Source organism: Podarcis raffonei, chromosome 2, assembly GCF_027172205.1.
Source record: "Podarcis raffonei isolate rPodRaf1 chromosome 2, rPodRaf1.pri, whole genome shotgun sequence".
Taxonomy (NCBI): Eukaryota; Metazoa; Chordata; class Lepidosauria; order Squamata; family Lacertidae; genus Podarcis; species Podarcis raffonei.
Window position 1 is genome coordinate 40535879 of NC_070603.1, and position 72089 is coordinate 40607967.

At 45.1% G+C, this 72089-nt stretch overlaps 1 protein-coding gene across 1 annotated transcript; it reads left to right on the plus strand.

The window, feature by feature from the left end:
* The first annotated feature begins 1528 nt into the window (after positions 1-1528).
* On the plus strand, positions 1529-30962 carry LOC128407595 (heparan sulfate glucosamine 3-O-sulfotransferase 3B1-like). The gene is made up of 2 exons (XM_053376133.1): positions 1529-2288; positions 29202-30962. Exons 1-2 carry the CDS (start codon positions 1708-1710, stop codon positions 29818-29820), a joined length of 1200 nt encoding a protein of 399 aa, XP_053232108.1. The 5' UTR covers positions 1529-1707; the 3' UTR covers positions 29821-30962.
* Positions 30963-72089: the final 41127 nt, after the last annotated feature.

Consider the following 72089-nt stretch of genomic DNA (forward strand, 5'->3'; position numbering starts at 1 on the left):
CTTTGATGAGCTCAACCCGCTTTTTTAGAAAATTTCTAGCTGCTGCTTCTCCTCCTCCTCCTCCGAACAGGTTCGAAACTAAGTTCTTATTTCCATTTTCGAGACGATCGTCACCTCCGTATTAGCAAGAGCACAACCCGCTTTCTTAGCCTCATGGGATGGTTACCCTGAGTGTAAACAAACGGGGCCCAGCTTCGAAGTGATTCGAGGACCGAGACAGAGAGAAGGATGGAGGTGGAGACAGTTGGCAAAGGGGGTCTTTGTTTGCGGGACAGGGCTATACAGGACGGCTGCAGGGGGGCAGAAGGTGTCGCAGTTTGAGGTGGGAGCGAAGCGCTGAACCGGCCGAACGGGCGGAGCAGGAGCGCGGGGCGCCACTGGGACAAGGGCCTAAGTGTGACAGCATCCCCTTACGCCCTGCTGTCAGTGGTACCTCGTGCACTAGAAGGCCGAGCATTTGCGCTCCGACTCCGTGAATCCGGAGCAGGTTGCTTCGATTCCCTTTACTAATCCGAATCTCCACCTCACCCCACCCGCAGTCCCCAAATCTCGCCGTTTCCGGCTCTTTGACCGACGTGAGATGAAGTTAACTAAGCCCCACGATTTCGTGCTGGTTTATTCGACGTGCCCCTGAGTCACTGAGCGGCAACGAGCGGCCTTAAGCGATCTTGACCGCACCTCCCTCCCAAACCCGGTTAGACGGTTACTCAAATTATATGCCACTGGTATGCTTTGCGTTGCAGCAGCCTTTAAGCCACATAATATGCTGGGGTGTGTGTGTGCATGTGTGTATGTGGAGGTCTGGATGGTGCTGGTGCGTGCAGGTAAAGAAACCAGCGTGCTGTTTTGCTAGAGCTCTTACTTCCCGCAAGGAAGATGAGAGGGGAAGCAGCGTTCACTGGGCAGCTGCCTGAAAAGCCATCCCGCCCCCTTCTAAGAGATTTCTCCCCATCCTTTGGTCAATTGCACTTGTTCACGAGGTTCCCTCGAGTTAGCTCAGCCAGTAGATCTCAGGGTCGTGGGTTCGAGCTTCACGTGGGACAAAAGATTCCTGCATTGCAGGAACTAGATGACCTGCGTGGTCCCTTCCAACTCTAAATTCTATGAGTTACTCCTAAAACCTTCTTGACTCCGCAGTCTCCGACGCCTCCAGGCCACGTTGGCTGCTTCTTCACCGTAAGCGCATCTCTGCAGCAGGGACGGGGCGGGCGCGTGGAAACCACGGCCTGCCCGACGGGGCGGTCTGCTCTGCCGCGAAGCCGCCTCGGAAGCAGCTCGCCAGCCTCGGCTGCCCCCTCTCCTCTTCCCTCTGCCGCGGGCTCTTTAACGGCTCATTAGCCAATAAGAATGGCTAATCGCCTCCCGCAGTTCCCCGCTCCCCGCCCACGGGGGCGGTGCGGTTAGCCATTGGCTGCCTTTGCTCCACCAAAGGGGGCTAATTACCATGCGGCGAGCGGCTCTTATAGGCTCCGAAGGGTGCCAGTCAGGCGCGCCTGCTCTCCGCCCTCCCGCGCCCCAGCCTGGCTGGCCAAGGAGCGCTGCTGCGCTCGCCACTCGCTGCAACCGCGAGCGGGACTAGACGGGAAACGAGCGAGCGCTGCTGCTGCCGCCGCCGCCTCGCCTCCCCCCCGCCGCCTCCTCCGCTCGCCTCGCCGTCCGGGCCCCGCGAGCCATGGTGCCGGGGTTGCCTCCCGCGGGCTGCAGCCTATGGGCCAGCTGCGCCTGAGCGGCGGCGCCCGCCTGCCCCCCGATGCCCCCGGCGCCCCTGCCTCGCCGCCGCTGCTTCCCCCGCCGGGGCGGAGGAGGCTGCTCGCGCTGCTGCTCTTCGCCATGCTCGCCTTGTGGCTCTGCGTGCTCTATTCGTGCGCCGCCGGGGCGTGCGCCTCCGCCGCGCCGGGTCTGCTGCTGCTGCGCGGCTCGGCGCCTCCTGCCCGGCGGGCGCACAACCCCGCGGCGCTCTCCAAGCTGCTGCTGCTGCGGGCGCCGGGCTCCAAGGGCCAGCTGAGCCCCGAGCAGGAGAACAACGACGAGGACGACGACGAGGACGACGACGGGGGGAATAACAACAGCAACGGCGGCGCTGCCGCGGATTCTCCTCTCAGTCCCATATCCAGCTTCCTCAACGGCTCCGGCACCAAGCGGCTGCCCCAGGCGGTGATCATCGGCGTGAAGAAGGGCGGCACTAGGGCGCTGCTCGAGTTCCTGCGGGTGCACCCCGACGTGAGGGCCGTGGGCGCCGAGCCCCACTTCTTCGACCGCAACTACGAGCGGGGACTCACCTGGTACAGGTACGCCCAGTCTTGGGGAGAGCGTCCCGGACCTTTAGCGTAGCCTGGCGCCCCCTTCGTCGGGGGCGAGCCGTTAGAAGCCGGTCAGAAGGCGTAGCTCGCCTCCACCTGAGACCCCACGACCCCACCAGGGTGTGAATGGACGGCAACCCGTCCACGTGTCTCCATCGACCCAAAGTGGGAGATTTCCCTCTGCCCCACTCCTAGGGAGAATGCGACTCGCTGAACTCTCTAGCAGTTTACTGGTTACTTCACCCCCAAAACACACAGGGCTTTTACTGGGTGTTGATGGGTAGGAGTTAAGCGGGTAGAGTAAGAGAGAGACCCGGGCCGAATCGTCCTGCTTTTCCGTTGCACCAACAGTACGCGCGGTGAAGGCCACCTTTGAAGCTCTTAGGAGTTTGAGCAGCCTTGACTCCCAAGTAACGGGTTTAGACGCGACTTGTTCGAGGGTTCCCCCTTCTCCCCGCTTTCCGTTCCGGGAAAGAGGGATGCGTTTAAAATGTGTCCGGGACTGTGGATGTGGATGGAAGCGGGAATTAACTGGCGTGGGTCAAGGTGGGAAGTAAGTAAGGGAGGCCACTGGCCCTCCTGGCCGAGCCGCTTTGGAGCCTATAAGTGGGCCTGCCCACACGCCGCCTCGAGGGTCCTCTCCAAGCCGTGTTGTTTCGAGGCTCCGGTGGCCTCTCCAAGGTCTCCCCGCGCGGCCTCCAGTGTATCAGGCATCAAGTGTCCGTGACCCTCATGATGGACGGGGTGAGACTCGGCTGCCCTGCAGTTATTGTTCCCAGGAGCCCCGGCGTGGATTAATTCCGCTAGGCGTTTGTATTGCGGGCTGTTTGTGTGCGCGCGTATTGGAAGGGTGGGAGCCGAGGGCGAAGAAAGGAAACTCCCCCCCCCCCCCGCTTCCAAATCTGTTTCAAGCGCCGTAACCGAACTCGCTCTAGATCTTCCCCACTCCCCCTCTCTCTAAAAAGCCCGCAGCCCCATTCAGACGGCAGTGAGGTCCGTGTGTATCTGAGCAGCGCGCCGGCGAGCGCGTTTGAAGGCAGCGCAAGGAGGCGCCGGCCGTGCGCGGAGAGGTAGTGAGCTCTGTTGGGCGAAAGGGAGCACTGCAGCTCCTGCTCCCCAGCCCGCGCGGGATTCGTATTATTTTGACACGGGAACCCGGCGATCTGCTGTGCCGACTGAATCTCGGCAAACGCTAATGAAAGTTAAGCTTCCATAACTTTCCTAGACCTGCTTTGTGGAGCAAACGCGTCTCCATGGGGTGCTTTTTAAGGATACTGGGATTTAAAACGACAAATAGATCTGGAATGGTTGTGGAGTCCTTTGGGCAGTTTCACGCGTCCTCTGGGGGTGCAAGGATGGTTTTAAGGCCACCCGATCCCGCCGAGTTTAAGTTCTGCAGGACTGGGAGAAAGAGTTGCCCTTCCCGATCTAGACAGCGGCGGCTCCACTCCGTCTCCTGCGCGCCCTCTTCCTTGTCATTTTCAACGGCAGCTTCTTGCGCGCTTCACAGTTCTCGGTCCTTGGCCGATGGACTTCTTTCTTTGAAATGACGCTTTAGAGAGGAAAAAAGGGGGAAAGTTTTAAACAAAAATGTCCCATTGAGGGCATGCAGGAAAAATAATAATCCAGAGTTCAAAACGAGAGCAGAGAATGGAACGAAAAATCTTAGGCAACGGATTTTCTTAAGCGGGTCTAAGATCAGCCTGTGTGGTTTGACTTGCGAGCTTGATCTCTCCGTCCTCCTGCTAAAGGGGAGAATTTTATTTGCGGGGGGGGGGGCAGAAATCCTCCGCTACCTTATGGGGGAAAGTGCTGTAGACCCCAGTTATCAAGCCAGCGGCAGGTGATTCTCTCCTCTCCCTCCTTCAGATGTATGGGAGAGAGGGAGATGGTGCGATTAAAAAAACAACACCCTGCAGCTTTTAAACGGATCTGTCCACTGACCTTCTGCACTTCATGGGGACTGACTGCAGACCTGCGAAGAGAAGCCTCTGAAGCATCTGTAATGGGATGCGGCCGTCGTCTGTGCAACATGTGTCAGGGCATGGAAATGAATCCTTGTACAGTCGAGGTGTCCATTGATTTATAGGGTGGTGATAACTTGGAGGGAGAGCCTTGTCTGTTATAAATAAAAATGGTTTTGATTTTACATTCCAAGCCCTGCACTCAGTCAGGTGACTTCCACTTCCACCCCCTCCAAAAAAACAAACAAACAAAAAACAGCTTGCAGAACTTTGAGTGAATCTGTGCAGGGAGATGGGAAAATTACAAATACAAAATCCAAAACTCTGCTATGCTAAACACATGGCCGAGTTGCTGTTTGTTTGTTTGTTTGTTTTAGAATATTCTGTTTTAAATAGGACACAATTTAAAACATCTCACAGGGAAGAAGGGTTTGATTAAGGAAGAGCCAGAACAGTGGCAACAATTTAACGTGTACCAATCAATAGATGTAGTTGTTGCTTTCAGTAAAGGAAATTTGAGATGTATTTGTTTTTAAAGTAAAACGGAAAGACACAATATAAACGTATTTGGAGACGCCAAGCTTTTTCGCTCATTTAGGGTCACACGAATGCTTCTTGGAGGAATTGTGGGCCAAGTAAGGAAGAGTGCGAAAGCAAACCAAGGGCTTCCTGCCTTCTGCTCTGGCAGGAGGATCAAGTCGCTTGTTTGGTAGGCAGGCTGTGCTTGTCCCTGTCTTCCCGGCTCCTTCCTCCCCGGCTCTCCTTTGTCACTCCCACAGCCCAGCGCCGCAGCCTTTGATTAGGGAGGCTAGTGCTAATTTTGTTAGCCGAGGCTGTGAAGAGCCGGATCTCTGTTATCCAGGGTGACGGCCTTCAAGGTTTTCTAAAAGATCCTCCCCAAACTACTGCTTGTAGCTAATGAGCAGAGCTGTCAGGAAGACGAAAACCATTAAGTGTTACTAAAGGCCAAACTAGGGGGGAATTTTCAACTTGCTTAGAAGTTGCGGGTTGGGTGGATGGAATGGGAGCCTGCATTTAAAACTCTTCCTCAACTTTGCCTAAGTGGTTTAACTATTTTTTTGGGGGAAACTTAATCACTGGAAAGCCACATGCTTAAAGGTGTGCATTTGATGTGCAGTTTTGTTAAACGATGAAACTCAAAAGAATTAACATGTAAGGTGGCTGGGAAGAAGGTCTGTGCTGTTTGTCATTCACAGCCTTATTAATGTAACTAATTTAAAGTAACGATTACCTCCCATTGAACCCCAACTTCACAGGATTTTTATTTGGCATTTGGCATGATTTTGGCTGATGCAACCACCTTTTGATCAAATGTGCATGTCCGCACTTTTGACGGTGCCAGTCTTATTTTCAGGATGGTTTTTTAAAAAGCTGGGCCTTGCTAGATAAGCGCAGACAGTCTGGAGTGCCAGTGACTTGATCGGAAAAGTTTGCAGGTTATGCAAATATGAATTATGCAGATTAGCTGGATGTCCAATTGTTGCAGGCCTTGGAAAGATGCTAGTTGAAAGAATGGGAACCAAACATATGACCACCTTAATTGCCTAGAATAATATTCCAGCATCCTTGAGGAAACTGAAATAGGTTTAGCACTGGGTTTATGAGCTTTCCTCTCTTCCTCCCTCCAGCCACACAAGCCATGGAGCATGAGATTCTACCTGCTTGGCATATTCAGCACAATCCTGCTATTTTACTCCTTTTATTTCCTCTCTCTCTCTCTTTGGTCAACTTTTTCTCTTTGAGACTGGCTCAGTGTATGCACAGTTACTTGGGAGTAAGTCACTTTGGATTTGTTGGGGATTCCTCCAGAGTAGACGGGCATAAAAATAGCACTGTATGTAGCAGCATGTCTTTTTAAGACTGGCAGCCTTGCATATAGTATCCAAGTTTAGTTGAAGCCACTTTTATGTCAGCTGGGACAATGTTGCCTTAAAGGAGATGACATGTCGAAATGGCAATAGTTACAGGTGCTTATCTGGCTGGTGGCTTTTATTTAACAGGGATGTAACAGTTTTCCCAATTAAGGCCCAACTGAGCCCTTCTTCCCCCCCCCTTTGCCAAATAGTCAATCTGCTGCTATTTAAAGGAAGGACTTCTGTGCAAGAGAAAAATCAATGTGTAGTTAGGCAAATGATAGTTTCTTAAGCTAAACCAATATACACAAACTTGTTTTTTTGAATTGAGGTGTACATTTTCCTAGGAACATTTTTTCCCTTTTTTTGGAAAATAAAGAAAGACTCCAGCTTAGAACTACTTTGAGTTGAAGCTGAATTATTAAAGGCAGCTTGATTTCAGCTGCAGCACACAACATGCTGCTTTAATAGTGGGCTTTGTTTTGTTAAATCACTGTCTACGAAAACTCTGAGAAATAGCTTGGTTCTCTCACAAACAATTCAAGCTGCTGTGAAGTTGTCACGTGACACAAACTGCCCGTGCAGCAACGGCAAACCATTTTTCAGCTGAGTTACTTCAATTTGATTATTATTGAAACTAAACCATCTTAGTCTCCTATATGATTTTAACGAGCTCTTGGATTGGGGTGTTAGTCCTGTTTTAATAAGACTAAATTGCCTTATGGTAGTTCAGCTGGGGACTGTGACTTATGAGTGGAAGCCATGATACGTAAACAAGAATAGATTTGGGAGGGATCTATAACGGAGGCAAGAGCCTGAGTGGCAGATTAATGATTTCTGCTTTAAAATACTTTAACAGTTGCAATCAATTAAATGTAGGTTTTAATTTCACTCAGCAGCACCCCCCTCCAAGAAAGGGTGTTTAGAGTATAACTTACTGTTGTAAACAATGCTTTCTTAAACAGAACCATGTCCCTTCCCTTCAGCAACCAAATATTAACAGAAACTAAACTACTATGTGTGCCTTTTCAAAAGTAGGCACCTCCCTTTCAAAAAAGAAAAGAAAAGTAAGCCCCATTTCAATTAACTGGAAATCTTTCCTAAAAGTAAAGTATCTAGGACTTCAACTTCGTAAAAACTCCACTGCCAAGTGCTTGAACTGACGTACGATTTTGAACGCTATCTTTCTCCACGTTGCCAAAGCAACTTCAGAGTTGGCGATATGTAATGTGACAGCATGTTAGTAGAACCATACTGACTTTTCCTAAAGATCTTTGTATACTACTGAATTTTATTTTGGCTTTGAATGGCTTCTATTTTTCCTCTTTACTGGATTGACACCAGACCATTGTAAGTCTATAGGCTACATTTTTATGGGACCCCTCCACCCTATCTCTGCTCTGATAGCTGAATTCGCTCAAGTTTTGGGTTATGGCACAATTACATTATTACTGAGACAATAGCCACAAATCATAATTCAACTTACTTGATTTTATGGGGAAGAGAAAACTGCAGTAATATAGCCATTGAAGTAAATGAAAAGTCTTTTTTTCAAATTCTGCAAAGGCTATGAGTTTTTTGCAACTAACTCATCACGAGGAAGCCATTTATGCACAAGTGTGACCAGGATTAGGGACTAGTTTAGGATATTATTTTTTATCAAAAGGCTTGCCTCTGAAGGGAGATGCATGTGTTCATCGTCAGCAAATTCACCTCTTGTGCGATATGTTTCAGCAGGAGATCTGCCACTTGGACTATTTGAAATCTACAATTTTTGATGAGGATGGTTGGTTACTGCCATGACAGGCTTTTATTTTTTTTTTATTCATTTTATCACATTTTCTGTCATCATTCAAACTAATTTCCAAGTGAAAATTTTGTGATACTTTGGTTGGTCCTACTTAAAGGTATTGCTGTGGATTTTGGAGATTTATTTTTTTAAAAAAACTATTTTTAAAAATTCTTATGGAAGACCCTGCTTCTGGTGAAAATTAACAAGGCATTGTAGGGGTTGTGTGTGTCTGATCAGTTAAGCACCCCCAAATTAGTCAACAGTTGGCTCTTAAAGGGAAGTGGAGGAAATGACTCCTTGGGATTTTCTGTTCATATTGACTGCAAGGCTTTCAATGTTATCTATGATTAACTTCAAGGTTAGCCACCTTGAACTATTGAGAAAAGGTTGTGTGTTTTAAAGCAAGCAAGCTTCCATATGTGCAGTATCAAAACTGACTTGGGGGGGGGGACACACTATAACACACCTAAAACATTTTCAGCCTCAGACAGTGCAGACATACATATCTGCTCAGAAGTAAGCCTTGTTGCATTCAGTGGTATTTATTCCTCAATAAGTGTGTACTGAATTACACCTTAATTTCTGAGTTAAAATGTTAACAGTAATCTCAAATGGAAATGCTCCTGAGATCTAAACAGCAGCATTATCTCTAACTTTGCTTAGGCAAAGGCAGCAAGCAACTCTATATATGGCTCTTGAGTTAGCAACAGCTAAACAGGGTAAAACTGAGAAGAGAAAGTGTTCAATATCTGCAGCATCTCTTTAGCTATTTTTGGAAAAGTTTGATCCTCAATAGCATCCATAGCATTTTAAAAAGAACTGTGTGTGGCTGGCTAAAGAACTGGCTGTCATGGTTTTATTAGCGAAATTATGTTAAAGCATCTTGCGTTCTGTATTAAATTAGCGACCTAAATTAGACTGTAAAATGGTTGATTAATCCTTCCCATGTAAAGAATGGGTACGCAGCTAATTGCAAATGAGATTCCCAGATCCGGTAAGTGGAATAAGTCAATATTTAAGAGAACACTTTGCTTTAGGGATGGGATTGTCTGCACTAGCAGAACCACACTACTTACGCTTAAATGATTCACCAGAATAAAATGCCTCTTGTTTTAATTAATGTATCTATTAGTCTAAGGCCAATTCAGCAGACATGCAAGCAGTTTTCCTCCTGGAAAAAACTACTTCTGTGAAGCTAGTAATTATGCAGTTACAGATATGGGGCTCCAAGCAAAGATCATGGTGATTATAATAATCTTAAGACTATGAGGTATCTATTTTGGATTTGGCTTATTTCAGAACATGGAGCATAGTGGGACCTCTGAAGAACATCCTGTGGTATTCTGACAAATGTTGTCATGAAGTTGTGCAAGCCTAAGCACATTTACGGAGTTAATTAAACTGAAGTTGCAGTCCTAAATGTGCTTACCTGGGATTAAGCCCTACTGATCTTGACCTGTGTGGATTGTGGTGCTACTCTACTAAGTGTGTTTAGGATTGCATGGATGCTCAAAGGTGAGCCGTGCTGTGCTTATTTGTACCTACCCCAGATAAGTGCACATGTGTTTCCAAGCAAGAAATTTCAAACCCAAATGCATTTTTGTATTCTGACTTGTGCACAACTTTAGTCTGAATCAGTTAAATGGTAAAACACACACCCCTACATTTATTTTGCATTTGTAATATGTACACAATTGCTAAACTAGAATAATTTTGTTTTCGATCTTAAAATCTTATGCCACCCCGATCTCTCTCTGCTCAGTTGTTTGTAATGGGAAGAGATTGCTAAACTTCACACTTCAGGCAATGATTCTAGTGCAGGTTTCTTTTTGAAAATATTTCTGCTTCTGTTGCACAACTCCAAAAAACAGCAGCCTGATGTTTGGATCTTTGGAACGTGCTATTTCTGTTTAGTGGCTTCAAACAGAAATGTTTCGGCAGGAAAGGAAAGGAAACTGGATCCAGCTATTAATGCTAAATAGTTACAAGCACTAGAGTTCCTGGGTTTTTTCTCTCTCTTCGGCACTGACTCTGGAATCCTTGTGGACAAAAGCAAAGTGGGAGAAAATGGCCCTTTTTGCAGCCAAGCTTGAAGGATGCAATCACTTTCTTTATACAATCGAAGGCTTCTTAAAACCTTCAGAATAACTTTCCTGGTATTTGAACAATGCTTTCAACCTAACTTCCCCATTGCTATGTTAATATAATATAATATAATATAATATAATATAATATAATATAATATAATATAATAATATATAATAATAATTATTTTTTTGGGGGTGGCAGCAGTTGTGAAAATTGGAGATGTGGGTAACTTTCTGAAATATGCACACACACAGTCTACCAAGCTCTTACCAAACTTGTGAGCGTAAGTTTTTGCACTGTGAAAATGGTTAATGTGCAATGCTGTTTGGCCTTTTAAGAGTATAGCAAACTACACAATCTGTACATCTTGAGAATTTTTGTACCAAATGGTGTAAATTTTGAGGGAAGGTTGTCTGTGTGTGTCCTTATGTGCAACTGCATGATTTCTGGTTTTTGGGCCTCGGGCCTCTCCTTATCTGCTTAGAAATTGGAATTTCTTTCTACTTAGATAGAAATGTCTGGCTGTGGAAGCAGTGGCTAGAATGCTGATGCTTGATTCCTAATGAATAAAAACAACAACACCTAGACATTGACTTCTGAGAACTGCCAAATTTTAGTCAAATGCTAAAACAAGAACATATGATACAGTAAAGTATCCCAGTAGTCTTTGGTCAAATGTTGGATGCCATTTTTTCAGTAACGGGAATTGATCCTGTCTGCCTTCCCATCGTGCTTGTTAGATTTTCCATATGGCTCCCAGGTTGATTAGCAAATATGTGGGAGAGAATGGAAAAGAGCTCATTGTTCTCTGTGTTGGATGCTTTGCTGAAGTTGTGACCCTTATGACTTATAAAACTCCTGGTGTCCTAAGCTAGTCCCACCCTCCAATACTGAGATTCTTTAGTAGGAGGCAAGCATTCTTTTGGGGTGGGGAGAACTGCCCCTCCTCCCCTGCGTCCAAATGAAGGTTGCTTGTGCATCTTAGACAAATAGAAGAAAGGCTCAGAGACTTGGGTTTTATACACACTATACCTTTAAAGCACATTCTTTCCCTCAAAGAATTATGGGTGCTGTAGTTTATCTACCACAGAGATACAATTCACAGCAACCCTTAACAAACTACAATTCCCAGATATATTTTTTTTAAGAGAAATGTGCTGCTAATGTGTTTTCAAGTTATAGTGTCTTCACAACATTAGTTGTAGACCTGTATTTTCTTCTCCACCGCAATTAATTCCATAGGGAACCTTCTGTTGTCACATTTCTGGTGGCAATGGCAACTTTCCACCTCCCCTTGAGAATTCTGAACGTACTACCCTTTCCTACTTTAAACCTTGGTCTAGTAAGCTAAGTCTGTGGACGGATACATGCTTGCAGAGTTGTATTTGTACACACTGTCTGTTCCTCGATTTGGGAAGGCTGGTAGTGGTAGCCATGAAGCACCCCTGTTCTCAGTGTATTGGGCTGGAGATTAAAATGGTGTCAGACTGGTAGGATGCTGACATATCACATCGGGGAAAAAACCTATCAGTTACTCCCTTGAAATCTGGCAACATGAACTCTGGGGCTGCCTCTGGGATTGGTGCTTAGATAACATTGGGACCTATAAGCAATTGATGTACATGTTTGTTAAGCCCTTGGACTGGGAATAAAACCACAGAGGGAACTTGGTATAAGAATGCTTTGTAAAAGAATTGAGGGTTTGTTTGCCACCCTGGGCTCCTTTGGGAGGAAAGGCAGTATAATAATAATAATAATAATAATAATAAAAATAAATAAATAAATAAATAAATGGATTTCTTATAACAGCTCCCCCATCCAAAAAATAAAATAAAAAAATACTTGAACTGAAAAGCTGGCCTTCTTCATTTTTGAAAAATGATTGAGTGGAATTGTAGACACGGCTTTAACATTCCGAACTTTGTCCAACTCTGTTCCCTGAAACAAACCGTAGAGCAAAGTTTTGTATCTGATTTCATGCTGCATCAGCTTCAGGGGCTCTTCACTTCTACTTCAGAATATACTTACAGCCTCTTGAATGAATGAAGCTCTTTGGAGACAAGAGCCTAGCACAATTCAAGAGGGGTCTCTCTACTCTTTTTCATCCACTCTCCAAGGCACATAATGCCTTCCAGTTTGATTCCAGCAGGCCCCAAATCACAATGTCTTAGTCGCAGCATGAAGTTATGAGGAAAATGGCCCCCAAAGGAGGGACGGGCTCTTGTGATCCATCAGCAAGGCCCTTGTGTTTCTCTGGGAGCCTTCCTTCAGATTGCAACAGGAGCGTTGAGTTGTTCAGACAGATGGCAAAGATTATTTCGTGTTGCTGAGATTTCAGTGCACTACTGTTTCAAGCATGTCTCCCAATGCGGCGCAAATGATGCGTTCTTCCCAGCACGGCGCTGACGGGAACTGCTTTGTCTTCCCTGATCATGTTTCACAGCCTCACCTGTTGAGGAGTTGATTCTTCCCACCCCAACCCCCCACCCCCGAAGTTGAGCATGCGCCGGAGCGGACATATTTGGCTGGTGAGTCCACCCATGGCTCTGAGTTGTGGTGAGACTCTGGGGCCGTCAGTGAAATGGAACGTTGCTGAGTAGTGTAAAAAAGTGATGATGAAAACTTTCTGCGTAGGCTTTTCTCTTGGTGGTTCAGGGATAGTAGCTCTTTATTAGAGACCCATGTTTCCCAACTCTTGCTCTTTAGCAGACCTGTTATTAAGAGCGGAAAATGGGCATTCTTATTTGGCCTATTCAGGCATGAGCAGAAGCTAAATAACTTTTTCTTTGGGTCCGTCTCAGCTGCTGCATTTGTCAAATCTGGATGTCTGTATTATGTGCCATTTCTGAATAACATGCTCAAATAATGAAGGTGTGTATTCATGTGTACAACTGCCATCCTAATTCCCTTCACCTTGCAGCTATAGTTCAGATTTTAGAACCAGTTGTGTGGCACTTTCAAGACCTTAACAGGCCAGTTCTGATGGCTTGTGAAGCAAGCCTATGTGTTTGTGTAGTCTATTGTACTCTGGGCCAGTCCACCCATGAGGCCAGGTGAGGTGACCACCTCAGGTGGCAGGATCCACAGGGGCAGCAGAACACAATGTAGAGCCTTATTCCCACCCCCTCTTGCATCTGATGTAGATCTTAACTCATCCCTTCTTCCTTGGTGGGGAGGGAGGCACCATTTTGTTGTTCTCTTCAGGTGCCAAAAGGTCTCAGGCTGTTCCTAGATGCTCTTTATTTGGAGAGATTGTACACTTACAAGAAGTGACTGGGTATGTATGCTGCTAACAAAGCCCTCTCCTCCGTCAAAATGGCTGCATTCATCTACATCTTGGGGATTACTGCGTTCATACACACGTACATTTCTGTGAGCATGAGAGGCCACCTGTGCTGAAAATGCTGGCTGTATCCAAGAATGCCATCAAGGCCTGCACATCATTCAGTCCAGCAACTGTGTGAAATGTCCAGCTTGCCCTTTTAGATGGAAGGCTAAAATGTGAAACTTAAATCTCCTGTACTGGATTTAGCGCCTGGACATTCTGCTTTGCAGCTTCCGATAGTTAGTGCTGAAAGATAACCAACATCCTTGCTCTTTTGTTGTTGTCGAGGACTGGTGATCAGTGAGTCAAAGGGATAATAAATAGGCCAGAGCTCTGCTGGGTAGCAAACCATATGGCCTCAAAGCACAACAAATTCCAGGTCCCATATATTCCTGTAGCCTAATTACAGGGTTGGAAAGCAACCAAGGCTGCTACCTGTTGTCACTGTGTGGTGTCTGAAATGATTGAGGAGCTCTGTTGCTCTGTTGTGTGATGTTTGCACTCTCAGCACCGAGTTCTGCTGCCCTTGAAACAATTTAATGCTGGGCTCAGTTTCCCGGGTTTAATGTGTTGTATCTGGCCTTAAAAAATATTTTAAAATCCTTGTGCCAAGAAACATGAGCTTCTTTGACTAGCGCTCGTTATATATAATGTGTGCTGCATGCTGCCTCATTAAGAAATGGGGAAATCATTTTGTCAACTGAAGTGATGACTGCAATGTATATGTACATGAAATTGCTTGCCAGTTCTCCGGATTGTCAAACAGATTTGAAAGCCAATAACAGGCCAGCAGCCCCATGACTGGAGAGATCAGGCTTGCTTTGGCTGCATCAGTCACTGACATCCACTTGGCCACCCTTGTGTGTAATGCTAAAAGAAAAAAGAAAAGAAAAAAGGTACTTCTGTTTTGGGGCAATGCGTAGGAGGGTGAAACCTCTCCCATTTGCTTGAGGACAAAAAGAGCAGCTGAGAGCAGCTCTTTCAAACAAGATCCAGTGAAATATATAAATTTGCATTAATATCAATCACCAGCAAAAAATTAGTTGCATAAGTGGCTGTCAGAGATGAATGAGATTACTTGCTGCTTTTTGTTTTAAGCAGCAAATCAAACTTAGCATCTTAACTGTTGCCTTGGAGGTGGGGAAGCTGTTCAAAAGGTTTGACTTGATTCCTGACAATCACTGGCTTTACCCCCAAATACGGCTGGGTGATACATTGATATACCATCCAAAACTGGTTTGAAATCCATATCGTGAGATCTGTTTCATAGTTCTTGACCTGGCAATATATTGTGAATCATGGTGTGTGTGTGTGTGTGTGTGCTATGCAAAAATCACAACGTGGGAAAAACCCTTCTCCAAGGTCAGGAAGTCTGCGCCCTTCCAGATATTGCTGGACTACATCTCCCATCATCACTGACTGTTCGCCAACATAGGATTTGAGTCAACAACATCTGGAGGACCTTGCAGTACCCAAATTTGAAATGCATATCTAGTGTGGTGTTTGGAGGTGAAAGTGGTGGGGAGGCATGGAGGATGGAAATGCAGTTCGGAGTGTAAGCAAAAAAACAATAAAAGCCTGGTTGGTAAAATATGGATTTGTTAATAATTTCTCATTCTTGGTGATGACATTCTGTCTTCTGCTGAAATGTGTTTTCTCAAGTCAGGCTTTTTGGCTCCAATTATCTCTTGAGAGAAGAGGAAATCTCTCATTGGATTATTTGTGAAGTGAACACACCAAATTAGAACAGTAGAAAAAGCAAGCCCTGCAGCTGTGGTTCCTTGCAATGTATTGTTTATATTGATTTATGCATATGCAAGCAACGTTGGGCAGCTGACCACAAGTGCTGCGACCAAAGAAGGTTTATTTCTTATTTAAACATCCATAACAAAGCATCATTTTGCAAACTGTCATAAGCCCAAACAAATTCTCTTCCCATCACTTCTCGTTTCCCAGAAAATTTCCCAGAAAACAGTGCTCCAACTTTGCTTTATAGGAACTTCTGTATCTTAGGATGTTGCACCCCTGATTCATGACTTGTGTTGTAATCCTTTTACCATTTTACCTGCAATCCTTCCATTTCTACCATCTAAACATTCTGTAGATCTGACTGGGAATGTCTCAGCATGGTCTGACGAACGAAAACAGGAAATGTGGGTTTGGGGTTTGGGGGGGGGAGAAAGAACAGTTACCTGGAATATTGAAGTCTCCTCATTAGAAGTTGTAGTTTCTGGGTGGAACCCAGTATCATATGGACTTCCACTTGCACAGTGAGATTCACCCTCTTGTTCTGCCCCCTGTGTAGAGGGGACTTTTGGGGCCATTTGGGGGACTCCAGGGGTAGAAGAGGACAGTAAAAGTTCTGTTCTGCATTCACATGGACAGCTTGGGATGCAACCCTATAGTGAAGATGTTAGGAGATGTGAGCTAATGGCTGAACTTGTTAGTGCATCCTTCAGGCAGGAAGACTGAATCTCTGGCATCTGCTTGAAGGAGGAAAGTTGGGTGCTGGCGTTGGGTGGAGCTGGCATGGGGAGAATAGCTGGCATATCACTTGTCTTTTCTCTTAATATACTAATTTGCTTAAGTGTTAGGCACAGATGTGGTGGAGGAAATTCTGATCTCTTTTCATTTATATGTCTTAACCATCATCTAGATGGTGTTTGGCTGATCTTTGTTGGGGAGGGTGGGGTGTGGAGCCAGAGGGCGATGACTGGTCAGAAAGAGGACCAGGCATTGATAAAGTGGGAAAGCAGGCTAGTATTTCACTCCATGCCTTGATGTGGCTACTCCAGAATGCGGCAGCTAGACTGGTGACTGTGAGTGACCTCCGAGACCACATAACACTGGTCCTGAAAGACCTGCATTGGCTCCCAGTACGTTTCCTTGCACAATTCAAAGTGTTGGTGCTGACCTTTAAAGCCCTAAATGGCCTCAGCCCAGTATACCTGAAGGAGTGTCTCCACCCCCATTGTTCAACCCGGACACTGAGGTCCAGCTCGAAGGGCCTTCTGGCAGTTCCCTCACTGTGAGAAGTGAAGTTACAGAGAACTAGGCAGAGGGCCTTCTTGGTAGTGGCACCCACCCTGTGGAATGCCCTCCCATCAGGTGTGAAAGAAATAAACAACTATTGGACTTTTAGAAGACATCTGAAGACAGCCCTGTTTAGGGAAGTTTTTAATATTGGATGAATTATTGTATTTTAATCTTGTGTTGGAAGCCGCCCAGAGTGGCTGGGGAAACCCAGCCAGATGGGCAGGGTATAAATAAATTATTATTTTATTTTATTTTGTTTTATTTTGTTTTGTTTTGTCATGTCATGTCATGTCATGTCATGTCATGTCATGTCATGCCAACTGACAGGGCAGGGAACTCTTTGTGTTCTTCCATGGTTGCTCAGGACTGTCTCCTGTATTCCCTGGGTTTGCAGCAGGGTGTAGCCAGTGTGAAGCCCTCCAGCTGTTGTGGACTACAACTTCCACCCTTCCTCACTATTGGCTGTGGTGTGGTTGGGGATGATGGGAATTTTAGTCCAAACATATGGAGCACACTGTCTTGGCTACTCCTGGTTTGTAGGTGAGGTGCGGACCTTTCCATTGATGCTTTTTGTAGCTGCATGATTTTTGACTATTTGTATTGTGGCTGTTTGCTGGCTTTGTAAATTTCAAGGAATTTGGAAATGGCTTGTTCATATGGTTTATGCCAAGCGTTGGGAACCTGTAGCCATCCAGAGAATGAATGCTGTCTGCAGTGAACATGACAAGTGGCTGGGGATTATGAGGATTATTGTCCAACAACATCTGGCCACAGTTCTCCATCCTTTCCTCAAGTGGTCTTGCATCTTCTCCAGCAGTTTTACCAAGGCTAGCATAGCAGGGTTGTATTTTTATTTTTGGGATGGGGGAGTATATGGAATATTCCCTTAGTGCTGTTCCTTCCTTCAGCAAATATTTCACTCCCCCCCCCCAGACCGTGGAGCACACTGTATGATTGGGAAGGAGACACAAACATCTCTCATCCACCTGCCAGCTTGTCTAATGCTAAGCTGTTAGCCACTGGATTCAGGATACAAAGAGTGCTTGTGTGTACTGGCACATCCCAAGTATTGAAGGCCATTCCTTGTTTAGAGTCTGTTGGCACACACTTAAGAGCGCCTCAGGATGCTTCCACATAGCCTTCTCTCCCTCGCCCCTCTGCATATAGAGCCCATCCTGCACCTTCTACCTGTGAATCTAGCTATTGGCACCATTCACTTAACTGGTTTATTCCAGAGAATCCCAATGACGTTCCTGTCTCAAACTGTTGCACTCACACTTTCCCAACATGTCACTCCATTAAAAAAAATAAAAAGTGGCAGGTTCAGATTGCTTTTGGAGTTTCTTGCACGATTGTAATGCTATTTCCTTACTTGGTTTGAAGGTGTGGCTTGCAATGTGCTTGGCGATGGGGCTGGTGTGTAGCCTTTCTTCCTCTCCCTATTACCTGCTTGCTGCTCCATCATGTGGCCTCTTCAGAACCATTGCCCTGCTGTAGCATCTGGACTGTATCTGAAAGTGAGTTTAAAGGGGGAAAGGATGTAAAATGACCACGGGTACTCTTATGGGAGGGACACGGGTGGCACTGTGGGTTAAACCACAGAGCCTAGGACTTGCCAATCAGAAGGTCAGGGGTTTGAATCCCCGCAACAGGGGTGAGCTCCCGTTGCTCGGTCTCAGCTCCTGCCAACCTAGCAGTTTGAAAGCACATCAAAATGCAAGTAGATAAATAGGTACCACTCCAGTGGGAAGGTAAACGGTGTTTCCGTGTGCTGCTCTGGTTTGCCAGAAGCAGCTTAGTCATGCTGGCCACATGACCCGGAAGCTGTACGCCGGCTCCCTCAGCCAATAAAGCGAGATGAGCGCCGCAACCCCAGAGTCGGCCACGACTGGACCTAATGGTCAGGGGTCCCTTTACCTTTACTCTTATGGGGGAAAGGTGGGCAGGGAATATTTACCCCAGTTGTAGCAACTGGTAGGAATTCTTGTGTCAAGGGAGAGTGAAAAGAGAGGACAGGCTCCTTCCATATGTAATGAATTGTCTGCAAGATGGAATCTCAGTAGATAATAGTGAGTTATGCTGAAGTTTTCCCTTCTATACAACTACTAAATATGCAAAGCCTCTCTTTTTCACCTGGTCTGTATTGTGCAAATAATAGCACATTAGGCTCATGCTTGTACAACTTTGAGGAAGTTGCAAAGCTGTGCATAATTCCCTTGAGCCCTAAAAGAGAGGTGCTGGGTGCTATTTGATCTCAGTCTCGTGGTTGGTGACAAATGTCTAGCTTAAATGTGAGTGGATGTGAAGTGGCCTGAGAGCACCCAAAATATCTGAATGAAGTTCAGGCAGTGGGGGCTTCCCCTGGGCCCAGAGCCCTCCCAAGACTACTGATTTTGGCAGCAGTAGCAAAAAGAAAAGAATAAAAGAATAAAAATAAAACAAGCTGGGATGGGGTTCCACAGCACGGAACCAATATGTTCAGCACCCTAATGGGAATGTTAATAATCACCTGTAATCAGCTGAAGTGTACATGTGAGGGTCACACCCATTGCTACTGTGGAAGGTTGGCCAAGGGTGAACATGATCCTCAGGCAAAAGGAAGATAGGTCAACTCTGGAAGGGATGAACACCACAGACACTCTCTCTGTGTACTTCCAGGGATATGTTGCTACACAGGCATGTGCTTGGATGATTCAGATGAGTGGGCATTGACTGGATTCAAATGCTCCTCCTACATACCTCTTCTGAACGCAATTGCTTCTCTGGAAGTGACAGTTTCCGGTAAGCCAAGAGGAAGCGGTGCCTGCATCCTGATGAACAGCCAGTTTCTTAATAATGGTGGAGGAAAAGGGAGCCTTTCTTAATTACAACCTTGCTCTGTCCCTGTCAAATTACTGAGTTGGAAATGCAGAGTCTTTCATTAAAACTTTATCTATGTAATTAGAAATTATATATACCTACAGCAGAGAGCACCTTCATGCCTCAGTCGCTCTCTTTAAAGATACCTTGATGCTATCTGACTAAAGCCGGGGGTGTGATCAGAATCCCCTTTCTTCAGATATCGGAGCCTTTCTGTCTCCCCAGGAGGGAATGTAGTGTGGTGCTCACATTTTAGTTCCAGCTTTTCAGCCTCTAAGTTTCTGAACTCTTCCCCTCCCAGCCACTCCCAAATGCGTCCAGTGCATCATTGTTTGGGAGGCAGCTGTTCTATTATGCATTCACCTCCTGAGTAAGCCTCGCTTACACAACCAAGAGCATAACAAGAGCCCTACTGGATCAAACCAAAGTCCTATCTAACAAGCACGCTGTTTCCTACAGGGTCCGGCTAGATGCCTCTCGGAAACCCAGAAGCAGGATATGACAGTAATAGCCCTCTCCTGTTGTTTGCCAGAGGCAAACTGTATATGGTACGGGAGGTAATATAAAGCTGAGATATCCTTACCCTCCACAGCACTTTCTTGTCCCTTTTTAACACATCTAAGTTGCTGGCCACAACTGCATATTATGGTCACAATTTCATAGCTGAGCTGCCTTGGGTGTAAAAATATTTGCTTTTGTCTGCTCACAATGTAACTTCATTGATGGTATATGAGATAGGGAGGAAACACTTTGCTTCAAAGAACTCCAGACTTCTAATTTACTCATGTCATTGGTGCCAATATGCTGTCTACCAGCTTATCTAGGCAAAGGTTGACCTCTACAACTTTCACATCAGGCAGGCAAGTGGACGTGCAGTCTACATGCCCATCACAAACCTCTTTCTATTGACTGAATTATTCACTATGAGGAACCCTCTCCCACTGGAGGCACATCCTTGTCACAAAAAGATATTGGTTCACCCCACCACATGGAATAGGTTCCTTCTAAGAGATTCCTCTTTCTTGGGACACCATCCTCTGGCCCTGAGACCGTCCTAACAGTACAGGTGATTACCCTGGATGCTGCTATCTCATCCCCAAAAGGACTCTTCTACCAGTCTCTGTGTCTCTCAGCTGTGTCTCTCACCTTGGCCTCATTTCTCTTGAGCTCATTGCACCAAGCATGGTTTTCGTCCAGCAGACATGTATAGCTATTTTCATAACTGTTTCGATTGGGTGGCGGGAGGGTGAGTTTGAGGGCTTTTGCCTTTTCCACCCTGTCACTGAAATCACACAGGTGCCTAACTTGCTTGTCTGCTATACTGTTTATCTCAACGCTTTAGCGCTGGGGTGGAAATGGTTTGTCTGCTGGGCCTCCCCTTGTGCTCTTAGCGGATTGTTTATCCCCTCGCAGCTCTCCTGTGAATCCTTGTCTACAGGAAGGATTTTGATAAGTCTACTTCCCTCCCTGCCATTGCGTCTTGTTTGGCTATCTTGGGTTATTCACAGGGGACCGTGCTTCTCTAGAGAACCCCAGTTCACCCCACCCACTCAGACCTTGCTGCTGTTATGCTTGTTTATCTTAGGAAAGGGAGGCGAGTTGGAACAGCTGATCTTGCCAGAGGTTTTGGACACTCTGCTGCAGCTCTTGCTTCTGTCGAGGTGGCAGTTCTGAGGGCACCGGCTTTGTTCTACACCCCTGAGCCATGTTGATTTTCTCTCCAGGCATGCCTGGGAGCTGATGTTCTCTGTTCATGACCAGGCTAATTCAATTTCAGATGCAGTGTCTGTCTATCTCTTTGACTAATCACCAATCCAATAATGGGAGATTGGAGAAGGCAATCCCATTTGTATTAAAATGCATTTAAGGCTCAGTGTGCAGAGAGGATCAACAGTGTATTAATTTGCTAGACCTCTTATTCCGGCGTGAGGAAATTATAGTGCAGCACACATTGTCTGGGTCACCTTCTGGCTGCAAAGTAGTTTTAAGGAGTGACCTTTTCAACTTCTGACCATTTTGTACCCCCTTGTGAAGCAGGTGATGTGGTTAACGGTACACGTCTCACATCTTGTCCATGCACTGACACCTCTGATGTGGTTAGGAAATATAAACCCTCTCAGAAGCTCTTGAGAACTTGTAATAACTCCAGCTACGATTGTAAACATTAAAGATTGATCAGCCCAATATCTCCAAACATGTCTCTACTGCCTTATTTGCACAGGGATACAGGAGGCTGCCTTATACTGAATCAGACCATCAATCCATCTAGTCTGGTGTTGCCTGCAGCAACTGGCAGTGGCTGTCCAAGTTGTCATTCCAGATTCTCTCCCAGCTGTACCTGGAGATGCTGGGGATTGAATTTAGCACCTTCTGTACACAAAGCAGATACTCTGCCACTAAGCTATGGCCCTTCCTCATTAGAAGCCACGGGCAAACAATAAGGAAATCGTAGGTACTGTGCAACTAATGCAAACTGCAAAACATGCACTTGAAATGACTGCTGTTAATGAGTGAGCTGTCCTGGCTCTGGTGAGTTCCTGTTTTAAGAACATTCAGGAAGCTGTGTACTCAACCTTCTGAAGGAAGTGAGAAAGGAGAATCTCAGTTCTGCTTCTAGTGATCTGAATGCAATCTTAAAGGAGGTCATAACAACTGTGGTGGTGGTTTTTTTAAAGCTTCACATAGAGAAGTCCCCTTCTTGACCTCTCGCGGCTTCTCCAAGGTGGGAAGCCTGTGCCATGGGGAGAAGTCAGTGAAAAGGCTTTTAAGCAGCTGCTCCTTGAGTGCCTTGGTCCAGTGCACCACGGCACTGTTGGATAAATAGAACAGCTTCTGGCACATTGAAAACTTGCTTTCCTTTTGTGTGCTTTGCCACCAGAGTGGTGTTGGTACCTCCCGTGCAGACAGGGCCCTAAACAAAGAGCTTGATAGCAGGCCCGTCACATGGCTGCTGCCACCATGTAGCCAATCCCGTTCAGGGGTTTCAGCCTTGTGCAAAGTTATAATTGGCCTCTCCACAGCAGTGTGACTTTTTGTGCTCTTCAAAAGCTACCTCTCTTTTTATACAGAGGCTGACTGAGAAGGTGGGAGGGTGGCTTTTGTTGAGGGAGGAGGACACAGAGACCCAATTGTGAAGTTGGATGGGTGATGCTAGGGTGGATATATATATATATATATATATATATATATATATATATATATGGGCTGGCTCTTGTCAACCCATTCTTGAAAACAGCCCACAGGCGTTGAACATGGCTCCCTGGAAGGAAGAATATCCTGCTGAAGGGAAACAAAAAAAGCAAATCTTTCCAACAAGAACTCCTGTGGCCAGCCATTATTGTTTGGGCGTCTCACAGAAGCTTGTGCTTCTGCCTGGCTCTACCCCCCCCCCAGTGAAAACTGGTTTGGGGTAGAATTAAAGGGCCCATTTCTCAAAAGCTGTAGATAAGAATACTGAATACCACAAATCCTGTCCTTGCATTGCAATTGTCAAAGGAAACGACGTGGTAATAATAACAATGGACATCTTTCCTTTTCAGTTTATTTGCTAAAGTAGGCAAATAAACAAAGGTTAACAAAAGTGTTCAGGCCATTTAGGGTTTGGCTTAGGAGTGTTTTCTTCTGGACCATGCCATATCCTTTGATGCTCACCTGCTATTGGAAGGTGGCTGTTGGGCAAAGTGAACCATTGCCTTAACACATTTTTTCTTCATTTTTTTAAAAAAAGTGTCTGTTCCCCTAAACTCAGGTAGTTCTTCAATAAGACCATTTTAGCTTTACTGTGTTTAAAGTTTCGTCTCATAATCACCTTGGGCTATATCAGACAGATGTCTGTTGTAAGGTTAGTGCTGCATTTTTGTTTTTGATTTTTGCAGTGTTCACATGTCATTGGCATAAAAATGCCAGCCTATATTCTCTCTCCCCCCCCCCCCATTTAAACCTGTGGCATGTAAGCCCAATCTTTGCTTGGTTTAATTTAAGATAGTAGAGCTGTGGCTTTTACAATTCTCATTGAAGTTTACTTGGCCGAGTTGAGCCTTGCTTGCAAGATGGAAGGAAGGCTGCTGGCAAAAGAAGCTTGGTGGCAGCAGGAATAGATAGGTGGGTCAAAGCACAACTGCAGACTGCCTGCACAGCATCTTCTCATGCCCAGTTTTTGATATGCGGCTGTTGAAAGTAGCATCCAACATGTCTTATCAATTGTTACCCTGACGGTTAAGTTAGTTGTCCCAGTTAATGTGAATGCTTTGAACCTTATAAAGAAATAAAAATGCAATTATTGTGTGCCTCAGCTATGCCCCTTTGGTCTATTTCCAAAACTGGCTAATTTGGTTAAGTGCAGAAGGTACTGAGTTTTTCTTACCTAAAACCTGGTAGTGATTTCTTACATTTTCTACAGATTTTAGTGAAGAGCGATTTGGAAACAGTTTTGGGATGCTGTCCCAATGCTACCACATTATTGCTGTCTGGGGGGGACAATGGCAGGACAATGATAAACAAGAGCATGTGTGTTATAAACAGTTCTGGGATTTCAGCACGAAATTCTGGGATGGACTGTGGTTGGAAATAAACCACCCCGAAACTTCTTCAGGTACAAATGGTATTTTAACAGGTATTGCATATAACTGACCTGATAGCATTGTGAGCCCCAATCTTTTCTTTTATTTATTGTTAATGTTGCTTTTTCTCCAAATAGCTCAAGATAGCAGACACACATCTCCCCCCCTCCATTATACCATTGCCACCCTGTGAGGTAGGTTAGGCTGAGAGACAGTGTCTCTCAAAGTCACCCGATGGGTTTCATGGCAGAGTGGAGATTTGAACCCTGGTTGCCCAGGTCCTAGTCAAGCATTCCAGAAAGAAATGAGAGCTCCAAAGAATAGTTGTGGCCTTTCTCTTTTCTTAATGTTCTGTTTTACAAAGATGAGTGCCTTCTTTTTATTGGCTGTTTTAAATGTTTCTCTTCTCCCCTGCTGCATAGTCCTGGGTGTTGTAGTCTGTAGCTGGGATATTAAACATACTAAAATATTTATCACCACAAATCTCTAATAGTGACGGTGGGACTTACATCCTGGCAGTGAGTAAGCGAAATTGAGAGAGTAGCTTCATGTGCCCTGGCAAAGAACTTGGAAAATATTTTTTTCCTCCGCAACCCCCAAAGCATCTTTGTTAAAATATATCAGTCCTACACATATGCATTCAAAAATAATACAGTGGTGCCTCAGGTTACATACGCTTCAGGTTACATACGCTTCAGATTACAGACTCCACTAACCCAGATATATTACCTCGGGTTAAGAACTTTGCTTCAGGATGACAACAGAAATCGTGCTCCAGCGGCGTGGCAGCAGTGGGAGGCCCCATTAGCTAAAGTGGTGCTTCAGGTTAAGAACAGTTTCAGGTTAAGAACGAACCTCCAGAACAAATTAAGTACTTAACCCAAGGTACCACTGTAAAGTTTTGTGCAATCCACATGCCCTCTTCCTGCTTAGTGGCTAAACTTTATATGGCCTTTTGAAATCTCTAGAAGACATGTCTTCTCTTCAAGGGCAGGAGAAATATCTTTTTCCCCAGGTCTGAATCTTCTGCACTTCTCAATCGAACGCCTGTTAAATCTGTTCTTGTAGGAGAGCTAAATCCATAACCGGAGCGATTAAACCAATTTGGCTACATGGAAACAGGGTCTAATTAATCACGCTGTCCAAACTCCTCTTGCTTTATGGAGCCGCTTCTTATTTTACATTCCTTTCTTGCCACTTGAAAAGCTTCTATGTTAGTCTTAACTTCTTTGAAGCAGATCTTATTGAATTTAAATGTATTCACTCAAGCATGATTGCTGCCGAAAAGCCCTTGTCTGTGCTGGCAGTCCATGGAGGAGGAATAGTGTTTGGTCTCCTCCTCCTTTCCTACCTCTTTCGCCCTACTGCCTGCTCCCCCCCAACATGCAGCAGGCAGGGTGAGGAGTTGAACGATTACTCCCTGGCCTGGATAGGTGGGCAACCATAGGTGGGTGAACAAACATGGGGGGATATCGCAATGCAGCGAGAAGCTCTTGCCTACACAGATAAGGGAGCATTATTCCAAGGAGTCCTGCAGATCCAAAGCATCAAATGTTGGATCCAAAATGTGTGAGTGTGGTATAGGCTACCAAAATATGTAGAAGTCATTCCTTCTCCTCCTTTTCTTTTTTAATGACTTGTGGCTTGCTTCCTTAGCCGCCTGTAAAAAAGCTGCTGATGCCTGGTTTTTTTGTGGGGGGTTCTGAGCTCTTGAACCAAGAGAGAGAGAAGCTTATGAATAATGCAACTTCAGTGAGCAAAGGGATTAATGAAAGCACAACCCATTTGGTCCGATGGAGCCAGAGTCCTCATTGGATGCCTCTGCCAACTGAAAACATTAAAGAGGCCACTCAAAACTCCTGTAAACTATGCGTATAATGATTGGTGCCTCGTCCTGTGGACTTTGCGCAAGAAAATGGAGCAAGCAAGGAATGGTGGTTGAGATGCACTTGCATTTCTCTCCCTAGAGCACAGGCCTGGTTGTGTTGTGCAGATGGAAACATAAGTCCTGGATGTTGGTGGAATAGCGACTGTAGTCGCAGGACTAAGTAAGTAATGAAGAAAAGAGGGGTGGGAATTAGCACATTGAAAAGCGCCTCTTGTGTGGAAAGTCCTTGACCACTTTTTTTTTTAATCTCTCCCTCCCCCACCCCCGAAATTGGCTCTGTCTGTTTTGAGTCATTTCATTTCCAAGAACCCTTTCTCCTCCTCCTCCTTCCCTTAACATGACCTGAAAAAAGCCCATGCAGGAAATGGCTGCAGATTACTCGACTACCCCTCTGGCCAAGCCATGTGAAATGAATCCCTGATAATGATGAGAGAGTGTCTAAAGGAACGGCTCCGTAAACAGCAGTGAGCTTTTAATCTAACCACTATCCAGTCATCTGCACTTATTTTCCGCTCCTTCCCACCACCTCCTTTTCCCAGCAGGCATAAAACCTTGTAGCCATTAAAGTGGTGCTGAGGGGATCCTTCAGACAATGGAAGGGGTGCCGAGTGAGACAAAAGGAGTTCAGATGCGCTCTTGTCTCTTGGGCAAGTGGAGAAGTGAGGGGAGTTCTTGTAAACGGCAGCAGAAAGCCACTTCCGGCCTGCCCAGGAGGTGGGGTTGCGGGCTTCACCCCCACCCCCACATGAGCGGGGGCTGGTTTCAGCCCCCGTGAGAGCAGGGGAATCCCGGCCGCGTCTCCCCCCCCCAGCCAGCCAATTGGCTGGCTGGGGGGGCGTGGCCTGCCCTATTTAGGGCCGGTGCAGAGGGGGCTCGCCCTCTTTTCGCCGGCTAGCCCCCACATTTGTTTCCCGCATATCAGCTGTTCCTGTTTGTCCTTCTCTCCAGGAACATGGTTGGACATGAAATCCTACATGCCATGAATCGAGGAATAGGATAGCTAGTATGGCAGAGCTGTGTATGGTCAGTGTTTGGGTGGGAGGCTACCAGGGAACTCCTTGTACTTAGCTCAGAAGGAAGGAGGGATATACAACTGTAATGTGTGAAAGGTTCACAGCCATTTGGCTGCCATCGTCTAATTTGTATTTACTATGGCAATCCCTAGTGCACCTATAGTTCTGATATACCTGTGGTGGAAAACAGCTCCAATTCTGTGATGGTTAGGAGCTGTTACCTCTCTCTGTAAATCAACTTGCACCTGTCTGAAAGCTTTTCACATGTGAAGGCTACCTACAGATGACCTGGCTTCTAGCAGCAGCCTTATTTGAGTCTTGAAGGTACATATGAACCTGCCGCTTTCTGGCAAGAAGATTGAAGGCCATCAACGAGCTGATGACTATGAAGTTCTATAAATCTGCTTTCTGCTTATTAAATTGAGTCGGGAATCTCCTGCCATTTCTAAAAAAGCAAGAGGCTCTCAAAGCTTACGGTGGTCTGCAAGTGAGAGGATGACCTGGCAATCTAAATTCCAGTATACGATGCTTGTCTCTGAAGGCACCAGGCTAAAGCATGAGGTGATTGAATCTAGTCAAAAGCCACTTCTGTATTATTCCCCACCTTGTAAGCCATGTCAGGGGTGCCATAGCAGTAGATTCCCTACATCAACAGGGGATCACACAGTTGGTTTCCAGAACTATCCACTTACTCTTACCAGGCTCTCAAGAGCCCTTCCATCTCTGCTGCTACTCCTGTGCAATTTGCCACTTAAGCACATCCTTTCCCCATCATTGGAATAGCTGGAATTTCCCCATTTTCATCCCAATTGATGCAGTTGTGAAGCACCTGCAAAACTGCTAGCAACCAGTGCTGGAAAAGAACATTATTTCCAGTGTCTCCAGCTGAAAACCATTTTATTTGAACCCCCCCAGTTGCTTGCTTTTTGGCTGTGGAGATCCTACCACCTTTCCTTTGATAAAAATTAGAGAGGCCATTGAATGTGCAATGACTGGCTCTTCTGTTTTTGTAGCTTCTGGCCTTGCAATAAAAGCTCAAGAGCCTGGTTGTTTGTACCTGTCAGCTTGTTGTTGTAAGCCCAAGACAGCAACAGCATGTAAAATACTTCTCCTCCCCCCCCTTCTGCCACATCACTAACAAGAGCCCCCCCCTCAATTTTCCTTATTGGGAAGTGTCAACAGATTAGTGGAGAATCCCTCTGTGCGGACAAAAACCTGCCACAAAAGGCATTAGGCTTTCAGCTATTGGATTACCACGTGGCCACCTGTCAACTGACTTTGTAAATGTATCTGTCTCCAAACTGTTTTTCGCATTAGAGGGCTGAGGTGTTTTTTTCCTCCAGGAATGTGTGTTGCTAAATGACTATTTCAGCATCCTGCGTTTAAGCCTTTTTGGGGGGTGAGGGAGGAGTTGAGGAGATTAAAGCTGTCTTGTGCAAGAACACTAATGTAATAAAATCTTAAGTGGTTAACAGGCAAAGCGGGCCAGTCTGTCTGCACGGTAAATACATTGCTTCACCTAGCGCCAGGTGCCTTGTGGGGGAAATCTTTATGAAAGGAGTTCTCTAGCTCCTAAGAGTTCCTTTGTCTGAGATGGTTCTAGGAGGTAGGGCTCTATTGCTACCTGAAGCAGTATGCATGGAAAGGGGTGTGTGGGGTGCTTGCATCTCCTGAAGAGACTCCTTCTTTCTTGCACTTCTGTGACCATGCCCCCAATTTAGAAAATATTGGTGATTGTCAAAGGTTTGTTTTTTGACAGAACCTGCACCCTTTGAATGAGCAGCATCGTTCCGTTGATCACCTGAATCACATTTAAAGTCATATAGTGAAATAACCTGTGGTGAGCCTCAGACATAAACTCTGTTCTCCTCCTTATCTCCTCTCGTGCATACAAGGAGATGGGTGCATGGGTGTAGCTGGGGGGGGGGTGCATGGGGGCAGCTTCCCCCCTTCAGGTCAAGTAAATAAATAAAAATACTTAACTGACCAATTGCATGGCAGATACCTTGGTTCTGCCTCCCCAGCATAAAGCCTGCCTCCCTTAAAATCAGTCATTGCTATGTCCATGGATGGGTGGACATTTTAGAACAAACTGTCTTGTTATTCAGAAAGGTGGAACTCTTGGTTCATTCTAACCAAGGTAAGCTTAACTCAGCTAGAGTTGAAATGTGGTGGGCACCAAAATTTAAGCACGTTATATGTGGCACAGTTCATAATAAAACTTCCTGAAAAACCTCCTGAAGTAGGAGTGCTACTTCATAAAGTGTTTCATAAATGAAATAAACAATGTCATTACGGAAGAGACCTTTGGGTACATCTTGGCCTTTTGATTCATGATGTACTTAAGTCTGAAATGATGCTTTGTTGTTCCTTGGCTGAGTAAGTAATCTTGCTGGGTATTGTCAGTACCAAGAACTGTAAAAGAGTGCTGTAATTATTGCCCATTAGTGTTTCTAACCACTCTGTGCTTTTCTTCTCCCTCCCTCTCTCTCTTCTTTGGCAGGGATTTGATGCCAAGAACTCTCGATGGGCAGATCACCATGGAGAAAACTCCCAGCTACTTTGTCACCAAGGAAGCCCCGGCTCGCATCTCTGCCATGTCGAAGGGCACCAAGCTCATTGTGGTGGTGAGAGACCCAGTCACCAGAGCCATTTCTGACTACACGCAAACTCTGTCCAAGAAGCCTGACATCCCCACCTTTGAGAGCCTGACCTTCAAAAACAGGACTACGGGCCTCATTGATACCTCCTGGAGTGCCATCCAGATCGGCATTTACGCCAAGCACCTGGAAAACTGGCTCCTGTACTTCCCCATTGGGCAGATCCTCTTTGTCAGTGGGGAGAGGCTAATCAGCGATCCAGCTGGTGAGTTAGGCCGAGTCCAGGACTTTCTGGGCCTCAAGAGGATCATCACGGACAAACACTTCTACTTCAACAAAACCAAGGGTTTCCCATGCCTGAAAAAGGCTGAAGGCAGCAGCAAGCCCCACTGCTTGGGCAAAACCAAGGGGCGGACCCATCCCAACATAGACCAGGAAGTGGTCCAGAGGCTGCGGGAATTCTACAGGCCCTTCAACATGAAGTTCTACCAGATGACTGGACATGACTTTGGCTGGGATTGATGGTTTAATGCCGACGTTCTTGCCAGAGTTAATCCCCTCATTTCAGCTTGCTATCCCCCTTATATATGTAGATAGGTCTATATGTAAAATGTACAGAAATCTATTTTATAATAATTTATTTTTAATTCTTAAGCAATTAATTCACTAAGCTGCCTAACCACACTGTAGCAGCCCATAGCTGTGTTTTTAACATTCCACAGTGCTGAATCCTTACTCTGCTCTTTCTCTTTTTTGTAGCCTGGTTCAGTTTGTGCTGGAAAGTGCTTCTAAGTATCTTCTATGAGAAAAATTAATATAAAAGAAAGGTTGGTGGGTAAGGGAGAAAGAATTTTTAAAAGCACAATTTTATTTTCCAATACGGGTACTAGGCATTTTGAAACACTTTTGTGAAAGGCCCTCCAGCTAGCATATTTTGCCTTCCCTTTTCCAGATCAATCCACTTGCAATTGAGTTTTTGGTTGGCTATGAAATTTCATGGAACTCAAAGCATTTAGGCCTAGCTTAAGCCTTTACAGGTGGGCATGGCACGAGTGCAGAAGGAGATTCTCTCCAGCCATATAGCTGCTGCCTGTTTCTCAGATATGTTTTCCTTGATGTGTACAACTCTCTCTCCTTGTAGAAAGCTTTGCTACAGTAGTTACTGAATGTTCTACAGTTTTTCCTTCTGCTTTCTTGACCTTTAAGCAGATTTCCTGGACTGACAACTATGCATATTTGGTCCAGCTTTAACTTGTTCCTGCTGAAAATGTGAAATGCTTCCTTCGGGCACAATTCATATGGGGTGCTTCTTTTTTAAAAAAGCTGGTCTTGTAGAAGAAGACCATGCAGTCTGAACATGTATAGTGAACCACTCCCTGCTATGTATAACTGAATGATAGGCCTGATTGCTGATAGCCCTGCAGTCAGGGTGCTTTCAGATTAGAACATGCAGAGTTACATGCCTCATCAGCCTTTTTCTAAGAGAGTTAATTAAATCCCTCCCTCCGCTGGTGCTGAGCTGAAAGTTGTGGACTTTCATATGGGGTCAAGTGGGATGTGGGGGGAAGTATGCACTTCATTAAACCCTTGAGAGAGGGGTTGGAAATGAACATGCAGGGACCATAGACAGTCTGAACCTTGCCAAAGAATTTCACACCCGCCCCCCAAGACTAGCAAACAGCCTATTCCTGCCCCTGCCCTCAATCACATTACGCTAAGGTGAATTGAATGTAACATCTTGGCACATTATAATTGGACCTCCAGGAGAATTGCTCCCAATGTAGGTACTTGAGAAGGTTGGGCATGTCTGACTAATGTTGCAGTGAGTGAGCTACCATCTTGTATTAAAACCTCTGTTCAGCTGTACTCTTTCTCTCTTTCTCTTTCTGTGTGTGTTTCAGTTCTCAACACATTCTTGAAGTGTCCCACATTGGACACATCTTGAACAATGCGGGTATAACTGTCAGATTTATTTTGAGAAGTGACTGCATATGGAATGTGGGATTCCTCAGAGGGCTGTATACAATTTGTGTGTGCATGAGCACATGCACATTATTCTAAGGATGTAGACATTCATATGAACATTCAGCCTCTGTGTTAGCCATCTTTGGACATATGATGTTTGCTATCATCTGCTGGTGAGGCAGCATTCTAGGACAGGCTTCCCCAATCATGCACCCTCCAAATTTTGTTGGATGGCAATTCCCATCACCCCTCACCATTGGGCACCTTGGCTGGGGGGATGACCGGGATTCCAAAAACATCTGGAGTACCAGAGGTTCCCCTTCCTGATTTACATGTTGAGCACTACAAAATACATTAAATAGACCCCTTGCTGTAGACCTCACTCCATCCTTTGCACCAGGGTTGGTCAGCATGGTGTCCTCCAGATGTTGCTGAACCACAACTCCCACAATCCCATGCCGGCTGAGGCTGATGGGAGTGGGATTTCAAAAACACCTGGAGGAATGCAACTATAGAAAAAGTTGCTTGAACCTTCTTCCTACTAAAGTGAGATGCAACACATGCACCCTTAGCCTCCTCTTTCTGGACCCCCTCTCAACAGAATCTGTGACATGCTTATGTGATAACCATGCTGTCAAGCCACGCAGCTTCTCTTGCTCCAGGAAATTGTAGTGGGATTTTCTTTTATAGCTCTCCTTTGTTTTCCATTTCAAAATCTTTTTGCAGAACTCAGTGCTTGGACTTTTCCTTCTTCTCTGAGTAGGTTTGTAGCCAGATGCCTTCCTCTCCATTGCACAAATCAAATTGGCAAAGTAAGTATTGTATCCACAGAACCTGTTCCGAATGATTTTGCGAAATAAGTTGAGTGATAATTCTGCCACTACTTCACCATTCGGTATCTTGAACAAAATTGGCTGTGCAGACTATATAGCAGAAATATTATGAAACCAGTTAATTTAAAAGACCTTACCTACACATCATGGCAACCATGGTGGACCTTGTACCATATGGCATTTGAAACTGTTCAAGCTAGCTTCCATACATTAACTTTTTAATGTTCACGAGAGGGCACCCAGTTGAAACTCACGAGGTGTGGTTGGACTTGTTTCCCCCCACATGGTAACATTAATTTATGGCTGAGTTCCATTCAGCAGTACGTCCAGATATTAGCAATATTTTTGTGTGTGTGTTTGCTGTAACATGATACATCTTAGACTAGTCTACTTGTAAAGGAAAGCAAAATGGCAAGCAAAAACTGTAAATTGAGTATTTTGTGGTATGTACAACACAAATTAATTTTACACAGAGGTTTCTAGGAAAATGAAATTTTGATTCATACTATTTCTTTGTATGAAGAAATAAAATATATTTTACCAAACCATGGAGACCACCTCATTTTCCTTTTCAGCGTGTGGGTAAACAGAAATCAAAACAAAAGGTTTGGCTATCAGAGGAATCCAAATTGGGGTCAGGGGAGTGGAGTGGTGGATAGACTAGTGCAGTGACTGATGAGGGCAAAGGGCGTATCCCCCAGTACTGTTTTGTTTTTTAAAAATAAATGTTATGTATTATTTCAGTTTTTATATAATACCCCCCCCCCGGTACAAATCTCAACAGTGAAATACAGAGTGGTTATACATACTCTTATCAGTATCGTTACACATTGCCTTGCTGCTTGCATAAAGAAGTAAAGTGCCACATGTAAAATAAAACAATTTAAATTCACAGTATAGGAAATATAAAGATGCAGATGTCCTCAGGAGAGCTTTCCATAACATTCTGTGTTGAAGAGGGATTCTCTCTGAGGTACAGATGAAATAAAGCCATACTATTTTTCATGGAAATTGTCCCCCATTATTATTTACTGAAGGGCTCTCATCCGGCCTCTCTGAGGGGAATGGAGCAGCTTTGGATTGAGCAGATCAATGGTCCACCCTGCTCCATCCCCATGATGCCTTGCTTTGGGAACTTATGCTGGCAACTGGCAACAGGAACACCAATAGCCTTTGTGTTCTCTTTGTTGCACATTCTTCAGTAGGAGCCTTCATGGTGGTGGAGCCCCCTAGCTGGACACCTCTGCCATATCCTAACCCCCTCAATTATGGGTGATCAAGGGACTGCTCTCAGGTCTACTTTTGGGATTATTATTCCACAGAAAACAATATTCTACACAGGGATGTTTGGAAGAAATCCTCTGGATGATGTGAGTTGGTGGTAAACAAATTCTGCCCCTCAGCCCAATTTCAGAAGCCCTATATAAGCAATCAGATCTCTTGCAGGAGTACGCTATCCTTCCCTTGTGGATGTACTGGGCAGAAAGAAAGAGGGAAAGAGAAAAAGGAGTATTCAGGAAAGAGAAGGGGAATGGTTCCACTAACTGCTGGCACAGATGGATTATCCCAGAGGGAATGAACCCCACATTTATTCATTCATTCTGAACCCCCTGATCTCAGTAGCACTGCCCCGAGAGAGTGATGTGGTGCATGTCCTCTATTTTGGTGATGCAAGGTCTCAACAGCTTCCGAAACATTTTGTGCCTCTGAAAAATAACAGGATACCGGTAGCTCCAAATACAGGATAGCTCCATTTTAAGGTGACTCTTGATAGAGACTTCATTTGCAAACAGTTCCTTGAGGTATTGCAAACAGGTTGTTAGAAACAGGTTTTTGAATTAAAAAACATCAACCAGATTTTCTCTAGAAAGTGTAAACTGACATTTTGATGCTGATGCTGTTGTGAACTCTGCAAAAAACTAAATCACAATGCATGTACGAGGAGAAACAACTGTACAATAAGTACCCATCTGGAAGCACCCCTGGCCAGAGATCTGGCAACCTCAAAGTGTTAGTGAAGAGAGAGAAGAAGGGTTGAGACAGACCTGGACTGCTTTCCAGGTAGAAATCTCAAAGCAAACTCTACTGTTTTAAAGCCATGAATGGATGTTTATTTTTCATGGCCTACAAGTTTCCCAAACCCACCTTGAAATATAGCCTCTGCTTCAAGGCTACTCTCATCCCTGATTGGCGATTTTGCTGGGACCAAAACAAATGCTTCCTATTTTACAACATATTAAGATATCAGTCCCCCTCTTCCCATAATAAATTAGGAGACCAGTTGCTTAATGATTAGGGAAATACAGATGTTTGTAATGCAGACACCATTTCTTGAAAAAGCAGCCTTGTTTTCATATTTGTTCTGGAGGAGGATAGTGAAAGATGCTTTTATGCTACACTTTTTTAAAGAAGGAGGGAAAGAAAATAAGCTTCTGCATATCTGGGTGTGTGCGTGTGGGGGAATGGAGCACTCCAGACAAATCCAAAATAGTCTGCAGCAACTGACCCACATGTACTTTTGGCATGGGTACATTTATCTCCCCCCGACCCCCAGCAATAAAAAAAGAACTATTAGGTTTGCAAATTAATGCAGGAAGTCACAAGCAGGTTAATAGTCTATTTTCCTCACTGAAGAGATTTGCTTCGGATCCATCTAGTCTGACAGCCTGTGTCCTGCTGTAGCCTACCAGGTTCCTCTAGGTAAGAAGTCGCAGCTGCATCTAGACTTCTACATGTGGTTGAGAGAGAGTGCGTAAGTGTAACAGCCTTCCTCTCCTTCTCCACTGTATATTCAGGCTTGCAAACTGAGACCAGGCGTAGTTCAGCCCTAAGTCTTCAATTGTGTTGGAAGAACTAGTCATTCACCCTGAGATGGTGAAGTAGAGGAGAAATGGTCCAGCATGGCTTGTACCAGAAAATGATTTGTCGCCATAAACCCTTAGCTAATTGGGAGACCTGAGCCTTCCATTCAGGGAGAAGAAAACAGTGAAGCAGCATTCACAAAGCCTTGTTATTGCAGCTGATTCCCATTGCATGCCACAATCTAGGCCACCCCTATGTGATCACACCCACTGAAGACAGATATAAACAGTGGTTGGGGATTGGTAGCACATTAATATGGATGTGAGGTGATAGCGGTAGCCGATCCTTCATTGTGGCGGCCGCCTCCACTTGAGAACTTCCAGCCCATTCATATTAAGCAGTCACCTTCACTGCATAGTTCTCAGTGCCTGCTAAAAACTTTTTTTTGCAAAAGCAAGCCTCCCCAAACATGTAAATTTGACATGTATTTTACTACATAACTGTATTTTATTATATATCTGTACAGTCATACCTCAGGTTACAGACGTTTCAGGTTGCGTTTTTTTGGGTTGCGGACTGCCGAAACCCGGAAGTACCGGAATGGGTTACTTCTGGGTTTCAGCGGTTGTGCATGCGCAGAAGCGCTAAATTGCGCTTTGCGCATGCGCAGACGTGCCAAATCACAACCTGCACGTGTGCAGTTGTGCCACTGTGGATTGCGGACGCTGCGGGTTGCGAATGTGCATCCCGCACGGATCACGTTTGCAACCTGAGCATCCACTGTAATTGCATATATAGCTAAACCACTGAGCCTCTTGAGTTTGCCAATCAGTAGGTCGGCAGTTCAAATCCCTATGACAGGGTGAGTTCCCTTTGCTCTGTCCCAGCTCTTGCCAATCTAGCAATTCGAAAGCATGCCAAAAAGTGCGAGTAGATAAATAGGCACCGCTCCGGCGGGAAGGTAAACGGCGTTTCCGTGCGCTGCTCTGGTTTGCCAGAAGCGGCTTAGCCATGCTGGCCACATGACCTGGAAAGCTGTCTGTGGACAAATGCTGGCTCCCTTGGCCTGAAAGCAAGATGAATGCCACAACCCCATAGTCAAATTTGACTGGACTTAATCATCTAGGGGTCCTTTACCATTTACCTTTACCTACCTTATATAGATATACCTGATTTTTATCAGTAATTTTAACATATATTTTATATTCTATGTAAAACACCAAGAGGCTTTGATGATGAAGCAGGATACAAATCCTGTTACATAAATTAATACAAATGTTGTTGGAAGAAGTAAATGCCCTCAAATGTCACTGCTTCTAAGGGGAGTGACATTTATTTTTAACAGGGCAATGAATTTATTTCTTGCATTCCTAAACCAATTCCCAGTAAGAGCCCTGAAGCAGTTTGCAATAAAATTAATTAAATTAACAATAAAATATGATTGCACGCTTTTGAGCTCCATCCAGCATAATAAGCAAGAAGAATGACATTTGGTGCATCAGTGGCATGTAGCAGACAATTCCTCTGCAGTGTGGACAACTGTGGGTATCAGGAGAGGATATGCCCACTGGCATCCTTCGAGACTTAGGAAGAGATTACACACTCACAAACAACAGCAAAAGTTGCCTTATCATCAAATAAGTGCTGGTGATGAGGGGAACAAGTAAGAGTAAAACCATGCCACCTGACACTTCTACTTGCATTGCCAGGGCATTCTGGGTTCATTCACACAGCCACTGGGTGGCCACAAGAAATGCCTTTTAACTGGCACTAGCCAATGTGAGCTGTGAGTTAAATCTTGCAAATGGTGCTTCTAGGAGTTACACAGCAGCTCATCGCAGCCTGGGAACTGGCATGCACATGGTTTTCAAATGTTCATCCAGTGATTGTGAATAATATTGGAGTTTGGCAAATGCACTGCAGCCTTGTGCAGAAATAGTCTAGTATGACTGCTGGCTGAAAGGCAAAAGAAAACATTTTTTGTCACGGCAAAGAAAGCCCTAAGTTTAGGTTTCACCGAAATGAGGTGTAGGTACGCATATATTGATAAAAGTGCTGTGAGTGTCAGCACAAAATGGCTGCTATGACAGCAAGAAAGAGCTACTGGTACTTTATACTGGTGAGTATACAGTGGTACCCCGGGTTACAGATGCTTCAGGGTACTGACGCTTCAGGTTACAGACTCCGCTAACCCAGAAATAGTACCTCAGGTTAAGAACTTTGCTTCAGGATGAGAACAGGAGGCCCCATTCGCTAAAGTGGTACCTCAGGTTAAGAACAATTTCAGGTTAAGAACGGACCTCCAGAACGAATTAATTTCTTAACCCGAGGTGCTACTGTACACACATAAAGCCCTGACTTTTAAATGTGGTAAAGATGGAACTAATAAGTTAACTCTGCATCTTGCTAGCTCATACTGACACTGACTGACTTGGAGAAGAAGCAGGAAAGCAGCAAATGAGGAAGTGATCTATTTTACCAACAAGTAGTTACTAAAACAGAATGAATCCCTAAGGAGGAAGAGCAGCTCGCCTTTCTGCCTATTGCCCCCACCCTGATTCAGATAGCTTATTGCTAGCATTGTTGCTTTACTCCCAACATAGAAGGCATTCAACTGGCATGGGAATCAGGGCCACCCCAAGGCATTTTGCTTCCTGAATCAGAGAACAAGATGGTCCCCTCCCATTCCCCTAATAGAGTCCCATTGGCCTGGTGGTTGATTCTTATGTCAAAATTGGCAACGGAATGGCATCTCCCACTGTATCTGAAGGCAATAGGCAAGCGCAGGGCAGTTTAGCTTAAGGGACTCAAGCGGAATAGAGCTGCTGCCTTACCTCCACCCACCCCAAAATCTGCTGCCTGATTGGGAGTTTAACATCAGGGTGTGTCAATCAATTGATTCACAATGTAAATAACAAGAATAAATATGCACAAGCCTACTAGAAACATCATTTACTTACCAGCAAAATGCCCATCTGTTGGGGTTGTCATGGAGTTGATGGGCACCATACATCACTGGGACCATCAGAGCGCACAAGCGCTTGTGTATATACATAGACCTTTCACATCCAATGGACTCTCTCTCTCTGTAGACATCAGATTACCCAGTGTAAGGGAAATGCAAACCAATTGCTACAACGTCCCCAAATGCAGCACTGAATCTCTCCCCCCCCACTCACTGCTGGGTTGAATTGCAGTCACTCTTCTATTAGGGAAAATAAAAACATACAATTTCTGACACCATCTGTATCTGACACTGATTACTCTGATTTCTTGGAGCAGAACACCTTCCCCCCTACTCTACAAGTCTTGCCAATTGCCATCAGTTTACTTAGCCCCGGAGAACACAAAAGGACCGAGCGAGAATTCAGTGCGCACGTTCTCCCACTCTCCTTGAAATAGCCTACTTTAGTTGCATATCTTGGTGGTGTTAGAGTATGACAGAAAGACAGACTCTCTTGTGCTTGTAAAATGTAACACTTAGAAAATCAGCATGTAATGTGTGGGTCCATTATTAGGACATGTGCCACTGGCTGGAGTGGTAAACAAGCTTATTATGGGGATGAAAGACCAATCCCTAGGATGTCTCAGCTGCAATACCCTTTGAAAACCCTCCTTAAAAATATGAAAAGCACCCTGCTGTCTATAAAAAAAATTAAATCAAATTTCAGAATTATATGTGTGTTTTTCAAACGACGTGAGTGAAGAGCTATAGCTGCCTGCTTTGACATCTGAGATACTTAGCTCAGAATTTATGTGTCAAAAGCTTAAAAGCTTAACCTAAGCAACTTTAAAAAAGCACTATATTTCCAACTAATTAAGTCATGTCAGCCAAATATGATTTATTTACTGCCATCAGTCATGTCTACAGTAGAATTATCTCATTTTTTGATTTCTAATGATTTTCCCTCTCCTCATTAATCTGGTTGTGAATTATTTTTAATATATCTTTCTGGCATGAAAGCAAATCAAATCATTAAAAGAAAAATAGCCAAAGGTAATTCTGCACTACAGCTGAATGATGGACGTCAGAGCTTAGTTCTGTTCCTGTGGTTTGACACAAGCCCTTCTCAGCCAAAGGGGAAGAGTTTGCTCCACAGCCTCACTGAGAGCTGCTGATTCAGAACTCCATCCCACTTTAGCTGCTTCCAGGACCTGGAAGCAGGTCCCTTTACTCAGCTGTATCTCCTGTGCCCCTGGCAACCCCATTCCTCCAGAAAAGAGGGTAAATGAGAAAGCCCAGCATTTGTCAAAGAACACAATGCCTGTGAATGAGATAATTAAAAAATATAGAACATAATACACTTTTTTAAGACTAGGAAAGCTGAGAAGGAGTACTTCATTAATGCAAAAACAGTTAGCTGGCACTTCTAACAATGCACAAGGGTCAAACCTGGATTTCTCCCCCGAGGAAGTAGCTGCAGACCCTTAGACAAAACCTCCATGGAGAGATCATTTCCAGCCAGAGCTGCTGCTGGTACCATTTCCATGTCACAGACCTCTATTATCTCCATGTAAACCATATTTCTCTGCAGCTCACCTAAGGGCAGATCTTTCTAAGAGCTTAATTGCAGGTAGTTTGTTAGTTGGTGACATTCCTGGCAGAGAGCGTTGGCCTGCAAACCTGTTGCACAGCATGGTTATTAAGGTATTGAGGTATCCTTGCATATATCACGTTTAAGTAGCATTTTTACTGCTGAGTGCTGCGATGGATGTTTAATTTGCATGAACACACAGGATGCTAGTGCAGGGAAACTACAGATGTCCACTTAGAATGATATATTTGCAGTTTTCCGTTCTGCATCTCAAACGTGGAAGTTCAGCATCTTCAAGTTCCGTTTGGAGCCAAGACACAAAAGCAGTCAGAGTGTCAGAGCAGAGCTGGGAAGGTCTCGGGTTTAAATTCCCACTTCAGCAAGAAACTTCCTGGGTGATCTTGAGCCAGTTGCTCTCTCAGTCTGGCCTACCTGACACGGTTGTTCTGAGCATAAAATAGGAGGCAGTTGTGAGCAGTCATGTCACTGGCTCCCACCATGTAGGCTTAGAATCCAAAACCAACCTTGTAAATATGAAAAAACCCCACTAAGTAAAGAACCTTTTTTTCCCTTCACCAATGGGACTTCTGTGTGTTCTGTTTACCTTTTTAAGCAATGCTGGTGATGTGTGAAGGAGTGAGTAGGGGGCTGGGACAGGGTAGTTCCAGCTTCTGAGCTTTTAACTCTGCTATATACAAATCAATTATTTTTCTTTGTTTTTAAACCCAAGTATCAATCGGTTAGCAGCCTTTTCTATTACCGGCTCCCTGACCCTTTTTATTGGAAACACCTGGAATTGAACCTTTATTCAGTGGATCAGGCCCCTGCTTTGCCACGTCTTGTGTCATTATATCCCAGGTGAGCAGCTTCTTTAGTAATGTGGGCCATTTTCAAGTGCATAATGAACCAGAGGGCTGTACGTAATTTGCATTTTTATGCGCATATAATTTGGATGAATGTGGTAGGTATTAAACCATAGCTAATGAACATGAAGCATTTCTCTGCTGATGCCACTCGAGCCATGAATCTTTTTACTCTGAGCCTTCATCTTCATAATATAGTTCCCGGCAACTATGTCTTTCAACCACCAGAGGAGACCAATATGAGGTACAGTGGTACCTCAGGTTACATACGCTTCAGGTTACATACGCTTCAGGTTACATACACTTCAGGTTACAGACTCTGCTAACCCAGAAATAGTGCTTCAGGTTAAGAACTTTGCTTCAGGATGAGAACAGAAATTGCATGGCAGCGGTGCAGAAGCAGCTGGAGGCCCCATTAGCTAAAGTGGTGCTTCAGGTTAAGAACAGTTTCAGGTTAAGTACAGACCTCCGGAACGAATTAAGTACTTAACCTGAGGTACCACTGTAGTATTTACTACCCCAAATATTCAATAGCAGGCAAGATGAGCTGAGAAACAAGATTTTTTAAAGCACACACAGGCAGATTATCTTGTTTGCCTTCCGAGCCCTATATATGCTGCTTAGACATCTCTTAAACACGAGGACTAGAAACCTAACCTAACTTTCAGGATTTCACCACGTTGCCTGTAAGCAGTATGTTGACCACCCCTGGCTTACACTATAAGGTTGATGACACAGGACCACTAGGACCAGAGGAAACACCGGCATATATTTTGAGATGTTATGAAATACTGCCCTTGATCAGGGGAGTAGCAGGAAAGGGAAACAAATCTTGAGAAAAGGAAATTCTGGGGGTGAGTCTGACTTCCCAGGAGGCATACCCTTGCTCCTGATATGTTCTCACCAAGAGTTCATTGAAAAAAATCCTCAAAATGCTCACTGCCGCTTAATGCAAGATGCCAGGCCCCAGGTCTATCATGTGAGGAAGAATAAATTCCTTTGACAGGCCTGCTTTCCACTTCCCAGCACAGTTATTCTTAGTGAAGCCTTTGTTATAAAAAGCATGGCTGAAGAGTTCACTGTAACATAACATCAATTGACCCAGAGATCAAGTATTGGATAAATAATAAATGGGAATAGCAAAGTATCAATGAGCGGTGTCTGTAGCTGACATCTGTTTTCCGACCGGCCTGCAGCTATGCTGCTCCAGGCTGTGATCTTGTACGCTAAGCAAGGTCAGGCTGGGTCAGTGCTTGGTTGGAGAGAAAGATGCAGATTCTTGGCAATTGGGAGCTGTTCATGGTAGCTTACAGTGTACCTGCTCAGGCCAAAGTCAGCAAGAATGATATGCAGCTTGTGAACTTCACCAAGCAGAAAGGTTTGAAATACTGGACAGGGGTCTCCAAAACTGAGTCTGTGAATGCACACCTGCTTGCAGACACCTTCACTGGTCTCCACACCCTACTGAAATTAGGTTTGAGGGAAGCATTCTGTTGATGCCAACAGCACAGGTTGCAGCGTGTGCTTGGTTGTGGCACGTGTGTGTGGTGCCCACAACAGTTTTTTCAGTTTGCAAATGTGTGCGTGGGGCCCCCAAAGGCTGGTGACCACCTCTACTAGAAGCTGCAGATAAACATATAAATAACTGGGAAATCGTGTCCTCCTCCCAGAGAACACGCGTTGCGGTGAGATCATTAAGGCTGACCTCACCACTGTTGTGGGTGGGAGCGATTGGATAGCCACAACAACCCAATTGGTGGTCCCTCAATTGCTGGGGTAATTCTGGCCAATGGGACCATTTCATGCATTAACCAAGGGATCTATATATACCGCTGCACGTTGCGTAGAGCTTCCTCTTTTCGCCTCGTGCTCCGGATCACCCGCTCACCCTCCCTACATTTAGGGTATTGCTATGACCTTGCTAGGCCATTGTGGGTTGTCTGTTTTTGGGACAGGGACCCGATAGGAATTTTCCCATTTGGCTGACTGGCTGGTGCCACTTGGGTTTCACCTGCCGCGTAGCAAATCATCACAACTTTTAAAGGTTTGGCGGTTAGGCATTGGTTCAATGAGGAGGGGAGGGGAGGTTGTGACACCTGCCCCTCCAATGCGCGAAAGGGTATTCCGTTAAAGGAATCCAGGGGCTTGCCTTGCTTTTGTCTGATCCGCTCCCAGGGGTTAGGGCCACATCAGAGCCCCTGGGAGCATTTGGGGATGAGCTTGAATCTGAGCCTGGTCCAATGCTCCCCCAGGATGTTTATCCTTACTGACTTCTGCTGGAGTCCAGTCGTCAGTGCTGCCCTGCCAAGGCCAGGTGCAGCTAGTTGGGAACCAATGCCTAAATAAACCACCCACAATCTGTAATCAATAAAGTTGTGGCCAAAATTATGCTAATAACCTTAAACTAAATTTTGTGTCAATTGTGTCTTTATTTATTGGGGGAGGTCTTGGGATTTTAAAGGTAAAGGGTAAAGGGACCCCTGACCATTAAGTCCAGTCGTGGCTGACTCTGGGGTTGTTGCGCTCATCTCGCTTTATTGGCTGAGGGAGCCAGCGTACAGCTTCTGGGTCATGTGGCCAGCATGATTAAGCCACTTCTGGTGAACCAGAGCAGCGCACGGAAATGCCGTTTACCTTCCCGCTGGAGCGGTACCTATTTATCTACTTGCACTTTGACGTGCTTTCAAACTGCTAGGTTGGCAGGAGCAGGGACCGAGTAACAGGAGCTCACCCTGTTGCAGGGATTCAAACCGCCGACCTTCTGATCGGCAAGTCCTAGGCTCTGTGGTTTAACCCACAGCACCACCCGCATCCCCTTGGGATCTTAACATGCAATCAAATCTGTCCAGATAACATTCTGGCAAATACAAGTTACATATTTGCAATGTACTTAGAAGGTGACAAATTGGAGCTCATTGTGAGTGCATTGTGAAGTTGGGGAAGTGAAATGCAAACCAAACCAGAAAGGGAAACCCAATGATCCCCAAACAAACAGATGTCCCCTATTCTATCGCCCTGCAACACAAGCAAACTTTAAAAATATACAGAGCCGAGAGGATTCTTTGGCTCCTGATAAGAAAATGTCAAGGGCAGTGAGGAGAGGAGACTAGAGATAACAGATTTTGCACATGAGTCAGTGTGTGTTGGGCATGGTGATGAAAATAACTTTAGGCTGCAATCCTATACACACTTGCTTGGGAAAATAGACATGCTTCTGAGTAGCTATGCATAGAACTGTATGGTTCACTTTCTAGACATTGAAATTTAACCTTAAAGACATGTGCATGTTTGTTGCAGTTCCAAGTGCTGGGATTTTGTTTTAACACACTCACATTGCTATTGATAACATATTTATGCATTTCAGATCACTCATGGTCCCTGAACCCACCCAGGTTGTGCCTTTAAACTTGGAATCTTGGCTCCTCCAAAATATTACATGATGTGCACTGCACACAGAGAAATGGATGAACTGGATTGCATATACTGCTTTTTTAAAAGAAGGTAGTATAGCATTGCATGCAAAATCATCCTTCATCTTCCCTGATTCTCTTCTAGTGTGGCCCCTCAACGTGTTATTTCAACATGGTTAAAAGAGCATCTGAATAGGACTGCGGTTTGCCATTTTTTACAAACTGGGTACTGTGGTTGATTTTAACTTTGGTTTATCCCAAGAGGCTTGTCACTTTATATCAGCTAGAAACTTTGGTATAACTAGCATTTATCCTTGGACAAACCATAGGTAAACCTAATCACACTTTGTCCTGGCTTGCAAACTGTGGGTAGATGAAAGCAGAAGCAAATCCTTCCAACCTCCCAACCTTCCACCCATACCTTTGCTGAAGGAAAAGAAAAGAGTGAAGAGGAGAGAGTACAAGTCCAGGACTCATTTATGCAAAACCTCACTGCAGTTTAGTGTAATGTCTGGATGCAGTCAATAAATAGGGTCAGAGCATAGCTTGGGATAAGCAGTCCATTGGAGTGCTGTGCACACCTTATCCCGATCACCCACCTGTGAACTTGTTACAGTGGTACCTCGGGTTATATATGCTTCAGGTTACAGATGCTTCAGGTTACAGACTCTGCTAACCCAGAAACAGTACCTCGGGTTAAGAACTTTGCTTCAGGACGAGAACAGAAATTGCGCAGCGGCAGTGCGGCAGCAGCGGGAGGCCCCATTAGCTAAAGTGGTGCTTCAGGTTAAGAACAGTTTCAGGTTAAGAATGGACCTCCAGAACGAATTAAGTACATAACCAGAGGTACCACTGTACTTAGAATATCTGTCTGCTCTTCATTAGCAGCAATCATTGGAAGGAAGATGAAAGCAAGGATAGCAGCGGGCGGCTGAAAGGATTTGTGACCGAAAGATTCATTGCAGTCCCTGGCAGTGTGGGCTAGTCCTGTATAGGGGCCACAAGAGTGCATCCATCTCATGTCAGGTTTTTTTTTTTTTTTTTTGAATGTGCCAGTTTGGATTTATTTCTCATTTTTGCAATCTTAAATCCAATTCTCCACATTTTGACACAGTTCAGCATTGGAACAGATTGGTGGACTCTCCTTCATTGGAGCTTTTTAAACAGGTGCTGGTCTGTCAGTGATTTCTTTGGCTGTGATTTCTTTTTTTTTTTAATATACTTTTTATTAGTTTACAACCAAAATTATACATTTTTAACCAAATTTTCACAAATTGTACTTTTGAGACTTCCTTCGATTTTTCTGGTAATCATCCATATTTACTCCTAACTAAAACGCATTTCCTTTTTTGCATTGCCTTTTACCTTTCACCTTTTCCAATATATATTTTCCCAAACAATACATCTTAACCTTTACAGTGCTTCTTGAAACCCCACTAGCGTTGTTTGTAAATCACATACATTTTTCAGATAATCTACAAACTTCCCCCAATTTTCGATGAACTTTTGATTTTTAGAATATCTTATTTTTCTAGTCAATTTATCTAGTTCCGCATAGTCTGTTAGTTTCATTCTCCATTCTTGAATTGTCGGTGTTTCTTCCTGTTTCCACTTCTGGGCTAGTAGAATTCTTGCTGCCGCAACTGCATACTGGAATAGCTTACAGTCTTTCCTTCTTATTTCTTTCCCTGTGATTCCTAAAAGAAAAGCTTCTGGTTTCTTGGCAAAAGTATATTTTAGCATTTTTTTTAATTCATTATATATCCCTTCCCAGAAGTTCTTAACTTTCTTACATTCCCACCACATGTGATAAAATGTTTTATAGATGGTACATTACACCTGTTAAATTAGCTAAAATGTATAAAACGGATAATAAGTGCTGGAAATGCAAAGAAAGGGAGGGAACATTTTATCTCATGTCAGGTTTTCTACCTCTCATGTCTTGCCTTCTCCATTTCACAAAAGCCAGGTGGAAATGGGGCCAATATCAACCACATTTTTTATTTGATTGATTCTATGTACTAATTGCTTCCTGTGTGTTTTAACAATAAAAACATACATAAAATAATTTCATGTATAACATGTAAAATCCAATAGAGATACGGACTGGGATTGGTTTTTTTTAAGGGTTGCTGAGAAAGGAAGGTCTTCAATGGGCCTTGAAAAAAACAGCTCTTGTCTGATATGTAGCGGGAGGGTGTTCCAAAGCATAGCTGCCACTATGCTAAAGACCTACCAGTAAGTCCTACATTGTATGGAATGGGCTCCCTGATGGGATGGTATCTGCCGGAGGCCCCCTCTTGAAGTGCAATGGCCAATGGGGCATGTAAGACATGAGATGATCTTGCAAGTGTCCCTTTAGGTAGATTGTTGCAGGTGGGATGGGTGTGCAAAGAGTAAGAGGCACAATACTGGTAACATATTGCCTTCTTATTGGACCAGTGCCTGTTGATATATAAAGATTGTAATACATCTTCCGCACCGCACGGAACGCTTTGTCAAGCAAACCAACAGAGTCTTTATTCTTAGTATGCTCTTTTTCACAGTGCTGATGGTCCATTTCAATCCCTGGAATATGAAGGAGGTGTTAGGAAACAGAACACAGCCTTATGCAGCATCCAGGAGTGCTTTTACTTCCCAAGGCAGCGCTGGTATAGCATGATCTCCTTTTGCACCCGCACTGTCCTGGGAAGGAAACCATGGCATTTTTGTTCCCCAGGGCACTGCAGGGAAGGGAGAATTGCTTCTTCTTCACTAGTGCAGTACTGGTGAAAATCAGTATTTCTGCATCCCAGGGCAGCCCTGGGGTAGTAAGAGAGTAGTCGCTCCTCCTAACCCAGCATGGTATGAAAAAACAACAACAGGGAGAAGGAGCCTCTTTTCCCTCTGGGATGCCACTATTGCAAGAGGGTCTAAGTTCTCTGCAAAGAGAGCATCTCTCCTTGACAGATGGCTCAACAACCTCTGCTTAAATAGCTTCAGTGAAAGGGAGTCTGCCACCTTCCACTGTTGTCTTTTTCATTACATAGTTTGAATCATCAGGGAGTTTAGCCAAAATCTTGGCAATTTCCACTCATTCATTCTCATCCCATCCTCTGGAGTATCATGTGGAAGATAGATCAAAGGTACAATCTATTCAAGGCAGGCCTTATAATTCACATTATAGACCAAGATATGCCCATGTGTCAAGAGCATGCAGACTCCTAACGAACTGACATTTTCGCTTGCTCAAAACTGTGCGCATTATGATGCATGCAACCGGATGATTTTAAATACTCAGATTTGCAAAACAGTTAAGGGAAAGCTGCAGAATTGTTAGGAAAGCAAGACTCATTCAGTCCAGTCCTTAAAGGTCCACTTGGTCTTAAGTAGTACCTGAGCCCAAACTGACAGTGTGGATATTGACTTAGGAGCCAGGCAACTAATGGACTCTTCTAGGTTTTGTCTCCTAGGCAGAAAGTTAACAGAGACAAGATCTAGTTTCCACACAAACAGGATCTCGCACCATCTGTCCTCTGTGAGGAGGGGGAAGTAGCCATTTGTGTCCAGTGACTGCGCCTAACCTGAAAGGGGCTGATGAATGGGGGGTGGAACCTTTGACCTCGAGGTCACCAAAGGTTTGAACTATGTGCAGGCCAGAATGCAAAACTCAGGTTGTTAACAAGGGGCTTCCTCTTCCCAAAGTGCCTGCCATCACTGGTGAGGGAGACAGATGACTTTCCTTCAGTGAAGGATGTTTCCCTTGCCTCTCTTGCTAAATCAACCTCCAACCGATCTTTCTTTCTCTCCTTGGTTTCTCCGGGGTCAGAGCAGATGACTTGGCAGCTGCTTAAAAAGCCTTAACTGTGGCTGCAATCCTATACACACTTTCTGGATCTGTTTATTTTATGTGTTTATATTCTGCCTTTATATCAAATGATCCTCAAGGATCCTCAAGGGATTATAATCACACACATACACAAACTCACTCCCAACAGCTACCATCGTTGCCATTTATGGAGACACAGTTTGGGACAGGGAGAAGGTGGGGGCACTGGATTGGCTTGCCAGTGCAGCCAGTTTGCCACTGCCCACCAATAAGCACCAATAAGACACCAGTGTTGGGATGGTAACTCCTTTGCAGCAGCCCGTCACACTGATTACCCCTGCACCCAGCCCAGCAGCTCTTAGTCCCCTGACTGTTGGCTGAGTCCAGAGTATGCTTCCTTTCAGCCCTGCAGCCCCAGGGCAACTAGCAACAGGACCTTCTGGTGGGGAAGAGGGAGCTAGCTCCCTGTGGCTGCTTCTTCTGTGGCTGATGGATGGAGCCAGGCTGGTCTCCCCATTGCAATTATATTGTTTCTAGAAGGCAGGGGGTGCAACTTACCAGTGACCTTTTGTCACCTAACTGACAACAGAGAGAAGAGTGTACTTCCCCTGGAAGTAGAAGATTGCATTGTTTAAACCATGGGTGGCGCTGTGGGTTAAACCACAGAGCCTAGGGCTTGCTGATCAGAATGTTGGCGGTTCGAATCCCCGTGACGGGGTGAGCCCCTGTCGCTCTGTCCAAGCTCCTGCCAACCTAGCAGTTTAAAAGCACGCAGTGCAAGTAGATAAATAGGTACTGCTCCGGCGAGAAGGTAAATGGCGTTTCTGTGTGCTGCTCTGGTTTGCCAGAAGTGGCTTAGTCATGCTGGCCTCATGACCCGGAAGCTGTACGCCGGCTCCCTCGGCCAGTAAAGCGAGATGAGCGCCGCAACCGAAGAGTCGTCCGCGACTGGACCTAATGGTCAGGGGTCCTTTTACCTTTATTTGGAGAGAAGGGTGCAATCACAGGAGTAGTGTCGTGTGTTCCTAGACGATACTGATTATTTGGATCCACTTCAATCTGGGTTCAGACTGGTTTCAGATCAGGCAGAAGGAGACCCTGATACTCACACTCACCTTTGGTTCCTTCGAGCATAATATCCTCCTGGAATGATTGTATGAGATGGACAGTGGAAGCACCATCTTACAATATTCCCATTCCAACCTTCATGGTCAAGTCCAGAGAGTGGCATCAGGGAAGTGATCTTTGACCCTTTGCTGTTGGCATCCGTCTGTTTTGGGAGGCAATGGAGGAGTGTGCCTTTGCGGGTGAAGTCAAACTGTTGGAGTTACAGTGTCTCCCGTGGCTGTAGAGACAGATACGGAAGAGACATGTTTTGTCGTAGCTGGGGCAGATGAAGGCATTCAGTTGTGCTGCTGCAGATGAACAATGGCATTTCTTCTCTCTGCTCTCTTCCCAGTGGTTATTCCTCCTTTGGTCACTACAGTTGACACATGACCTGACTGTGATATTGGGTTCCACAAGGCACCATCTTGTTCCCAATGCTCTTCAACATCTATATGAAGCCATTAGTCAGTAGGGTTCAGCTGGGGTTTTGCAGCATGGTGCCATCAGTATGCTAATGACATGCAAGTCTATTTCTCAATAACATCTGAATCAGGAGTGGCTGTGCAAGCCTGAATGCAGTGGTGGACTGGATGAGGGTCAATAAACAGAGCTTGAATCCTGGGAAATTGAAGACTCTGAAATAGGAGTTCCTGTGTCCAAAAGATAGATCACTTGCTTGTTCTGGATGGGGTAGAACTCCTTCTAAAGAAGCAGGGAACAAGCTTGGTGGTACTGTACTTTGCCTGGTGGTACTGGATACTTCTTTGCCATTACTGACATCTGCAGCTATCAATGCATTTTACCAGCTTCATCTGATATGCCAGCTATATCTGGTACCTGGCCACTATAGTCCATGCATTTGGTAATCTCAAGAGTGGATTATTGCAATCTGCTCTATGTGGGACAGACCCTGCTTCAGATGTTCCAACTGGTCACCCAGAGGAGGAGCACTGTTAGTTGTCTCCCATGTTACAGAGGCCCAACTGGCCTCAACTAGAAGTCAAGCATTTAGTGTTGCCTGTCCCATGCTGTGCAACACTCTTTCATCAGAGTTATGATAGACACCCTTCCTAGTGACCTTTTGATGCCAACAAAAAATTTTATGCAGCTAATTATATTTTCTTGATTAGTCAGTCATTTGAATTATGACATTGTTTTACACACACACACACACACACATACACACACACACACAGCCTTGATATTTTATATGAATTGGCAATATAAAAATACTTCACATTCACATTCAGAATATCTTGTTTGGTTTACCTAGGATTAGGGTCAAATGCTTAATGTTCAGATCACACTTTCATTTCTACATCCTGAAAACTCTGCTAGCATAAGTGAAGTCTATGGACACCCTCCAGTGGGAGGTTCTTCTCTGTACACTCCAGCAGAATGAATGAGAACCGCACAAGTAAATATTATTACAGTATCTGTTTATAAGGTAAGCAAGTTTCTGTAGCGTAATTGTGGCTAATAGTAAAAGAAGTGGGAATTTTTCCTCCACTTTAATCAAGACTGTTACTATTATTTGACACTAGGAGGTCTCTAATGGAGCCCAATGTAATAGGAATCCTGCTTTTTGTTAAAAAGAAGTCATGATTTTTATAAAGGCATCAATTATCTGAGCTACTTATGCCTGTGATCTGTGCTACTGTTGTTGACTTGGTTTGCAAATATGAGCATTGGTACATAATCGTTTCTTGTAAACATCTTAATTAAGAATCCATCACATCTGGTGGAATAAACTTTGGCTTAGACGAAGGGGAAGGATTAGGATAAGATTTAGGGATATATTTAAACTGCAAACTGCATTTGGAGTTTAGAATGCTAAAAGGATTAAAGCTACTGCCTGGCGAAGACTGAGCCACCAGACAGCTACTTAATTTAATGTACAGTACTGCTAATTAACTCTTTGAGGACTGTAATGCATGCCGAAAACATCAGCAGGTGCGCACACAGGGATGTAATAGGCCTGATATGACATGCGTTTAGTGTGTTGCTCAATTAAGCGGCATCAAAGCATTTACATGTTATCTTGGTGGGCCACATTTATGTCACAGGAACACTCCTTACATGGAACCAGTGTCAATGCCATGTGGGAAGGATTAATGCAAAGGATTAATGCATGTCATTACTTTCCAGAGAGATACAAACATGCTAAGGATTTAGGAATCAATTGGCAACATCTGTATCTTTCTAGGACCCAGTAATGTGTATGAAGATACCCTCCTCCTGCATATTTTTGGCCTAGTTGCCAAACTACTTCCACGTGACAGACATACCACCCTGGAAGCAGCCCTGATAAATCCAAAACAAGCATGACTTGAGAAGATGGGACCAGGTCTTCCCGTGCTTCTTCTTTGTTTTTGTTTTTATAAATTTATTTATTTGGTTTTTCAAATTAAAGTTTTACAATCACATATCCAACATACATCATAAAAACAAGATTCCAAAGAATCTCCTGGACTTCCTTCCTCCCCCTTGTGGGTCCTATTGTTAGTCATTTCCTCCTGCATCTTTTATAATAATCCAAATCTTTTACATCTCCATTATATCAAAAATTCACAATTAAACCACAAGTGTTATTCCAATCCTATTGATGATTTTAACTGTTTACAATGATTTTTAAGATAAATTATAAACTTTCCCCATTCCTTATTAAAATTTTGGTTTTTCTGATTTCTGATCCTTCTGGTTATTTTTGCTTGGACAGGCGGAGTCCCCCCCAACCCCAGGTGACCCCTGAGCGGAATAATGACTCAAGACAACGTGCTTTGGGATTAAAATTGGCCACAACTTTATTAAGTTTCAGATGTAGGGAGACCTTGGCTCAGGCATTGGGTGTTTATCCTTCTCAGTCCCCAGTCGGGGCTCTGGGAGACTTCAGGGTTATCCAGAATGTGCAGGGATTGGGCTGGCTCTGGAGAACATATGTCCAAGCAGAGAGCCCGCCTCCCATTTCGCTGCAGTCGCAGGGGAGAGCAGTCATTGCCATTTTGGCATAATCCATCAACTGAATCTGCCATTCTTCTCTGGCTGGGACTTTACCTTCTTTCCATCTCTGGCCCAGAGGTCTCCCCATGCTTCTAACCAAGCATGTAAAGAAGGTGCCCAACTGCCTTGCGTCTCCTCTCCCATCACTTGTCTAGATTTAGAACATTCAAAGTAGGGAATAGAGTACCACCCACTGAACCATCCTTCAGGACAGGTTGTAGCAGTCAGATGCGGTGACAGTCTTTTTGTGAAAAGACCCTGGGCTAAGAGACATTTCTTCCTACCGCCACCTCCAGTTTAATAATTCAGCACTAGGTTACAGTCATGCTTACCAGGGAGTAAGTTCCATTTAGGTCAATAAAGCAAGTTACTTCTGATTAGGCATGCATGGGATTGTGCTATTAATCAGGTGCTGCGCTCATTGGATCAATGTTAATGCTCCACTGTGTCTGCAGAATATTCCTCCCCAATAGAAAATAATGGGTCTGTCCTTGGATTTCTCTACGCGAATGCACTGAAACAACCACTGGATTATAGCTCTTAAATTTCATCTAATACTGTATGGCTGTTCCACAACATTAACCCTCAGTGTTCAGGTGTCCCTTCTTGCAGAGTCGTGCTGCTGTTGCTGTTTTAAACAAATACACAGGGACCTCCCCACCCACAAATAAAAGAACTGTGAAAGATTTCCTGGGAAATTTTATAATCAAATTATTTGACATTCTGTCAATCTTTTAGCACCATTGCTAAAGTTACAGTGCTATAACCCCCCAGACCTATTTTTTTAATTCTGAATTTCTTCTTTTCAGAAAATGCTAGACCTGAATCAGGCTTCCATGAGTAATGCACAGCTTTTAACAGGACGGCGTTTGCGGACACACTAGTATCTTTCATGTCGGTTAAGACAGTGTGCATGTAATGCACGGCATTAATGGGGAATCTAATAACGTTCCTGTTGGAATTCTCTTCCCATTAAATTGCCAGCAGGGAGCTATACTGTATGTTTTCTGCAGGCAGCATTGTTTAATGGAAACTTTACACAAATTAGACAGAGGCCTTTTGGTGAAGTGGGATCTCTAATTTAATTGGATTTTGCTGCCAGGAGGCAGGGTGTGCACTGCTCCTCTGGACTTTGCCAGCAAGTAGCCAGTCAAAATTAGGCTGCGCTCTGAACGCTAGACTAATGGCTCTTCCTCAGCCTCTTTCCGAAAAGAACAGTGTGGCTTAGTTATTGCTAGAGCTGTAAATGGCGTAAATAAAGTCCTCCAGGGGTAATAGCAGGGAAAGACAGTCTCATAAAATGCCCTAATCCTAGGCTGTGAGGGGAATTCCTGCCCTCCTCAATGGGAAACATGGAGAGTAAGAAAATAAAAAATAAAATGGAGAGCTTGTGGGTTTAAGAGAAACAAAAATAAAATGTAATCCAGTGCCAACACATATTTCTAAAGCTTCATATAACAGAACACTTTGCTCCGTGGTGGCAGCCTGGTGCTCTTCCTCTTCCCTCCCCTCTAGTGTAGTATTATAGGCAGAAACATTGGAAACAAGTTCATCATACCTAATACTTGTATCTTGTTCAAATAATCAAATTCTTGATATTGGATACATTTAAATCCATAGATGTAGACTGCTGAAATGCAAGCTTTTGAGGTACTTATGGTAGTTATGAGTTAGCAATATTTCTGCACCTTAGATATGTAAAGAAAGAAAGAAAAATGCATAAGCAATGAACAAATATTTAGCTACTAGAGAGCACCCTTTTAAGAGAACAGCACGTGTTGTTGTGTACAGGAGGCCAACACTGTAGACCCTATGACAAGACTAATGGCAGGTTAAAAGGTAAAGGTAAAGGGACCCCTGACTGTTAGGTCCAGTCGCAGACGACTCTAGGGTTGCGGCGTTCATCTCGCTCTACTGGCCAAGGGAGCTGGCGTACAGCTTCCGGGTCATGTGGCAAGTAGGATAACCACAGTTTCTTTGTTACATTTAGGCTGGAAATAACAACAGGTTTCCAAGACCAAGCCTTGTGGCTGGTTGCCTTGCACTGTGTCAGGAGCAAGGCCAGGACAAATGTGTGGGCAGTTTACCTGTTTGGTTTGGACAGTGGCGTAGCAAGGGGGGTGCAGTAGGTACGGCCCACCCTGGGTGTCCCCACTGGGGTGTGTGTGACAAAATGGTGGGCAGCACCCACTGCGGGGCCTGCAGCTCACTCAAGCCATGTGTCTCTCCTGGGAGTGAAATGGTGGCTTGGGCACCCACAGGCTCTGCACTGCCCCAAACGGTCTGCCCTCTGTCTCCCCCTCAGCTGTAGGGCGGCTGAGTGGGAGGAGGCAGGCAGACTCCCCGTAGGCCCTGCGGAGCATCCTGCCCTGGCTTGCCCCACCCCGCGGGCGGCTGGCCTTGCCCCTGGGTGCAGTGCATGCAGTGCATGTACACTGCCCCAGGCGCCCAATTGGCTTGTTCCGCCACTGGGTTTGGATCCCTCCAGTACAGCAGAAATCTCTGCTTCTTCTAGTGGTTGGGACACTGCTGTGCTACATTGCTTGATGTAGAAGCACTTTAAATAAGCAAACAAATGAAGATGTTGCTTTGGATTCCCATCAGTGTCCCTAAAACAGGTATCTTCAGACTCCCCTCAAGCAAGCAACACTTCAGTAATATTGGAAAGCCATTAGGAGCCGAAAGTCTGGATACTTGCCATTTTTGCAGAGAATGAATGGCAATGTATGTGAACCGGGTGGATTCCAAACTGTGGATGGACACACAAGCCTCTTTATGTTAGTGAAATCTTCCTTCCAGCTCAACCATCCAGTTCTTGATAATGGCAGTGTGCTCTGTGTGCACCAAACAAAACCACAAAATTGGTCCAAAATATGAGATTTGAGAAGCTGTTGTGCTGCCTTGCACCACAGACTTAGGCTTGTGCAATATCCCCCTCCTCTCTTTTGCAGCCCCCATACCCTCAAATTTTGCTCCAGAGGGCTAGAGAACCATTTGGAGGAGATTTAGGGGCACATGGGTTGAGGAGAAGAAGGGAAGTCCTGTTGCATGAACGGAACACCACTCCTGCAGCATTGGTTGCAAGCCATAATACATATCACAGTGCCATCTGATTCCTGAGCCTTTATGACACAAAGTTGTCAGGTTGAGCTTTCAGTTACAAAAGACTGGAAACGTATTGTTCTAGCAAAAGAAATGAAAGATGAGCTTCTCATTGGCATAACAGAATCGGGCAGGCCTCACAAAGATGTCTTAGGACTTGTAGGTTACACCCTCATGTTTGGACAGCATCGTAACTGCCTTTGTATGGTGTTTTGTTTGTCTAGTGCTGTTGGAAGCTCATGAGAAGAATTCAGAAGAATACAGGCAGTTCATTCCTATTGTACCATAGAAGAATGTTTAGCTGTGCATTAGCTGTCGTGTGTTGTCATGCTTGATAAAGTGTCCTCCATTATAGCATAATGAAGTCACACAATATATTTAGGTTACACTGAGTGCGATGAGGCAGTTGCAATAGCTGCTGAATGTCACGGGTCTTGCTGGAGGGTTTGGCAACAGGTGATGAAGGGGACCAACCTTCCCCATTCACAGGTTATGTGTTTTTTTCAGGGGAGGGGAGTCTCAGTGATTACTGAGAAAACAGTGGCTCCAATTGGCTGGTGGCTGCCAAGTTATTTTTCTAGAATGCTGCATTGCAAGAGTCACTTTGTTTAAGAAATAGCTGCTTCCAGTGCTTATTTTTCTAGAAAAAGAGGTGCCAGAACTCCCCTCCTCTCATTCTCTGAGAATGGCAATGGTGCCCACCAGAGAGGTGCTGGAACTGAGTTCCTGTGAGTTCTGGCTGAGAAAAAGCCCTGCCTGCCTCTACTGACAACCACCATTCTTGTGTGTGTTGGCCACCATTTCCCCCACAGATTGCCCCTCAGAATGGGGCAGTGATTCCTCCTCCTCTTCCCCCCTCCCCACACTGTTCCCAAATTCTTTGGAAGTTTGAACCAGTCCTTGCTCAGATGCTTAATCTTTAAATACACCCTCATTCTCTGAGAATAACTTGGCAGACAAACTCCATTCCTCTCTTCTCAAACAGTGTCTTGACTACTAACTTTGGCCTAAGATGTACCCTGATTGTCTTTGTGCAAGATTACAGCATAAATCATGGCCATCCAGATCTCTGCCTGCACTTCTTGCTCACTGCTCAGCGGGCCTTATGTGTGATGAAGGGCCTGATGTCCAGGATTATATGGACATTAGGTGGACATTAGATGGCAAGGCAAACTCACCCCATGCCATTTTGTTTTGTGTGTGTGGAAGTGTTTGAATCAGAGGCAGCCCATCTTATTGCTCGCAGAATGAGGGGGCTGCAAAGTTTTATTTCCAGTTGTCCCTGACAAGATTCTCATTGGAATGAAAGCCTGACAGGCCCTCTGTGCTGCTTAATACAATGATTTATGTGGAGCATTTGTGCTGGGAGGTAGGCTGCACACATCCAGGCAGCCCTGACAGTAATGGCAGTGGAGTAAAACTCCCCCCCTTCTGCGTTTTCTAGCTTCAGACACTGATGGGAGTAGTTTAATGACTGTGCTGTGCCTCTCTTCCCAAAGCCCCAAGTGCTAAGGTTGTAGAGGTGGTCAATGAGAAACATGATTTGTGGCGAGTCCACTGCAGGCTGGGGTAGGTGTGAGAGATTGAGCTGCCATCCCCGCGGAAGCCTCGTGGCTCTTATGTCAGCGCTTGCGATGAATGTGATAGCCTGAGATTCTCTGGATCTTAAATTTAATCCACCCAGGCATTGCACATGCAGAAAGATCTAAAGCACCACATCAACCTGCATGCCAGAGCATTATTCTCATGTATGACCTCCAGACTGTTCCTCAAAAGGCCAACGTTTCAATGGTTGTTTAGGAAGACCTACCAGAATCCTGGTAGTGATTTTCCCAGTAGTGATTTTCCCAGTAGTGATGTATGGAAGTGAGAGCTGGACCATAAAGAAGGCTGATCACCGAAGAATTGATGCTTTTGAATTATGGTGCTGGAGGAGACTCTTGAGAGTCCCATGGACTGCAAGAAGATCAAACCTATCCATTCTTAAGGAAATCAGCCCTGAGTGCTCACTGGAAGGACAGATCCTGAAGCTGAGACTCCAATACTTTGGCCACCTCATGAGAAGAGAAGACTCCCTGGAAAAGACCCTGATGTTGGGAAAGATGGAGGGCACAATGAGAAGGGGATGACAGAGGACAAGATGGTTGGATAGTGTTCTCGAAGCTACCAGCATGAGTTTGACTAAACTGTGGGAGGCAGTGGAAGACAGAAGTGCCTGGCGTGCTCTGGTCCATGGAGTCATGAAGAGTCGGACACGACTAAACGACTAAACAACAACAACAACAAAACCAGAATCCTGGACCCTAGACCCTAGACTCTGAAACCCTAACTGTGCCTTGCCACATCTCTGCTAGATGTGATAAGCTAGACTGAGCTCGATGAACAAGTTCCTAATAGGGAAGCCCCCCTGATACCTGTTCTGTAGGGGAAGAGTCATAGCTTATTGCCAGAGCTTCCATTTTACATGTAGAAGGTCCCTTGTTCAACCTCAGGCATCTCCAAGCAGGGCTAAGAGAGAAACCTCCCTGAAAACTTGGAGAGCTACTATCAGTTGGGCCAAGGCTCTGATTCGGAATAAGGCAACACCCTATGTTGTAACACTGGACATATTTATTCTAATTATCTTCCACCGTTTTTACATAGGATGCTTAGGTAGTCTTACATCCATGCATTGAACAGATCCTAACCTGCAAGGTGGCCTCATCACACACTGTCCCTTCAGACTATGCTTTAGGACAGTGGTGGCCAACCTATGGCCACCCAGTTGCTGTTGAACTTCACCTTCCACCTTCCATCATCCTTGACCATTGGCCATGCTGGCCGGGGCTGCTGGGAGTTTGTGGGCCATGTGGGTTCCTCATCCATGTTGTAGGATATCTGATGTCACATAAGATACCAAATTTGTTGACAAAGGTAAACAGAGGGAAATCTAGGAAGCTGATCTAAGGGTGTTTGCCCAGTTAGGTCAGTTCTGGCTATTCTGACAGGCAGCAGCTCTTGGAGGCCTTTCACACCTCCTGCTGCCTGATTTGGTTTCTAAAAACTGGCCTTTTCCCACTTCTGCTTTGGTGGAAAGCGACATTATTCAAGAAGTTTGCAGTTCTTCATGCCTCTGAGAGATGCAGCAGGCAGAAAGAAGCACCTGTCATGGCTTCTTGCAGTGGAGTAATAATTGAGTGGGGCTGCTGCCACTTCCTACCTGTGTTCCACACGAGACCCTACTCAGAGATGGGCCTCTTGCAACATACTTGATTGATTTTCCAGGTCAGAGCTTGTGGAACAGCACCATGTGATTAAGTGTCCTTCATTGCCCTGACTGTGTATTAAATTGTCCGCTGCAAATCAACCCTTTGGTGTTTAGTTCCCTAATGTTACTTTGAATATTTTCTCTCATTTTTACCAATGAGCTAAAGCTAGTGATTTTTTATTCCTCTGGGCCTCAGAGTAAATGGAAAGGTACTTATGTTTTATTCATCGCAGTCTCTATCCCTTGCTAATTTACTTACATTATTTACAGAATTGAAAAAGTAGTCTAGTAGGTTGGGCAGGCATCCCTTGTCCTATTAAATGCTAATTTTTCAAACAGTATCAGAGCCTAAAATCTTCGCTGGGCCTCTGGGCAGGCATAGGGTCATTCCCATTTTCCATCAGTTGCTAATGATCCTATGTAGAAAAGCAATATTCCTCTTCCCTGTAGCATCGGCCCTGGCCAACCCAGTCCTGCATACAATTCTTTGGTGCATAGGCTTCATTTTTTTATCTAGTGTTAAACTAGTTGACCTGCTGTAAGGTACTAATAGCAGTGCTTTTTGGAAGCAGTACATGCCAATACACTGTACTGCTACCTATTTCCCCCCTTGCCACCATCCCAAACCTTGCCCGCCCACTTGATCCCTCACCCCTTGCTCTTTTCTCTCCTGCTTCCTCCTCCTCCTCCTCCTTCTCCGCTTTCCATGGTGACAGGCGTGGCCTCCCAGAGGCACTTTGGTGCAACCTTTGCATGATTGCCAAAGCACCTTCCAGGAAGGTGCCTGATGGTTGTAAAAGGTCATGCCAAAGAGCCTCTGGGAGGCTGTGCCTGCTGCAAAAGGAAATGGCAGCTGCAGTGGAGGAAGTGGAGCAAGTAAAGGTGTGTGTGGGGGGGGACAGGGACTGAGCAGGGGGGTGGGCAAGCAGCAGCGACAGGATAGTGGTGGTGGGAGAAATAAAGCACTGACTAATAATAATTTGTCTTTACATCTTTGCTCCCAAATCACACCATATATATTTCCCTGAGATCTTCATTCCCCCAAACTCCTATGACCAAGAATTCAGAAGGCTACAATTGCCTCATGGTAAGATGTATTATTCTGTAATCCATTTAGTGTAGCATTGTTGCTTTCATCACAGAGCATGAATAACCCGTTTGAATCCACCCTTATTCATCAAGACTTGGGATCTTTCTTCATTTGCTCAGTTTCATTTTATGGTTCATTGGGAATGAGAACGTGGATCCCACCTTCCAATAGAGGTTGCTCAGTAAGAAGCCCATCATCCTAGTTCCAGGCCAACAAAAACTATTTTATAATTTCTCAGCTGCCTAACCCTCCTCAGTGTATATTCCTCTGTATTCCCCATGGGCATTTGCATATGTAGCATAGCTTGTAGGTTTATATGACAAAATGGAATTAGGCAAAAATGTTTTGAAGGGGAGCACATGTACACTGATTTTCCTATAAGCCTAATTTGAAAAGGGACCTGCCAGAAATGTGCCTGGCAAAGAGATGATGCTCTATTTATGACGACGATGATTAAAAGATGCTGGCATACTGGCAGACTTAATTTCAGTCTTTGTGGCCACCATGATGAGAAACTAAGGATATCAAGTTTTCTCTTCTCATTGCAAACACATGGCTTTTCTGATTGCTTTCTAGCTTATGGATTGCATGTGGCTTTTTCATCAGGCAGACTGTAGCATGTTAATTTTCTTTGTCTGTGTTTAGTATCTTGTCTTTGGAAGTCTTGTCCACATGGAGCACTGCAATCATCACTGATCAGAGTAATTTCCTGAAAATATCCAGAAAATACATACAATGATTATATTCTAGTTGGTATGAGCAGGACAACCATATGATTTTATCTTGTTGGACCCTGATGATCGGTAATGTGTAATGGCCCTGTCTTTAAGCTCACAGTCAAAGGTGTTTGAGCCTGCCAAACCCAGAATGCTGTACCACCGGCTACTGAATTGGACTAGGTTGAATTGAAACTGGTGGGTTTGGGCTTACAGTGCTGGAGGCTGATGATTCAGAGGCTCTGGAACCTGAGACTGCACTGCCATCACAGATAAAGTCCCTCAAACCTGACTCACCAGGCATCAAGTGCTTCCTGCACTATTGCATTTGCCCATCAGGTGGAAAGCCAAGGGAAGTTGAAGATGTGCTCATCTTCAGGCCATGGGACTGGTCCTTTAAGAACTATAGTCTTCAGGCCACTGAAGATACTCCAGTGGTCTATCTTCTTGGCCTATGATCCTTCCTGAATAACATTGCAGTTACACAATAAATCCTGAAGTAGATCAGAACTAACAGGCCCCAGGATCTTGGACTGTGCATGGATTTTGATGGGATATATATCTCATCATGTGATGACATGTATTGATTGCCTATGGGAGTAAGGCATATCCTTGGCCTTACAGATAGAACACTGCCAAGGACTAGGTCCCAATGCTAGTGAAGCAGTGCAAGACATCTCAGACATATCCCTTATCTGCAGTACAGTTCTACTCTAAAAATGGCAGTACAGCTTTCAGTTGGAAACAGGGAATTCAAGGTTGCATCTCTGTCATTTCCTTTGCAAGAGGAGTATAAAAGGAGACCAAGTGAAGCACACTGTTAAAAGACCTTTCGTTATGCACATAGATGAGGTGCAAAAATTTCTTCTGTTTGTTGCCGTGGTTTCTTGAGGAGCACTGAATTCATTTTTCTTTTTAGAGACTATCTGGGAAAGCATACAACAGACAGTTCCTCTTTATACAATGTGGTCAGAGAATACTGTTCTCCCCTCACCCTCCAATTCTAATTACACCTGGAGATAAAGGCAGCACCATTAGCAGTCTGGAATGCCTACAGATCACCAAGGTCCATGTTAGCCAGTAACCACAAGGAAGCCCTGTAATGTATTCTGAGTTAAAATCCACCATCAGATCATTCCAATTGCCCTTGCAGGATTTTATTGTGCTCCCACAATGTAATTTACTTGAGGAAAATTGTCATTTTTATTCCTAAATAGTAAGCTGCTGCAGAGCTAAAGACAACTCTCCACGGGGTGACCTTGAAGTTCACACACCATTACCGAGGTCCTGTTTCAATTGTACTAGAACACAGGAGCTGCATAATAACATCTTGATTGCCAGCCTAATCGAGCCATGCAGAGGCAAGAAAGATGCAAAGTTTCTTGTTCGCTGTGACTGTTCCTTTTCCTTTTGACTGCATAGTCACTGGCGGTGGAACTGGGAAGGTTTCCTTTAGATGGGCAGAATCTCCACGTTGCAGCCAAATCCAGCTGCTGTTCCATCAGGTCAACACCCAGACACAACACCTCCGTCTTTATGGGGTTTTAATCCCACCTCCAGTGCTCGCTCTCTCTTCTGATTCTAGCACCTCATAGTTAGCATACTCAGTTTTGGGATCAGGGCCATGCCAGCTAATTGTATGCCTCATGATGGCCCAGGCTGTGCTGGAGAGATGGGTAAGCACTCTGGTTATCCTCCAAACTTGAAAAAAGACCAAGAGCCAAGTGGCAGATGGGAAGATGTATCTCTGCTTGGGAATACAGAGACAATCATCTGTTTGAAAGCTCTCAGGGCTGAGTGGTGAATCCTGCATCAGTCTGAGCAGGATTATGGTTGCTTCCAACATTTTTTTTCTTTGAAAATACTAGGAGCCTTGTTCTCACAAGCTCTAGGCGAGAATCTTTCCATTTCTAGTAACAGAAAACAAAGAGCAGCTCTGTCAAAAGCTCCCCTGGCTGTGGTTCTGATTATATCCAATTTCTCCTAAATTAACAGAAGATCATGGTTTACATATGCAAGACATCATAGTAATATCTATGCACTTACTTTCTTCAGTCCTAGCCAAGAGGGAGAGGAAGACATTCAATGGTGCATTCTCCAAAAGGCAGGCCATGGAGAAGACAGATCCGCTGTCGTCTGAAAGGCTCTTGGTAGGAATGATCTGGACAATTTTCCCCATCTTATCCCGCCCCAATTCTTGTGCAAGGAACGTTTAGTGTGAACTGAACAACTCGGAAGATGTCTCTTGGTCACAGGATGAGCCTGTCTTTGCAACTGAAATGACAAATAAACATACTAGTGAATTGAAGGTGGACTTAGCCATCAGTTTTACTCCTTCTCCCTATGCTTATGCTAGATGCCACCATAAAAGAAAACTTAAAGCACTGCATGAATGCTTTTTTAAAAAAATCAATAAATCTTTTGTACCCTATTAATAAAAAACTAATTAAAATAAGAAGAAAATAAAGAGAAAAGTGAAAGGGATGGGACTGCAAAGTGATACAAAGGCGGTTGGGAGAAGAGTAGCCAATCAGCTTCAATCAGAGCCAGCAAGCCTGGCTTCTTTGGCTTTTCAGAGTCTGAACCTCTGAATAGGCACACTGGGGTTCTCACAAGGTGTTGTGTGCATTTGCTGTTAATGCAAAACCCTGATCTGTAATGTCAGCAAAGATGCAGGATCAATAGGCAAAGTGCCCAAACAAACCTTAAGCTGTTTCTACAGAGCTGATTCTATACAGCGTTACTTTCTGGCTCTCCCCAACCTGGTGCCCTCTAAGACTACAACTCCCATCAATCCTGACCATTGGTCATGCTGGCTGAGGCTGATGGGAGTTGATGTGGTGGGCACAAAATCAGGGAAGGCTGCTGTACCTTAGGTCTATCCAGCATCACTCTTGTCTCCTAAGATAGCTTTTTGTGTTTCCTTATCTCTTTCCTCGAGAATATCCAGTAACTGATATGAAGCTCCCCTTCATGCTCTATGTTAAGTGAGCCTGGAATGATGGTGATTTGCAAAAAAACAACACCACCCACCACACCATTTTGCAATACATTTTGATGTCTGAGACAAAGGGCATTAGGATGCCTTTCCCTCCACAATTCCACATATAGGAGCTGATGACAATGGCATTGTATATCAGCATCCTCCTCCACCAGACCTACATATGCACGGCAGGCTAACTTAGGGATTATGAAAAAAGGTAAAGGTACCCCTGACCGTTAGGTCCAGTTGCAGACGACTCTGGGGTTGCGCGCTCATCTTGCTCTATAAGCCGAGGAGCCGGCGTTTGTCAGCAGACATCTTCTGGGTCATGTGGCCAGTATGACTAAGCCGCTTCTGGCGAACCAGAGCAGCGCATGGAAACGCCATTTACCTTCCCGCTGGAGCAGTATCTATTTATCTACTTGCACTTGATGTGCTTTCAGTGGGCAGGAGCTGGGACTGAACAACGGGAGCTCACCCCATCGTGGGGATTCGAACTGCCGACCTTCCGATTGGCAAGTCCTAGGCTCTGTGGCTTAGACCACAGTGCCACCTGCATCTCCTTAGGGATTATAGGACAGGTCAAATGGCACACACAGCTGCATCCTCCAGTACTTCACTGCCACTCACTTAGCACTCTGCCCGGCACTCCCTTACTGCCAACGCAACTGAAGGAAATGCAGGTGCCAGCATGTGTCATGTGTACGTATGAGATGCTGCCTGCTGGAGCACGTGGCCTGGCCTGGCTGCCTCTCTGCCTTCTCATGCAGTCAGAGGCCTTTCTCACAGGCATTGTTCAGGAACATGCTGGGAGAAAGTAGGTAGGCAGCATAGACAGACAGCCCAGGCCAGCAACAAGCAACTTCGCAAATGAATAGACAGTGTATTCCACATTGTGGTTCCAATTTCAGCGGCACTGTACCGATTGGCCTAATTTTCCTAACACACTGGGGCTGAGAATGTGGTTCAGTTTTTCTTTTGCTCTCTCTCTCCCCCCCCCCTTTGGCAGAGACTAAATAAGGCTCTATCTGTAGGACTCTGAATCATGCAGAACATTCCAGGTGCAGAGGAAGATTTCTGTATCTACATACCCCCTCTCCTTTCCATAGTTTATAGCATGCCCAGCTTTGGCAGTGAACAAAGAGATCTGACCTTGCAAATGGTTGAACTGGGAAGTTACTAAATAACTGCACTGCCTCCACCCCCAATGGCTGTAAATTGTAGTAAAATAGAGGTTTTGCCAAGGGGCCAGACACAACACCGCAAGCCTCCAAATGATTTCTTGTTTCACTTGGAACTAGGGGAAATACTTTATTCCAAGACATGCTGGTTTGAAAGGCCTTCCAAATGATTAAAAAAGAAAAACCTGAGGCACACAAGTGTGTGTGTGTGTGTGTGTGTGTGTGATAGACAGACATAGATACAGATATAGCTTAGTGTCCAACTTGCTCTGATCTTCATCCAGCAGCAGTAGCGTGATGAGTATCATGAAAAGACTCAGACCAGGGACATTCTACTCAGTCAAACATTTGGGGCAGTCAGAGCCAGAGCTCACAAGGTGGCTGTGAGAAGTCTGGCTATAAGACCTGCAAATGTCATTGCTCATCGCTATTTTGAGTTGATGGAGAAGTGTGGGAGGCGATTCTCTTTCAGTTTATTGTACAGTGGTACCTCGGGTTAAGTATTTAATTCGTTCCGGAGGTCCGTTCTTAACCTGAAACTGTTCTTAACCTGAAGCACCACTTTAGCTAATGGGGCCTCCTGCTGCCACTGCGCCGCCGGAGTACGATTTCTGTTCTCATCCTGAAGCAAAGTTCTTAACCCGAGGTACTATTTGTGGGTTAGCGGAGTCTGTAACCTGAAGCGTATGTAACCTGAAGCGTATGTAACCTGAGGTACCACTGTAGTTTGATTTCTTTTGGTACGCGGGTACGTGTATCCGAAGTGAGGCTTCCATACTATAAAACGAAGCCGTGGTTATTTGAAGCTATTTGTTGCAGTGGCAAGTGGGATATCATCCTAGCTCTAGTGGCAACCAAATTGCTACACTGGATATTAGTATGACGGCAGCCTTGCCATTTGCTATGGTGATCCCTAATGAGACAGGAACCCTGGAATCTTTCCAGTGCATTGCCCTTGTTGGCTGCACTCCCATTTGGTCATGCTAAACGACTAGGTAAATAGGCCTTTCATGAAATCCAACACTGCCCCCCTGCTACCCACTTCTCCCCCTGCTCCTTTCTCCTCCTCCTCCAAGCTGACGAGAGCTAATCAGTTGTTTTGACATAGCTAAAATCCAGATTCGATGTGAAACATGGCCAAGAAAAGTTCAAATCCAAGGGCAAGATTAATGAGAACTTCAAAGAAATTTACTACCAAATGTTACTAATTTAGTACACCCCGCGCCGGTAACCAAATGACCTAATTGGAAAAGATATTCTTCCAGGGCCATTATGCTTTGGTCTTTAGTATTCACAATATGGCAACTCAGAGGAGGTTATGCCGCTAGGTGGAAGTGGATGAAAGGGTTTCCACTGTACCCTACTAAAGCATTCCACTGTTGACTGCATAAAGAGATTATACCGTAAATGCACGATAAATAACAGAGTTCAAGTCAGAGTTTCCTTCCCTCAAATATGAGTATGATATTACAAGTCCTTTAGAGTCTTTCAGAGAATTGAATGGCCTGATTAACGTTGCCTTTCCATTGCCAAAAACACCCAACGTGCTACAGAAATGTTCTTAGCATAAAAATCTCTGTGCTTTTCCTTGGGCACTGCAACAGAATTTGAGGGTGCTTCTAAACGTTTCAATTTGTGGGTGATAGAATCACAACACCGATCATCCACAAATCACATGTTCAGGCAGGGAAAGGGTGGGGACCCTCATTCTGATTATTGTTGGTCTGAATGAGCTAGTCTGTATGAGTTGGCCTGGGTGAGGGGGAAATCTCTGAGCTTATGCAATGGTTCTAGCTGAAAACCTCTGCCTCCGCCAGTAGGAGGCATTTTCTGAGGCATGGACTGTCTTCCAACTTCTAGGTCTTCAAACGACCTTAGAGGTAGGGACTCGACATGATTTAGGCCCATGGCGCAGAACTGTTGCAGGGCAAATGTAGATGAAAGCTCAGCTGCCATATACACCACTGTGCTAGGCCTTTGTGGGTCTGCATTTCTGGCCACATCAGGGGTTGGCATTGCCAGGCAGCTGCTTAGCCTAAGCATCCCAGGAGCCCACCACCCTGGCTGACTCCTGATCCACCATGATGCAGCTGACTGGTGGTAGTGAAGAGGGCAACCTCACACATAGGCAGAAGATGACTGATGGTGATAATTTCCCAAACAGGTGGCAGCTGTACCTTGCTGTCAGGATGACTGGGTCCTTCTTCAGGAACTGGGACTTCTTCGTATCTCCCAGTTTTTATTGCTGCACTGTTCTTGTCACCTGTAGCAGCAACAGTGATTCTTCCTCCTCCACATAGAAGAATATGGGAAATGGTGCCCCTACCCCCGTGACTGTGGCAGTGACTGTTTGTTGATGGACAAAGAGAACTGGTGGAATCCACTTGCATCTTGCACTGCCTTTGGATTGGGCCTGGGGGGATTGGGCCCCCTCTGGTACAACCCCATTTCTCATGCTGCACTGTGTATCCACCTATACTGGTGACAGTGACTGCTCATCCTCCCCAAAGCTGCTGCTTGGTGCTGTCAACCCACCTACCCACTCACTCAAGTGGAACAGCAAGTGCTGGTGGTTGCTACAAGCCATGGTGGTGATTGCTACTCCTTTCCATCTTGTCCAATCAGAGCCAGGGGCACAGCCCAATGGCAGAGGTGGAGCTAGCTGCTCCGGCACCTGGAGCGGCACACATGCTGTCCACCTGGGGGCGGAGCCATGGGGGAGGGAGCCACGCTGCTTTGCCAGCAGCCTTCCTCCCTTCCCTCTTCCTTTTGGCAGCTTGGGGGTGCCCCCCCCGGAAGCAGCCCAGGAGCAGGGGGGCAATAGTGTTGCCATTCGCCTGCAACTCCCAAGCCTCCCCTGAGCTGCCAAAATAAAGGAAGAAGGTCACCAGCAAGGCAGCACAGCTCCACCCCTTCCCCCAATGGCTCAGGGTAGGCTTGGGAGTCATGGGTGGGTGGCGCACCAAATGTCACCGCCCTCAGTGATGACACCCAGGGTGGACCACCCCCCACTGCCTCCCTTCCTCCACCCCTGCCCAGTGGTAAAGCATCTGCTTTGCATGTAGAAGGATCAGTGGAGGGTGGGTTATATTACCATAGCAATGTGCTCCAGATGAGTCTCTTGAGATAAAAGTCATCGAGGCTGAACATGGACCAAGCAATGAGTTTACACCACATGATTTCTTTAAATCCCATTTTATGGATAAGTATTGCAGAGGTTTTTGAATTATGGTGCTGCAGGAGACCCTTGAGAGTCCCATGGACTGCAAGAAGATCAAACCTATCCATTCTTAAGGAAATCAGCCCTGAGTGCTCACTGGAAGGACAGATCCTGAAGCTGAGGCTCCAATACTTTGGCCACCTCATGAGAAGAGAAGACTCCCTGGAAAAGACCCTGATGTTGGGAAAGATGGAGGGCACAAGGAGAAGGGGACAACAGAGGATGAGATGGTTGGACAGTGTGCTTGAAGCTACCAGCATGAGTTTGACCAAACTGCGGGAGGCAGTGGAAGACAGAAGTGCCTGGCGTGCTCTGGTCCATGGGGTCACGAAGAGTCGGACACGACTAAACGACTAAACAACAACATTGCAGAGGTAGCAGAACTTCGGTAGGGCGTATGCTTCTTCATCCCCAATCTCTCTTATCCAAATCATGAATATAGCTGCTCCTACTCAGAACAGTTCTTTCCCAGGAAACACTTACATAAACCCTGAAAATCCAACAATTTGTATGTCATTTTAAAGAAATAAAGTATACAGTTGTAGAGCAAAGGGGTCTGCAAGCATGCACGTCTTACTTGTTGTCATTCAATTTTATTTCCAAAACCATGAGAATTGTGATGCTTCCCCATGAAATGTCAACTTCCCAAAATAATACATACATACATACATACATACATACATAATGCTGATTTAGAGACAGAAAGTAGTTTATTAGTAAGCCTTATCTGGGAAGCTTTTTCAGAATTACTACTGTAGGTTACAGAGCAAACAAGAGACAGACAGAGAGAGAGATCAATTGATCCCAAGCTTGCTTAAGCCCTCTAGACCCTTTTGTTGCATTAGGAACATAGGAAACTGCTTTGTACCATGTTGGACCATTGATCCATCTACCTCAGTATTGTCCGTAACTAGATGGCAGCTGTTTTATTGTAATTATTTGTGTGGTTTGAATAGATTTTATATATGAATATAGTTTTACTTCTATCAACGTTAAAATGGTTTTTAAAAATGGTTTTTTCTATGTTTTCGGTGGTTCTCAATTTTATATGTAAGCTACCTTGAGTTCCGTCAGGGGAAAAGGCAAGGTATAAATAAATATATACTACTACTAATAATGAAAATAATAAATCCACACAGCTCCCCATCATGTCCAGATCCAGTGTAGGGCTCTGTCTACAGCTATAGAAGACTTTTAATGGGTGCTTGATAGAGCATGTCAAATTTTTAGCTGCGTTTTCCAGAGCATTACATTTACAGAATGGATCAACGTGCCCACTCACCTTGTACCATCGCGAGGGAAGGAATTACTGTGAACCTAACCCTCAGCTTCGGGTAGATGGGACATTTATGAAAGCAGGAAAATTTATTTTTCCCTGTGCAGATGTAACCAGGAAAGGAATTAAAAATTATGGCCAGTTGCCATGGTAACAGAGCCCCCAGATTTGGCCTAGTAGCAGTAGGGTGGGCTCGGGCAGCCTTTCCCCCCCCTCCAATAGGCAATTTCCTTCCATTGAAACTAGAGAAAGACTCCCCGTTCATAGCGGGGATAAAAATTTTATGAAGCTAAATCTAGGCTGTGTTTTAGTGTCAGTCAGCATTAACCCTCAGCATGAACACATAAATAATTGAGATTTCAAATACCCCAGTGCTCCAGATTAGAGGCTCGGAGGGCTAGAGTTCTCATAAGAACATGAGGAGAGCCTGCTGAATCAGGCCAAGGGCCCATCTAGCCCAGCATACAGTTCTCATAGTGGCCAGCCATTGGCATCTGTGAAGCAGGCAAGCGACCTGAACGCCACAGCGCTGCCCACCTGCAAGTCTCAGCAACTGGGACTTAAGGCCTCTGACAGTGAAGGCTGAACGGCCTTCATGGGAAGTAGCTATGGATAGCCTTGTCCTGTGTGAATTTGCCCAGTCCTCTATTAAAGCCTTCCAAGTTGGTGGCCATCACTGCCTCCTGTGTGAGCAAGTTCCACAATTTTAACTATTTGCTGTGTGAGGAAGTAGGCCAAACTGTCAGCCAGAGCAGCTTTGCTTATGGGATCTTTTCAGCAAGGTTTCCATCCCAGTCAAGAGACATCTTCACACCTTGAGTTGTGTTATAGGTGGTTGAAACAGCGGCGTAGCGTGGGTTGTCAGCACCCGGGGCAAGGCAAGTAATTTGCGCCCCCTAACCCGGGGCAAGGCAAGTAATTTGCGCCCCCTAACCCCTAACCTGCCGCCGCTGCCAGCTTCTTCTTGCTGCTGCCTGGTCTGGTCTGGTGTGGTTCTCTCCCGCGCTCAGCGCTGCGCTGGGCAGCCGCTGCACTGTCCCTCCCCCAGATAGTCCCTTGCTTTCTCTCCGCACCGCACGCCTGGCACCCACCCCCTCCACAGTGGGCGGCGACCCGGCGGCTCGGATCGGATTCGCACAGCCAGCACTGCAGTGAGAGAGAGTGAGTGAGCCAGGTAGGGGCAGAGAGCTGCGAGTGCGAGCGCGCCCCCCCAGATGTTGCGCCCGGTGCGGCCGCCCCCCCTGAACCCCCCACGCTACGCCACTGGGTTGAAATGCTGGATTGGCTTTTCTGGTGTGCCTTCACCACATCTCAGTAAACTGCAGTGACGTCACGGGTAAGAGGCTGGCCCCACAGTGCTATTCCAAGCCAGCTGTTCCTGCCCCCAAAGTATATTTAAACTGTAAACAGGGGTGCCAACTTCAATAAAATATTTGGGGGGTGGGCGGGTAAGCCCCACCCCACATAATCAATCACAAGACATGGCACATGCACACCATTTGAATGATGGGCAATGCCCATCAACTTTGGGGTAGCCCAGCCCACTTATTTGTTTTTTTTTGGGGGGGGGACTTCTGTCCCTAGGAGTTGGCGCCTATGACTGTAAAAGACTATCCATTGGTTCCGGTTTTCATTTAAAAAAATCATTAGACTCAGAACCACTATTTTTAATCAATGGAGAAAAGTTAAGAAAAGTTCAGGTGGATGACTTGACGGTTAATTCCATTTAGCCTGCAATGAAAGGGTAGATCCTATTCTTTCAAAGCAGTCTGAAGGACACTGGGGCACTCATGATGGCTTCATAATTAATTACTTCATTTTAGTAACATTTGACTATTACTTCACCTTAATAATATTTCAGCTCCTGTGTTTCTTGCTGATTAACCAATAATGCACAGTGTGTTTCAGTGTGGTGGCAAATCTATGCTCCCTTGCAGCGAAGCTTGTAAGTCATGCTTCTTTACAGCAAGTGACATTGCTTTTGGAGACAACATTTCTATCCCAATATTTATGTTCAGGAGGGCAGCAGTAGTTACTTTGAATCACACAACCCCTTTATCACTGGCTCCTCTGGGATGCTTGCAACCCATACTAGATCTTCATGGGACATCTAAATATTGTTTAACATTGAACTATCATTGGTGAAATAATTATCCTTCAGTGGCTTTCAGTGGCTGCTCCTGTTGCTTGGGAGCCAGAGCCAGAGTGCTTATATAACTGCAATCTGACGCCAGTGCTGATCTATGTCTTTTATTCTTATTAATTAACCTAGAATGCTCTTCCCATAAATTATGGAGATCAGGTTTCACTCATATGCTTTGATGGAGTGAGTAAAGTCCATACAGTCACCTTGACTGTGTGAACGAAAAAAAGAGACTGATTAAAGTTTGCTACGAAGCACGTGACTTGTATTTGAAAAAAGGAGCCCAAACAAAAGATGGAAGTTCTACACTGTTTACCCAGAAATGAGAAGCCCTACTGAGTCCTGTGGGGTTTACTTTGAGGTAAGTGTGCATTGGGCTGCAGCCCAAACACCCCATGGTTGAAGATCACAACCATAGTGGGCTCCCCATTGGACTTTAGGGCAACTGTCTAATGAATCGATTCCTCTCTGGTTCTTCCTTTGGTTAACTAAGAAATACAGAGCCATGTCTACTGCCTGGACGGGACCAAAACCAATAATTATGTTCTGTGGCTACGGGGTGGTGAAAGGTGCTTTAACTGCTTGCCTATGAGAAGCATTGTCCAGAATTTGACAATATGTAGTAAATGGACTGCAGTTGTCTTGATACATTCTGTAGGCCTGGCTTTGCTGGTGTTGGATTGCAGGCAAAAGAAAATGCTAACCTCTGGATAGTTTTAGGGTTCTACGAATTATTGTAGTGAGCTTTGCATGTATCCATCTAGAGGAATCATCTACAGAGCTGCAACAAGAATGAAAGAACAGGCCTCTTGTATCATGTGGAATTTGGAAGCCTCTTGGAAGACATCTCATCCTAGGTGCACCTGCAACCCAAAGATAATGTATTGCCTATTTGAAAAGCACAAGGAGACTCGTTTAGATTAGGAGTAACAGGCAGACACTGGATGCTGGAGTATATCAGTACATGTATGTGAGAGCTCCACAGCTTTCACTTTTCTTGTGATTTTCTCAAATGAACTTGATTTGGAGCTAATGTTCAAAGTTGCTCTTCAGCCCGTCACTAACCTTCTATTTCCTCATGCTCTCCACATGTCCCACATGCCGCTGTAGTGGCAGCTAATGGCAATTGCAGTATTTTTTCAGATTAACCACAGATGAAGAAATCTGGGTTCACCTGCATTTTTCAATCCAAGCTACATGGCTGTCAAAATGAATGGCTTCAGAAGCTTGGGTAGAACATTTCCCCTGATGTTATTGGTGCTTATTATTGCTTTTTTAAAAGTTTAGTGGCTATGATTCATATCCTCACTGGAAGGCATTTTATCGCTGTTTCTTTCTGACATATCAGATCATTTCATTTTTTATTATCATGCACATATTTTTATTGATCAAACAAAAGACTGTGCAACAATGGAACAAAAATAAGCAACCCCTACATATTTTGTGGTGGGGCTGCTTCAGACAGATTCAGAGCTTTCTCAAGCTGAAGTGGAATCTCTCCAAAGCACCC

Bases quoted from the DNA above. Each gene is read 5' to 3' on its own strand.
- LOC128407595 (XM_053376133.1), top strand. From the start codon at position 1,708: ATGGGCCAGCTGCGCCTGAGCGGCGGCGCCCGCCTGCCCCCCGATGCC. The intron at 2,289-29,201 runs GTACGCCCAGTC...CTTCTTTGGCAG, and splicing joins CGGGGACTCACCTGGTACAG to GGATTTGATGCCAAGAACTC.